Source organism: Strongylocentrotus purpuratus, unplaced genomic scaffold (assembly GCF_000002235.5).
Source record: "Strongylocentrotus purpuratus isolate Spur 01 unplaced genomic scaffold, Spur_5.0 spur5_scaffold_6, whole genome shotgun sequence".
Lineage (NCBI taxonomy): Eukaryota > Metazoa > Echinodermata > Echinoidea > Camarodonta > Strongylocentrotidae > Strongylocentrotus > Strongylocentrotus purpuratus.
In genome coordinates, this window is record NW_022145612.1 from 30,370,621 (window position 1) to 30,442,709 (window position 72,089).

General features: G+C 36.5%; 2 protein-coding genes across 4 annotated transcripts in view; one reads left to right on the forward strand and one right to left on the reverse strand.

The window, feature by feature from the left end:
* The first annotated feature begins 5,939 nt into the window (after positions 1-5,939).
* LOC588997 (ATP-binding cassette sub-family C member 9) lies at positions 5,940-55,153 on the forward strand. Of its 3 annotated transcripts, XM_030972568.1 has the most exons (32): positions 5,941-6,484; positions 17,939-18,562; positions 19,442-19,672; positions 20,084-20,284; positions 25,148-25,303; positions 26,700-26,855; positions 29,315-29,449; positions 29,886-30,048; positions 30,459-30,499; positions 30,994-31,239; positions 32,118-32,288; positions 34,797-34,875; positions 35,480-35,585; positions 36,525-36,623; positions 37,768-37,933; positions 38,281-38,418; positions 39,490-39,685; positions 40,069-40,301; positions 41,675-41,844; positions 43,079-43,148; positions 43,679-43,836; positions 44,890-44,982; positions 45,260-45,362; positions 46,119-46,238; positions 46,586-46,697; positions 50,779-50,909; positions 51,537-51,615; positions 52,338-52,446; positions 52,837-52,940; positions 53,328-53,461; positions 53,778-53,840; positions 54,360-55,153. In XM_030972568.1, the coding sequence occupies exons 2-32, from the start codon at positions 17,945-17,947 to the stop codon at positions 54,495-54,497; spliced, it is 4,719 nt and encodes a 1,572-aa protein (XP_030828428.1). In that variant the 5' UTR covers positions 5,941-6,484; positions 17,939-17,944; the 3' UTR covers positions 54,498-55,153. The 3 variants fall into 3 exon arrangements, 2 of the variants coding, with proteins under 2 accessions (XP_030828428.1, XP_030828429.1); XM_030972569.1 differs by lacking the exon at positions 29,315-29,449; XR_004061759.1 differs by lacking the exons at positions 46,586-46,697; positions 52,338-52,446; positions 52,837-52,940; ... (1 more) ...; positions 53,778-53,840; positions 54,360-55,153 and having other exon boundaries at positions 5,940-6,484.
* Positions 55,154-60,896: 5,743 nt separating this feature from the next.
* Positions 60,897-72,089, reverse strand: part of LOC100890414 (folylpolyglutamate synthase, mitochondrial) — an 11,799-nt gene continuing 606 nt past the window's right edge. Inside the window, exons 2-12 of the mRNA XM_030972762.1 lie at positions 69,635-69,757; positions 68,868-68,986; positions 67,889-68,090; positions 67,286-67,347; positions 66,407-66,509; positions 65,944-66,021; positions 65,172-65,334; positions 64,658-64,765; positions 63,877-64,103; positions 63,262-63,331; positions 60,897-62,383 (exon numbers count right to left, since the gene is read on the reverse strand). Coding sequence (XP_030828622.1) covers positions 62,031-62,383; positions 63,262-63,331; positions 63,877-64,103; positions 64,658-64,765; positions 65,172-65,334; positions 65,944-66,021; positions 66,407-66,509; positions 67,286-67,347; positions 67,889-68,090; positions 68,868-68,986; positions 69,635-69,757 — 1,608 coding nt within the window. The 3' untranslated portion in view covers positions 60,897-62,030. The remainder of the gene's footprint in view (positions 62,384-63,261; positions 63,332-63,876; positions 64,104-64,657; positions 64,766-65,171; positions 65,335-65,943; positions 66,022-66,406; positions 66,510-67,285; positions 67,348-67,888; positions 68,091-68,867; positions 68,987-69,634; positions 69,758-72,089) is intronic.

The window sequence follows — 72,089 nt, forward strand, 5'->3', positions numbered from 1 at the left end:
TTTATTTTCCTAATAATTTAAGGAAACGTCTAAGCTTCCGCGCTTCGCGCGGGAGGCTCATCACCCACACTCCCTTATGAGCGCGCTTTTAAGTGATTCTCTTGCTCACTACCGTCCCTCCCTAAAATAAGATCCTAGCTCCGCGCCCGCATTAAAATATATAGCTATGATGCTGACTAAATTTAAGAAATAATTCGTGTATTAATGTCGTCGAGGAAAATGACCATTTTGCGCATATGCAAGTACTATAGATAGTCCATAGGAAAAACAATTTAGCCTTCGGCCCCAGGTTTATAGGGTTGACTTTGTAGATATTGGAAATTTATTTTTGTCGGTAATCGTTGGCCTCTACACCCCCCCCCCCCCCCCCCCCCCCCACTGAAAAAGGTCTAGCGACGCCCCTGTTGACAGTGTGAACACTCAGAAACAAATTAAGTATGCTGTGTCCATATTCCGTGAATTTTGTAATCAAATTGATGATTTAAGTTACGATGACATTGATGTGAAATCACTCGATTCTGTGCTTGCAAGATTCTATGCTGGCGCCCGTACAAAAAGTGGTGGATTGTATAGCAAGAAATCAATGCAGTCAATCAGATTTGGATTGCAGAGAAATTTTCAGAAATCTCTGAAAGTTGACATTATCAACGATCCTTCTTTCACTTTGAGTAACAAATGCTTCAAAGCCATGATGAAGAAGTTGAAATCGAGTGGCAAAGCCAACGTCAAGCACCACCCACCAATGAGTAAAGATGACATGGTATTGGTTCAAAACAGTTTGGACACAAACACACCCGATGGTCTGCAAAAGAAAGTCTTCATAGACGTGATGGTTTTCTTCGCAAACAGAGGGATGGAGAACCTGAGGAGCATGAAGCCAACTGATTTCATTTTGCATGAACGAGAGGATGGAGATTTTTACACCATGCGAGACATGAATACCAAAAATCACCAAGATGATGATGACGAGGCACAAGGAGGACAAATGCACTCACTCCAGGGTCCAGGTAATGTTGATCACTGCCCTGTTAAAATATGAAGAAATACTTTGCAAAATTAAACCCCAATTGTGAATTCATGTGGCAGAGGTGCAAAGGCAAAACCGGAAAGAAGTTTGATGCGGATGATTTCTGGTATGACAAGCAGGTCTTGGGGAAAAACACCCTTGGAACTATGACTAAAACAATCACTTTGAATGCCAGATGTTCTAAGAACTATACCAATCACTCATTGAGGGCAACGAGTATCTCAATGCTAGATCATGCTGGATATGCCTCAAGAGACATAATGTCAGTCTCGGGCCACCGGTCCGAGACAAGCATCAAGAACTATTCTCGTACAAGTGAACTGCAGAAGAAATGTATTTCGCACACGTTATCAAAGATTCATTGCCCAACAACGTCTGCGTCAAATGGTGAGAGTGGGGAGAATGATATTAGATCTAGACCCTCTACTAGTACTAGTAGTACTACTGGTGAAGAATAACCAAATTTTGACTTGATGACAGACAGTCAGATTGAGCAAATAATGAGAGATATCCCTGACTCTGTCAGTGTCCTAGATGATATCACCAACACAACTGGTAGTCCACCTCAACGTCAACCCCAACCACCTACTATGAGACCGTCACAGTCAGCAACACTGAACATGAGGAACCAGCAAACAGTGCAGCCGCCAGGCGCGTACGCAGGATTTTTTCAAGGGGGGGGGGGGGTTTAACATTTATAAATCGGGCCGAAAATTTCGCAACGACTCAGCCAGCCGCTGAATAAGCAGGGGGGGGGGGGGGGGGGGGGGGGGGGGGGGGACACTTTTTTTTTTTTTTTGGTCTCGAAATTTGAAAATTTGACATTTTGCTCCGTTGGGGGGGGGGTAAGGTCAGCTTTTTGAGGTCAACCATGGGAATATTTTTTTTTTTTTTTTTTTTTTAAATAAAACAACAACAAAAAAAATCCAAAAGGGGGGGGGGGGTTTAGAGAAATTTAGGGGGGGGGGTTTACACACAAAAAATTACCAAAGGGGGGGTTTAACCCCCCAACCCCCCCCCCCCCCCCCCCTGTGTACGCGCCTGGCAGCCGCAGTACATATTTCATAGCTGTACTGTTAACATTTACCACAACTAAGAAGGAGTGAGAAAAGCCTTGTACATGCGTTATTGTTTTACATTTTCGTGTTTTGAATTGTTCCTGCTGTTAGTGTTAACTATTTGGTGAAAATTTCCTTGGAAAACTTTGTTGAACTTTAGGATGAACTCCTTGAAAAAAATTTCTTGAACTTTTGAATGTACTCCTTGAAAACTTTCTTGAACTTTTGGATGAACTCCTTGAAAAACTTTGTTGAACTTTTGGATGCATCAGGATCAAAAGGTAAGTTTCAACTTTTTCTTTTATTTATTTTTTATTTTTTTTATTTTTTTTTTCTTTAATTTTTTTTTTTTAAATATTTTTTTTTCCTTTTATTTCTTTTTGAATGTGATGTAAATGTGAATGTCCAAGGAATAGTGGAAGGGATATAAAACAAATATACACTGACTCATTCTCGGAACAAGCTGAATCTATTCGCACTCAGGAACATCAAAAGTACTATTTCCCTCGGGCCGATGGCCCTCGGGAGAATAGTACTATTTGATGTTCCTTCGGTGCGAATAGTTTCAGCTAGATCCTCGGTTGTCATTGTATATTTGTATATTATTTATCTGAGGAGGCACTGGCTTAGTACTATTTTTTCCGAGGGGCGAAGCCCCGAGGAAAAAATAGTAACTGTGGCCAGTCCCTCCGAAGATATACAATTTCCACTATTCTTACGAACTAAATGCTTGATATATTTGTTTTATATCACTTCGTTACGATCCGAACGTCTAACTTAATGAATGGATGGCATATGGTTTTTAACTTTATTCTTATGTCACCCACATTGGGCTGGGTATTGGAGAAGTTTACAATCAGTTTGAATTTGTCAATTTAACCTGCGCACAATTATATTAATGCGCATTTAATGAGACGCGCTAATTGCGCATTAATTTTGACTGAACATGATGTGATGTCACAATGCTTTTCTACCTGAAAATCTCATAGAGCATGCGCAGTTCTGCCCATGAAAAAATAGTGGAAAATATTCGGAGCTCTGGCAGAGATTTGTTTTACAGAGTGAAATTATATTTTATCACGTGACCACCAATTGACCAATCATGTATTTAGAAAACTTATGAATATTCATAGAAGGGATATAAAGGCATTTATAAGAGGTGAAAAGGGGCATTTATAAAGAGGGGATAGGTCCCTTATTTGAAAGGGAAAGGGGCACGTATCATTGTTAGAAGGGATATTATCAGAGGTGAAAAGGGGAACTCGGCTCGTACTTTAGCAAACAAATTCGTATTCACTGGCTGCCTGCCGTAGCAAAAAGCAGAATTGACAAAAGACTAAACTCCGTTTCGTTGACAATCAGCCATGCATGAAGTCTTTCGTCTACGGCTGATTGTCAACGAAACGGAGTTTAGTCTTTTGTTAATTTCGTTTGTTGATACGGCAGGCAGCCAGTGAAAACGAAATATTGGTAGGCACTTTTTTTCAAATGAAAAAAAATGTAGTGCTCACTGCCCCCCTACCTCCCCCCCCCCCTGAGCGAAATATTGGGCGGCGCGATTTTCAAATCCCCCCCCCCCCCCCTGTAGCAAAAAGCTAGATCCGCCCCTGCGCGTTGAAATTCGTCACCCTTCGGTATTACACGACGAAATTCCCATCACCATCTTTGGTACAAGCTCGCTGATTGGCTGTTTATTCACTTCGGGCGTCATTGAGAACGCCCGTAGATTTGGCCAAAACCCGTTCTGGATTTTAGTACCTCAGCGGTCACCATGCTGTTTGTAGCTCCTCGATTTTGCACACGAACCGCAGATTCTCTGTCCGCAATGAGTTTGCGAAAACTCCCTTTTATTATCTCTATCGACAACCATTATTTTTGTCTTTTTGGTGTTTAGAAGAAGGTCTTTCTCTTCACTTGCCTGTTTGATGCGATTCAACAAATCAAATATTTTATATTTTATACATTTTCAAAATGGTAGCGCAGAGTGTAATGCAAGATTGAGATGAAGGGATAGGAGAAGGACTTCAAGATTGGAATATATATTCGCTATAAGTATCAACTAAAACGTACGTTGTCAAATGAGATACTATTTTGTCCACAAATGCAATAAGTAATAGATTTTGTCTAATGTCATCAAATTATCTACTTGTACATTTGTATATCAAATTTTGTACACGTACTTTCTATAGCTAATATATTTTTGAGGACTTAGAGATAGAAAAATCTGCTAATTGATTAATTACTCTTCTTTGCATTGTTTGCTCTAACTTGTTAAGCTATGGTCATAACACCTAAAAGTAGCCTGCTCGGCGGCCGGGCGGCGCTTGTTTTTAGGGCATCGCTCGGTCGCTGCTGAAGTTTAAGCGCGGAGTTAAAATTCGGGCGGCGCCTGTTCACTTTCACTCGCCGCCCAAAGTACGCTCGGTGCCCGGGCGTTCACCGCCCGGGCCCCGACCTAATCGAGCGTTCGCCGTCGAGCGATTTAGGCTGCCGAGCAGTCGCCGTCCGTTCACTGCCCGGTCACCGCTGGGAGATCAGTCGGTCACTGGGCGGCGAGACAAAAATCGGTCGGCAGCCTTTCACCTAGCGGATTCGATTTTTGACCTAAATCGCTCGACGGCGAACGCTAGATTAGGTCGGTGCCCGGGCGGCGAACCCCCGGGCACCGAGCGTTTTTGGTGCCCCGCCGGTCACTGGCCGGCCGCCGGGCAATTTCTTTAACATTTCTATAAAATCAGATGGTGGCCGGTGGGAGACAGCTCGGGAATCGGTGGGTCATCAGTCGATCACTGCAGGGATTTCGCCCAATGTTGACCTAAAATCGACCGGCGACCGACGGGATATGGACAGTGCACCGCCCATGCATCGCTGGGGCTCTACAACCTGCTAGACTTCTCCAAAAATCGTTGGGCGATGCCTTAACTCCAGCGACGACCGAGCAGGCTACTAATTGGTCGGTCGCCGCTCTGAGCTGTGACCATAGCTTAAAGAAAGGGAAAATTTGTAGACACCAAGAAAGTATTCTCAAACAATTACATTTCTTTTATCCTGTTATGCATTTTTCTTGTCAATAAATACAGATGTGGGGGTTGTCCACATCTCATCACAACTACAGAACAGTTTAATTGAAATTAACATACATGTACATGTGTGTATTGTGGAATAAACTAGAAAACTTCATAATTGTGTATTATCCAGTTCATTCAATTTTCACTAATGCAATTCCTCAATATTTGTACCTTTCCTCAAAGCATGTGCTGTGGATATTCTTTTTCATTTCGTTTATTTCCATTTCCAACAAAACAAAATAAAATACATGGGATTGCATTGTACATAGTAAAACAATGAAACTTAACAATATAATTGTTATTGGTCCACAGTGTATAACAGGCAAAGACAGGTTGGTCGTGGAGGGGACTGCTGAAAAGCTAGGTTTGTAGGTTGCACCCCCTATAACATATAGTTGCAAAAATGGTATATCAATAATAAAGGGAACGCACACATACATAAACCAGATAGACATAACATAAAAGGAGTGGAATTTAAATTGCACTTGCCCCTATTGTGTGCTCTTTTAAAGAGCACAACAAAACTTCAGATTAGGCACTCCATCTCATTCAATAGGAGCTGAACACACCCTTAATACTGGAAACAGCATTCAATGGCATGATGCCCACATAATCCAGTTTGAAACGCACTTCTGGTCAAGAATGGTTAAAGATTCCATCTGCATAAAAAGGATTAATCCTTCACTGAATAGGGATTCTAGCTATACATTGTTACCTTTCTTCACTCCAGTGATCTTGACGCAGAAGACGGCAAGACATTGTGTAGATAATAGATGGTCAACGGGAGTGTTTGTTAAAAGCTTCAAGAATTCTCTCCAATTAAAAGAAACCCATCGGACGGGCGGACGATGTACTTACTTGGATTTTACTTGGATTTACTTGAATGTAGAGACGTAAAGATTATAGCTTATTTGCCCCTCGTCACGTTGGGTAGTCTCTATTGGAAAATTAAGAAGATGGGGTTTTCCAGTGCCTCTCAACAACAGATATAAACATGTTAACACTAGTGGTAGAAACTGCGTCCTCTGATGAAGCATTCCAATTATTTATGCTTCTAATTTAAAGGAGTTCTGGCTTGACTGTAATCTGCACCTAGGCTTCTTTAGTTTCATGCTATAACCCCTGGTTCTGCCACTTTCGTCAATCAGAAATAAGTTGTGTAGTTCAATACGACCAAGTCCTCTTGAAATCGTGTATGAAACTCTCACCCGACAGTGAATTCCAACGGCTTCTGAAGCTGTATAATATTTAATTTTATTTTCGGATCTCTTTTGGTTATTGCATTTGGATATACCTGGCGCTGGAAAAGAGGACACATACGGACAGAACAGGTAAGCTGCTTTAATTGGACAGCCAATATGGCTGACTTTATTGGTACAGCTGGACAGGGCATTGGGAACAGTAGGAAGCAGAGTATACGGTTGCCAAGTCTAGATCTAGTAAGAGGCAAAGAGTTGGATCAGAGGAATTACCACCAAGTCCACCTAGGTCAAGGCAAGATCAAGACAATCTGACAGTAAGGTTGAAAGGAATCGAAAGAAATATGACGAGACTGTGGTCAATTTTGGTAGCAATGGGAATAGGTAAAATCAAAGGAGAAACAGCAATTCACTCTGTTGTAAGAAGTTGAAACGAAATAGAAATAAAGTGCAATACCTATAACCAGGTAAAGGGTTTTCATAAACGTTACCCTCTTTGATGAGTTAGCAGTTCGAGGATACAACAAACCCGATACGGGATCTAAAGGAGTAAAGGTAATAAAAAGTTTTGGGAAATTTTGAAAATTGGGTGGAAGGTGATTCTTTATAATTTTGATATATTCGGATGCCCCTGTGAATGAATTGTAAGCACTAGAAAAATTAACCCCTAAAACACTTCTGCTTTCGAGAAAAATAGAATATCAAATAGCGCCTACGGCCGTACAACGGTAGCTGCGACCCTGAAAATCTCAGAATATAAAGTTGTGATATATAATTTCCAAACGGGAATAGATAATCGGTCGATTTTAGTTTTAAAAAAACAACTTAATTAATATAGCTTAATTAATATCTTGACCTTGAGAGGGAGCAATACAACGTAAAGAGTTTATTATTTACAATTTCATAACTTTAGACTCGATTTCAACCGCGACAACGGGAAACAGCGAAAAGCGAAACGCGAAAAGCGGAGGGACAACAACAGAGAGAGAGATCATTGAATATTGCTCGATCGCATATGCTTCCAATAATGTTCATTTGAACCAAAGTTATGACCCCATACCAAAACTTTGTATAACCTTTAATTGGTGTTATACCGCAAGAAACTACAGAGGAAGACTTTTAAGAGGCAGTGATGAGACACGGTGTTATTACATGTAAAAGGCTCAAGAAAATAATCTAGGAAAAGAAGTTTGTACCCTCTTTGTCAATGTTACTAATATTCAAAGACAAGACACTACCAAAAAGTGTTGTGATTGGTTTTGAAAATTCCAGTAAGGCCATATGTAGAACAAGTCATGAGATGCTACAAATGCCAACATTTCGGTCATCTGAGCAAAAGCTGTCATTAAAAAGACCACCGCTGTTCAGGATGTGGTGGAGAACACGATTACAAAGATTGTCCTAATCAGGAAATGGCGCCAAAATCCATGGATTGTGCATGTCCACTCTCAGCAGCTTATCCAGGTTGCCCAAAGTACACAGAACAAAAATAAATTCTCAAAGTGAAAAGTGACCAAATCTTTTCCTCTGCTGAAGCAGCTAAACATTTCAAAACAAAACCCGTTCTGAATTCTAGCTCCAAAACAGATAAGTATCCAAATAAACCCCGACAACCCCAAAACACCCCCATTAATGTTATTCCAGAGCCGATTATGACTGCAAGAACCACTGCACCCACCTCTCCTTTTAATGGCGGTGTGACCGCGCCGTTTGTCCTACTGTTTCGTTTGTCCGTCAGACATAATATGCGGGTTTTCTGCTCGCACGGATCGTCCGTCGGACGATCCGTGCGGTTTGCTATCCGCACATTCTGTCCCCCCATTGTTTTACGTGTATATTTGATAAAAGGAAGCAACTCGGCAAATCAATGTATTTAGACTCATCAAAATCATGTGGTTGACATTTTTTCTATAAATTACATAATTAAACTCTACAATTTTTTTGAAGCAAATGGGCCAGTCCTTTTGAAAGTAGAAGTGAATATTTTCTTTAAAACCTTTATTCTATGAAGGCATACTCGTGATATCGGTCCCACAACTGTTGTAATCGATTATACTTTTAAACGTGGCTTCGTACTTCAACCAACTCACTACTAGTATATACTCGTGATACAGGCCCCGCCCCAAGTATTTGGGGGCGTTTCGAGGTTTAATGAAGGAGTTAAATTGAAAATAAAAGTGATTAAAAATGGGGTTGAAAGTGAGTGGGGGAGGCTAGAGTATTTAAGATAAGATAGAGCGTAGCACAAATTGGCAGATGCTCAGGGGGTAGGGGCATTTAATTACGGTCAGATGAGCATATTTTAATACCTTATTCATGACACTGGCAGGTCACTAATTGGCGTATGGTCTAAGGGGAGGAGCCCCCGGAAGCTCAGGGGTATGGGCATTTAATTACGGTCGCACGAGCATACTTTCTTTTCTATTTCTTTCTATTTAATTCTCTTTAATATACTTGTTCAAAAGTGTGTGTGGGGGGGGGGGGACTTGAGCCCCCAAGCCCATCGTTCCGCGGAACCTGACATGTAGGCCTCTAAATAGTAAATAAGCACATTTCTTGCCTGACTTTAAATTTTTGATATTTGTCATTCTCCAACAAACGCATAAAAAGTATAATTCACTAAAAAAGTCAGGAAAAATCCCGGAAAATTATGCCATTTCAGCAACATCTGTAAATCACTGGTATCAGATTAGAACCAAAAAAAAGATCACTTTTAAAGTTTATTTTGGTGGGGGGGGGGGGTAGCAACTGGCTGAATACTTACATCTTTGGTGTCGAGGGGCTCTTTCTTCATTTTTTTTGTTCGGTAATAAATAAGGTTAGTTTATGTGGGTGTCACTCAGGCGCGGATATACAGGGGGCGACGGACCCGCCCCCTCCCCCTCTTTGAAAAAAAAATAAAGGAAAGGAAAGAAAAAGAAAGGAAAGAAAAAAGTAAAGAAAGTCATAAAAGTAGCCCCCGAAATTTTGTAAGTATTTTTTCCCTGATCCGTATATAGGACAAGGCCCTGGGGCAGCTATAGCCAAACTCCGATATTTGGGTCGTTTTCCGATCAGAACTAGCCCTAACTATCATTCCAGGATTTTGTTTCAGAACCTGAGACAAAGTTACCCAATCCCTTTAAGTTTCAAAAAGTAGACTTCATTGACCTGTACATAGGCTTAGGAACCGGGGGTCTTGGGGCTCAGATATCATTGAGCCCCCCCCCTCCCTCCCCATTTTTTGGGTGGGGCTTAGATATTATTGAGTCCTTAGGGGGCTAAGATACCATTGAGCCCCCAATATTTTAAGTGGGGCTCAGATAGCATTGAGCCGCCCCCGATACTTATTGCGGGGCTTTGATATCATTGAGGCCCCCCCAAAAAAAAAATATTTCGGCCGGGCTCGGTTATCATGAGCACATTTGTCTGAAAAAGAAAGAAGAAAAGCCTGAAATTTTTAGCCGCGATGACATAGACGAGGAACAAAGAATTTATTTCCAGGTGCAAATTAAAGACAAAGAAGGATCTCAGAATTATATTTTTTGGGTGGTGCCACATTTCAGTTTTTAAATATGTCCGATTATAGGCATGTGTGTCAATAAAAGTTTTGTTTTTCACGTTCCTGGGGTATTATTTTTTCCAAAGGTGTTAAATGTGTGTTATTTTAACACCTAGTACTTTGTCTTACTTAATAAAATAAACTGAATATCTTACAATTCAACGATTTCTTCAAGTAGGCCTACTTTTATTAATTTCTTCAACTGCTTAAAATTAAGGCTACAAATGCTTTGTTACTGTAGAGCTGTAGTGTGAACAGGCTACTTAGTAATTCACATTTATAGATTGGTGCACATCATTATGCTTGATCATCCATTCCTATCTGTTTGTTTTTATTCCTCTGTTAATCATCCTTTTATTTGCTACCTATGATATTTGAATATTCATTATTTCCTTGTATTATATAAATGAACATGTAAATACCTATATATGCAAAATAAACCCTGGAGGTTTAAAGTTGTAAAGCCTAGGGTAGTTCAACACACGCAATCATGAAATAAGGGTGTCTTCATCGAAGTGTCTCTGTAAGTTTAGAACCACGCCCTGTGCTACCCGCTCAGGCCACTCTAAATTCAGGGGCGTCGCTAAAGGGGGGGGGTGGGGTTGAAGTCGGTCGGATTTTTTATGTCGGTCAGCCAGCAATTTTTTCCCCTTCGAACTGTGACTTTTTATCAGACAAGGAAAGATTTTTGAAAATTCAGACAATGACTTAGAGTCTGTACAATGAATCGTCTTCTTTGTCTAATAATTTAAGGAAACGTCGAAGCTCCCGCGCTTCGCGCGAGAGGGGGAAAACTGAATTCAGACAATAAGGGTTAAGAGTAGAGAACGGTATACAACAAATCATCTTCTTTCTATAATAATAATATAATGAAACGTGTAAGCTTCCGCGCTTCTGGTGGGATGGGGAGACTGAATGCAGACAAAGATTAAGAGTCGAGAACGGTACAACAAATTGTCTTCTTTTCATAATACAGTCAAACCTGTCTACAGCGACCACCCAAGGGAATCTCAAATAGTGGCCGCTGTAGACAGGTGGCCGTTGTAGACAGGTGGCCCTTTGCAGCAATTTTGATTTTGAATAATTGATTGACAGCACTCGCAAGACCTCTCGCAGACCTGCCGCGACCCGCCAATGCGACCGGACCAACAGCAGCCGTGAATATACCGACCAGCCACAGCGGCGCTATTCTGCTCACACAGTGAAGTCAGAAAATCGTAGGCACTATAAAGCTACATGTAGATCTAGTAATGGTCATTTACACACAATTAAACTATTCAACCCCAAACTCGTCAATCAAAACATTTAATTACCGACGGGATATTGTTTCTTGCACATTGGATTGTTCGTCGCGCCGCACGTTCACAGGCTAGGCTATATGCCTGGCGAGTGACATGGGTGGTCCCTGTCTGTCAATCAAACTTTCAGACTCGTTCATCTTGATTTTCTTTAAATAAATTATGACATGTGTTAAAAAAATGCCGGACAATTTTAAAGATAGAAAATTATGTTTAATTAATTAATATTTTTATTTTGTTTAAAAACCGTACCACTCTTTGTTTAGTAAATGTTTAAACACCGATAAAAAACCTTGCGTTGTTAGATTTATTTATTGGCTCTTTGCCTCGTTTTCACCCAACTGAGCCCTTATAAATTAAACCACAGAGAATTGAAGTTTTAATAAAAGCTTGCATGGTTGAATAATTTTTGTGTGTTTGATCTAGCTTTATTGAATAAATATTTTTTGGTTGAATGGTTCATTATTTTCTTTCAATGTCTTTTCATTTATTCTGTCGGTAATAAAATGAACTTGAATTCAATTAATTTAAGTTTTAATAAAAAGCTTGGTTGAATAATTTTGTGTGTTTGATCAAGCTTTATTGAATAATATTTTTTTGTTTAAATGGTTCATTAGTTTCTTTCAATGTCTCTTGAATGTCTTGAATATTTCATGAATTTCTTTTAATTTAATTGAACGTGAGAATTAGCTACGTTGGGGGCCAACGCATTACCGACACTACGACGGGGACGTTTCTCACTCGGTGTCATGTGAGCTCTTAAAAGAGCTGTTTGGTAATGGTTGGCCCTGAAAAGAGCCGTTGGGTTTTGGCGTAGACTTTCAAACTTTTTTGAAAAAGTCCAGAAGAGTTGATTGTCTTGCAGACTGACTCTCCATTAGCGATTATGTGATTATGAACGCCATTTTTCTTATCTTTATAAGGGCTCTGTCCAGCGATGAAGCAGAAATCCGATCAATAAATCAGACAATGCAAAGCGAAATTTGATTACAGAACTAAAAATGAACGAGCCTGAACAATTGATTGACAAGACGCCGCCCCGCCCACTCAACATGACTCTCGCAGGCTAAGCCTGTCCGAACGTTCGCGAACAATGACGCATCGATAGCATGTGTACATGTGACAATGATGCTGTATTGTTCTGTTTTCAATAGGAACGGCACATAATGAAAATGTGTAAGAAGCCATATCTTGTCGGTAATCCAATGTTTTGGATAATGTTTTACTTAAAGAATGGGTTGAATAGTGTGTAAATGACAATTAGATCTAGCTTTAAAGTTAGCCGTTTTGACGACGATCGCCTGACTGTGAGCGAAATTGCACTAGCGCTGCTGTGGCTGCGGCTGCTGTTGGACGCCATACGGCTGGCTCTGGCGGTCGTTGTGTGGGCATTTTCGGTGGCAAGCGGAAGCAAAATGAGTGGCCGCTGGTCGCGTTAGACAGGTGGACGTTGCGGACAGGTTCTTTCACCCATCCCCTCCCCCACCTAGGGAGCGTTTTGCGCGCTCTTTAAATGATTAGCTTGCTCAATACCGCCCCTCCCTAAAATAAGATCCTAGCTACGCGCCTGCATAAAAATATAGAGCTATATGATGCTTACTAAGTTAACGAAATAATTTGTATATTTATGTCGTCGACGAAAATGACCATTTGTGCATAATAATTTAGCCGTCGGCCCCGGGTTTATAGGGCTAAATTTGTAAATATTGGGACATTTAATTTTGTCGGTAATTGGTGGCTTTCTCCGCGATCCACATCTTGTATGCAGGAAAATTGCAACTGATATCCCTTCTTTTCTTTTTTTCTTTTGTTTCTTTCCCTTTTCTTCCTTCTCTCTTGTTTTGCGGGGGGGGGGGAGGGGGGGGGGCAACAGCATTGGCGGCAATGCCCTATAGGCCCGGCCGATCTCCTTCTTTTCCCCTTTTTCTTTTCTTCTTCCTTTACTCTTCTCTCTTTTTTCCTTTTCACTTCTTTTCCTTCCTTCTGTCTCTCTCTCTCTCTTTTTTCTGCTGAGGGGCCAAGGGAGGGCAGGCGAAGGCCTTTCGCCCCCGATCCACACCGCGTTGGTGGGAAAAATCACAATTGATCTCCCGTACCTTTTTTTTTTCCCCTTTCCCTTCTCTTCCTTTCTCTCTCGTTTAAATTTGCTGTAGAAGGGGGAGACAAGGGTCATTTGCCCCCCCCCCCCCGATCCCCAACTTGTTGGAAAACTGCAACTGCTGAAAAAAAAACTGCTGGAAAATTGCAACCAATGTCCCCCTTCTTTTCTTTCCTTCCCTTTATCTCCTCTTTTCGCTTTGTTCTTTCCCTTCTCTTCCTTCTCTCTTTCTTTTTGCTGGGGGGGGGGGGGGGGAGTAGCAACAGCCTGGGAGGCAAAGCCCTCTCGGCCCCCCCCCCCGATTTCCTTCTTTCCCCTTTTTTTCTTCTTCTTCCTTTCCCTTTGTCTCTTCTCTCCCTTTTCCTTATTTGTCCTTCCTTCTTTCTTTCTCTCTCTCTCTCTCTTTTGCTCTTTTTCGCACCCGATCTCCTTCTTTTCCCCCTTTTATTGTCTTCTTCCTCTTCTTCCTTTCCCTTACTCTCCACTTTACCTTCTCTCTCTCTCTCTCTCTCTCTCTTCATTTTTTGTTGGCGGTTGGGGGTCAAGGCCCTCTCGACCCTCCCCCCCCCCCCCCCCCCCTGGTTCCGCGCCGGGAAGACCTGTAGATTACAGGTCTTCTAGCTAGCTGGCAAAGCTGAATATGGGTTATCCAGACGTTTCATTCATCATTAAGTATATACGTGTGGACTAGAGTACGGACATTCGGTGCGGCAGGCGGATTATTGGTGCGAGACCCCTTCCGCACAGATTGTCCGTCGGACATTTGAGGCGCGCACGGAATGTCCGACACGGACATTCTGCGCGGATAAAATCCGTCTCGATCGATCTCTAATAGGGGGACGATCGGTGCGGGTTACATTCTACGCGGTCACAGCGACACTATATCCATCCTACAATGGAATGCCCAAGGTCTGCAAGGGGGGGGGGGGGCACGGGGACGAAGTAGTTCAATTGCTACTGTTACGCAGGAATAACCCCTACCATATATTGTGCATTCAAGAAACGTGGTCTACAGAAAATAATATATTACAACTACCAAATTATACATGTATACCACGCAACAGAATAGCCAAAATGAGAGGCGGATGCGTTACCTACGTCCATAACTCTATATATTTCAAAAATATAACCTTCCATGATACCTTTGAATTAAAAGCTATTCAACTGCACCTCAAAACTTCCTGCATGACAGTAATAAATAACTACAATCCATGTCAGCGATTAGACATGGATACCCTGAAGTCCATCATTCCAGAATATGCTACCGCAAAGTACCATCTAATCCTAGAAGAAATGGGGGCAGTACGACTACTGATTATAGAAGAAATATAGAAAATAAAAATATAATAATACTAAACGATGGATCAGGTACGAGAATGGATCACCATACGGGAAAATTATCCTGTCTAGACTTAAGCTTAGCAACACCCTACATAGCTAATAGATGTCAGTGGAATGTAAAGCAAGATAAGTTTGGAAGCGATCACTTTCCTATAGAAAATACAAATCAATCTACATCCTGTAGAAGAAATACATGAACGAGAATAAATAAAACAAAACGAACCATATCTTAGTTACAAAAAAGCAGACTAGAAAGAATTTGAACAGCAGCGACATAGAATTATCTAATATAACTTCAAATGAAAACACAGAAGAATACTACAACGAATTTATACAAGTCACAAAGAAAATTATGAAGGTAACGATAACGACAGTAACTAAAAAAACAAAACCACCCAATTCATGGTGGAATGAAGCCTGCCAACAGAGAATTAAAGAACGAAACAAAGCTAAAAATAGAGCCATCAAATAAAGTGATAAAAGATTATCTCTGCGAATAACTAAATAAGAGCCCTTGCACAGAAAACAATAAGAGAAGCAAAGAGGCAACATTGGAACAAATACTGCTCCAAACTTAATAGATTAACCCCGACTTCAGAAATTTGGAAAATGATAAAAAGATACAACAATATCATACAAAAAAGAATGCTTACCAACATTAGAGGAAAATGATATAGAATATAATACCGATCAAGAAAAGGTCATAAGATAGCTGAAGATTACACCTACGTAACTAAACACGAGAGACGATTTCTTTTTGTGTTGCTATTTTGAACTTCCATGAGTGATGTTTCCTAGCATCTACTAAATGTACTTTGTTGGTCTGGACGCGTGATGGCGTTTGTCTATGCACATCACATTTTCACTTGGCAGCCCAAGGGGGGGGGGGGGGGGGGTAGGCCCCCTATCTCCCCCCCCCCGAAGATCCGCCCCTGACAATCAATAACAAGGTAACAATCATGACTATGTGAATGACCCCAAAGTTCCATCAGGATCAGGCACAGGAATGCGTCCAAATCCACAACAATGAGTACATTATGTCCCTCCAAAGCCTTTAAGCGTTTCGTCGAGTTTTTTAAAGCCTACATCACTTAAGTAATATATCTGACAACAGCAGAAAACGATTTGGAACACATAGTGCAAATAGTAACTGAACAGAGTAAAGTTACATTTTTAATCTAAATAAAAAACACATGTTATATTTATTCAGGAAGAGGGGTTTAAAAACGAAAAATGAATTTCATTTCAGGATTATAATGTATTCTTATTTATAAGAAACACTGGTCCCAGAGGTGGGTGTGCTATATACACTGTCGCTCATATAGTTGGAATATTTTTGTTTTACCCCAATTTATGGAATTACATTAAAAAATAATACAAAAATAATAGATCTAGATCTAGGCACCGTCCGGAGCCCGCACGGGACCCGTAAGGTGCCTCACGGGCCCTTTACGGGTTTTCTACGGGCTGACGGTCACTTAAAAACGCCGGGAGAATTGGGAGCAGCCAACTCAGCACCACGGGGCCCGTACGGCTTAGAAAATTGCCCCAGCGCCCCACAGTGGGCCAGGGAGGGACCAAAGTGCGCCAAAATTAAATTTGGGTGATTTATTTTTTTCTATTTTTTTCTTGCCCAGTTGAAAGGTAATACATAGAGGAATACCTCAGTGAAATATTTAATTCCGGTATGCACAATAAGGGTATAAATTTACTACTTCAAACAGCAAAATCCTACATATTCACAGTTTTAGTGCAAAAGTGACTTATTTTATAAATCTTTCAATTCAACATGAAGTTTTTAAGTTATTGATATGAAATTGCTCTCACATATTCCTGATAGTTCATTTCGTTGAATGAATGGGTTAAAATTAATAGAAACACAATCTTCATGATATATTATTGTGTAATTCACTGAAAAATGGGCTAATTATCCATGTTTTTTATAAATCCAGAAGAAATGTTTAGATCTCCGCGGTGTACCGCTTACATTTTAATACCACCCTTTCCTCTAATGTCTAAGCTTCAAGTTGATACCAAATTTGGCTGCCCGATCTTGCCCGTTGTTATGTTAGAGCCGATTTCCCTTGCCACATTGCCCCGAAAATGTGGATTTTGGGGGTCCGCGGATGAATCATGAAGGATTTGTGGTCATAAATCACGGCGCGAGGGGGCGCGTGACACTTGTTCGGACACCGCGGACCAAAATAAACACATTTTTTGTGGCAATGTTGCAAGGAAAACAGCACTAACATAATAACGGGCAGAATCAGGCAGCCAAATCTGGTATCAACTTAAAGCTTAGACATCAGAGAAAATGTTGGTAATACAATTTAAGCGAAAATCCCTGGAAATCCAAACATTTTCTCTGGATTTATAAAAAAGAAATCCCCAAACAAGAGTTTTGGCGCACTTTGGTTCCTTCCTGGCCCACTGTGCGCCCGTAGGAACTTGACGGCAGCCGGACGGACACCGGCCGGAAATTTCCAAAATGTCTGTTTTTACTCGCCGTACGGGCCCCGGAGTGTATATGTGAAAGCCCCATTAGCTTGAAAATCTGCTATCTCTATCTCTATCTCTCTCTCCCTCTTTCTCTCTCTCTCTCTCTCTCTCTCTCTCTTTATTCATCTCTTTTTCTGTCAAGACTTCTTGTTAGGGGTACACAAACCTTCCATGACTTTAGTATATAACCGACTAATCCTTGAATGAGTCTAATGCTACGGTCACAAAGGTTCGTACGAACGATAATTTCTTACGAATCTCCCTGTTTTTCCATTGTCTTCCCGAATTACCATTGTCTGAAAATCATTCGTACGGCGTCCGTAGCAGTTCGTAATGGCATTTGTGACCGAGGCTTAACATGGAACATAATAGTTAGAAAACAAACGGTATTTAAAATACGAATTTTGTAAAGATTCTCGGAAATCATAATTTCACGATCTCTGCATGATTTTTTTGTTAAAAGGTTAGGGTAAAGGCCTTTTCAATCAAATGGCACTAGAATTATTAACACTATTTTATAATTGAGTAAGCAATGGCTGATATTTATTGCGATTTTGTTCTTTCTTTCAAAAGCAGTCAGTGCTCACTCAAGCGTACAATATTCTCAATACTGTAGGTGCCATCTGACTGAATAGGCCCTCGCCCATAATTTCAACCCCGAGAATCATGCAGATATCGCGGAATTATAATTTTGCCGGATACTTTCACAGTGTGTACTTTTTATAAGCACTATATTGAGTGCATATTGACATTTAGTTTGTTGCATGTTATTCATTGTCTTTCTCCTTATGTTGTTTTTATTCATACAGAAAACCATGGCAGAGGTAACAGACGCAGTTATTTCTTGGTTTTGTGGAGGAGAAAACTCGTCTACCGTAGACGATGTTTCAATCATTCTACATCATCCTGGTAACTGGGCCTCCAACACCTGTACAATTGACCTCGTATTCCTTATCTTGCACTTGGTATTTTGTATGATGGCTTCACTGGTTTTAATCTTCATACCTGTATGTAGCATCTCTCGTACAACTGATCATGCCTACATCATCCGCTATCCAGGTCACGTGGTCCGTTGGTTGACGTATATCCTGTACACTCTTCTATGTATCGGTATGATTGTCGAAAGTATCTTAACCTCAAATGACCATTACTTTGATGGTCCACCGAGACTGTACATCGTACCACTAGCTGGATTCCTGGCCGCCATCTTTGTAATGGTATATTATCATTACATGGAATACTGGGAGCTACCGGGAATGTGGCCTGTACAGTTCTTATACTGGGTTTGCCTCCTCGTCGCAGAGTGTTTCAGGGCCCCTGCGTTTCATCACGATAATATTACGTCACGTCACATGATCTGGATCTTCAATAAGTCAATGGTAGCTGTGGATGGAGCGATGTGTTTGGTGGAAATATATTTTCTGATGAAAAAGGTAATGACCCGAGCACAACTAGACATGCAAGATCTAATATTATGACGAGTACAATGATATACGCATTCCAGTCTTGAAAAAGGGTACATATCCCACCACTTGTGCTTTCATACGTGTTAAAAAAGAATCCTAGCTGGAAATTATCAAACCTACGTGCGTGATAGCTAGTTGAAAATTCAAAACCGTTTTTCGCCAGCATATACGGTTGTTCTTTTGCTTCAAAATAATCTTAAAACCTAGGCCTATAATTAGCGAGTTTTCGCACGGCGACGCAAGTGCTGACTAACTCTCTCTAAAAAAAAGAGTGAATTTTCACTCTATTTTCACTTTCTTGGGAGTGACGTCCGTGATCACTTGTTTAGGAGTGAATATCGATTGATTTTCGAGTGCTCTCTAAGAGGAAAAGAGTAAATGTTCACTCTATTTTCACTACATTTTCACTCTCCAGAGGAGTGACGTCCGTGATCACTCGACTTTTTTAGAGAGTATTTAAATATGAGCTCGCCACCCCGTACGAGCTCGACTCCCGACGCTATACGGCTAAATACCGTCGTAAGTGTGGACGCTACGTGGAAATGTTGCGACCCCCCCCCCCCCGGCTTACATTAAGGTTGTAGAAGGCTGCGTCACCGGTTGCGAAAACTCGCTATTACAAGATAGGGTGGGGACACATATTTCTTTCTTCCCTATCCTGCATGATCATTGTCCTTATTAGTCTCTTTTCAAATAGTAATCATCCATTATGTTTTAGGTTTAAACATTGAGAAATTGATGATATACATGCTTGTTAGAATCTCTTTGTCTTAAGGTGCTACTTCGTGCATTTCGAACAACCAGTATATCACCCTTCCCCCCTTAAAATCTTCAAACGTAAACCAGGGATTCAGCCTCGGATCATCACCTAAAGAACATCCTCCAGAATTGAGGAATCTGAAGTATCTTCACGATGATTGTAGTTTGCCATCATCTCTCCTCTATGCATGGATGAACGACCTGTTTATGAAAGGCATGACGCAGGCAATAGATGATGAAGATATGGGGAGTCTACCCGATGAGCATTCTACAAAGAACTCCAGCGAACGATTCGCCAAAATTCTCATCCAAGAACAGGTATTTCTAGAATCTTTTTACCTAAATTCTAGTCGTTTGATAGACGAATAAAATCATAGTTGTGGCGATGGTAAGGATTAAAGGCCAAAGAAAGGCTTACATTGTTTGCTGTGGGAAGACAAAATTGAAGGTAACGATATAAAATATTTGATTATATAAATGTTAAACCCTGAACAATTGGCATCATTACGTTGACATGTAACGTCGTCAAAAGATACCACCATTTTTAGTTACCAGAATCCATGAACCTCTATGATGCCTTCAAATTTTCTACTAAACATCCTTCCTCTTTGAAGTGTTTTGAGCGGAAAAGTATCTAATAAATGGACCAAACATTGAAAGTTCAGCATTTGCAATCGGAAAGTGTGTCTGATTGTTCTTGTTCGTTTTTTCTTCATTCGAACCCCTTAGGAGAGGGCCAGAACTAAAGGCCGTGAGATCAGTTTCAATGGAGCTCTCTACAGATTCCTTAAGAAAGGAATATACATTTCTGGAATTCTTAAATTTGTTGGAGATACGTCAGGGTTTGCCGCGCCATATGTCATCGCTGGAGTTATCAGATGGGCAACTTTGCAGAGCAAAGACATCGAGGAGACAGGGCCAACAAATCATGTACGCATTTACTAATTTAGTTTATCATTTTAATCGTTGTCACCACCGACAACCCTTCCTTAATATCATTATCATTAGGTGTTAATCACTCTATTGATTTGCTATTCCTGAATAACTCAATTGTATTATGTACATTATTTCGCTTTAATCGTTAATGATAAAGGTTTGTTTATGTCATCTTATCTCATAGAAACATAGTCTTACCTCTTTTTATCTTGATTCAGTTTACATACTTTGAACTGTGATTTTAGTCATTTTTCATGGGAAACCAATAATTGCCTTTTTCATACGCTTGGCTGCATTACATCATTTCTGTCAATACAAATATACATTTATTTTAATTTGTGTGGTAATGTTCCACATTTTACACGAAATATAGACATACATAATAGTATAAATGAGCACGTCTCAATGATTCTCAATTCATAAAATAAATTAAGTAAAGAATGTGAGGAACCTATTAAAAAGCAGTGCTTGTATATTATAGGTTCCCGGAAAAAGTTTTGTAAATGAAAAAAACCGTAGCAGTAGAGAAGGACGTAATTTAGAGGGGAGAATTTAAAACACAATGAAATAAGGAAATTTGTATACAAAATATTGCGTAAGCACCAATACCCAGAGTCACCCGGTTAAAATGCGAAGTCAAAATGTGTCGTCAAAATGCGTAGTCACCCGTGCAATTTAGTTAGCATAGCACAAAGTAATTTGTTTTCATACATTAAAAAACCGGAACGTGCATCATAAATTAACAGTTAAGATTAGCATTGAAGAAAAAAGGACTGGGGAGGGCAAACAAAATATATTAGATGTAAGAATTTAAAGAAAAACTCGAAGTTTGTGTTAAAAGCAATTTAACAATGGTGCTTCCTTAACCTCCAAATCCAAACCTTTTCAAAAAAAGGGACTGGTATACATGATTGTTTAGGGGAAAAAACTGTCCAGATTGGGGGAGATGGAAATTGTCTCTTTGTCTTTTGGGATAGGAGTGAATAACGCTGTTTAAAGCAAACATAGGAGGGAATATATTGGGCAGTTCATTCCTTACTTAGCTGATACATGAAAACTCCGAGTAAATAATTGTATAAATCAGATACTTTCAGAAAACTATTAGCAAGAAATAAAACGTTGGCGTGTGCCTGGAAATCTGTCAAATCTATTATTCTTATTTCTCTTTTTTGGATCATGAAAATCGAATTCATTTTTGTTTTTAAACAATTTCCCCAAGCTAGCACCCCGTAATTTAAAAGAGGTGGTAACAGAGTTGAATATAATATTTTTAAGACATGATATGGAAAATAAGATAACTACTAATAAGATAATAACTTCTTTATTACACCTACGTTCCTAGACAACAGTTTGCATAAATAATCAATTTGAGTATTCCATGTTAGTTTACAGTCGATAAGAAGACCAAGAAATTTAGTGGAGTTTATGTGGGTTAAGGGTAAGCCATTAACCAAAACTTGTTCTGGTAGCTCAGACAGCGTATTGCTGAACATCATAACATCAGTTTTATTCAAATTCAGGAACAATTTGTTTGCTTGTATCCATTTAACTACAAAATGGCAGTTCAAAATTCAGAGAATCAAGAAGAATTCTAGGATTGGGATGTGAGCAGAAAAAGCTTGAGTCGTCTGTACAATGTACGAAGGAAAGAACCGTGGATGAATTTATGAAGTCATTTGTATAGATAATAAAAAGGAGCGGGCCAAAAGAGAGCCTTGTGGTACCCCACATGTTATTGATCAAGGCCGCTCCTCGGATGCCATAATAGGCAAGTTTATATAATAAAATCTCGTGATTAATAGTGTCATAGTCCTTGGAGAAGTCCAAAAAAGTACCAATCGTGTGTGACTTATTATCAATTGCCTTGGCTACTTTATCAATCGATAATAAAATAGCGTGTATAGATGAGTGATTTGGTCGAAAACCAAACTAGTGATCTGTCAAAATATTGCATCAGTAAGGATCGTAATGGTACGGGTATATACAATTTTTCAAGTAATTTTGAAAAAGTTGTCAACAAAAATATTGGTCGATAGTTTCCTAACTGCTCTTCATTTCCTTTTAAAAAAATGGGATAACCTTTGCAACTTTCATTTTACTAGGGGCGATATATTAAAAATTATTAAATATTAAAAATTTGAAATACCATCATATCCTGCGCTCTTTTTTATCCATATTCGACACCATATCAATTACTTCTGTTTCACGAATAGGAAGAAAGAATATAGATCGAGAATTTCGATTGTTTAAAAACATATAGAAAGGTTTAGTGAGCGTGGGAATGTTGACAGCGAGATTAAGACCAATATTTGTAAAATATGAATTAAAAGCTTCAGGAATACGTAGAGAGTCATTTACGACATTACCTTTCCAAATAATGTTATCAAAATGTATTACTTTTTTATGAACTTTTCCAAGCACATCATTAATTATTTTCCAAGTAGATTTTATATCTGTTTTGTGAGAAGAAAACTGAGGAAAATTAATCTTTTTCAGCCTTACGTAGCACAAATGTCCAGACATTTACGATAGGAGGTGTATTTGAATTTAGCTGCATCCGTGTGACAGGATTGGTATTTGTAAAAAAAGATTATTTTTTTGCGGTTGATACTTCTTAAAATATTCCTAGAAATCCAAGAAGACCTGGGGACTTTTTATAGTTGGGTTTGGACGGTGGTGTAATTGTAAAATGATTATTAAACAGAGACAAAATTGCATCAATAAACTTATCGTATGCACAGTCCACATCATTAGTATCAAGTACTTCAGACCAGTTAACTTGGAATAAGCTTTGTTGGAATCGAGTAACACTTTGCTCCGATATAGCACGTGATCCTGTTGTGCACTTTACTTTTTCAGATTTTTGACTGTGTAGAACATTCGCGGTGGAAACACAAATTCTCTTTTGCATAAAATTTAGTACGGTTTTTTAAAGCATGTGTCAACAGAAATAGCTGTTATTGATCTTCAAGATTAATTAACTAGTGTATTTAATAATAAAAATTACATGCTATTGGTGCTTTTTTAGATTTAAGCAAGGCATTTGATACAATTGTTTTTTCTAAATTATTATCTTCACTTTCCTGTTATGGGATGAGGGTTTACCACTCCTCTGGCTCAAAAGTTATTTACATAATAGAACTCAATGTATGTATTTATGGTGTTTTATCTGATTATTTGAAAATGACATGTGTTGTGCCCCGGGACCAATCCTTTGGCCCCTACTGTTTTTACTTTGTATAAATAACTTCCCAAATTCGTCAGATTAATTGAAATTTATCCTTTTTGCTGATGACACCAATATCCTCTACACATCAAATGACATCGTGCCTTTATATAGCACGCTAAATATTGAATTGCGTAAATTATCAAATTGGTTCAAATGCAATAGATTAATCTTGAATGCCGGAAAGTCAAATTTCATATATTTTCATTCCAATTATAGATTGGTTTCTACAGAGCTCCTAAATTAATATCAAATCACAATGGAAGATAACATTCTTAATCGTGTTGCTAAAAGCAAGTTCTTGGGTATTTTTATTGACGAAAATTTATCCTGAAAAACACATATATCCCACATTAATAAGATAATGTCTTGGAATTTGGTGTCATCAGCAAGCTCCGCCTAAATCTGTTCTTCTTATGCTATACAATACACTTATATTACCGTTTCTTAATTATTGCAACATTGTTTGAGCAAATACTTACCCAACCAAACTGCATCGTTTATATATTCTACAAAAGAGGATTGTAATAAATATAACGCTCATTATCTTATTATCGCATTATCCAACTCATTCAAAACGGATTTTCAAAACAACTTAATAAATTTAATCTATCAAATGTTTACCAATTAAATGAATATAATTATGTGTGCAATACTTATATTTAAGAATTAAAAAAGTCAGCTTCGTAAATACTTATCCAACATTTTTATAACAAACAGTGCAAGACATAACTATGATACGAGATATAAGAAGAAATATTATCGATGGTGTGTAAATACAGAATTCGCATCATATTCTTTTATACATCATGCACCTGAAATTGGAACTTGCTTCCAAGTAATTTAACTTCAATCTCATTACAGTTTTAAACGTAATCTCAAAAGTTTCTGGATTGCGCGTGACTCTCACTAAATGTATTTATCTAGTTTTTCATTTTTCTCTCTCTGATTTCTCTTTTTCACCCTTCTATCTTTCTCTCTCTTCCTTTTCACCTCTCTCTCTCTCTCTCTCTCTTTCTTTCCCCTCACATTTTCCCTTTACCATCTTCTTACTTTTGCGTCCTATCATGTTGTATTTCGTGTACAGGGCTTATGCCGGTTGTTGTACATTTTCTTAATGATACTATCCGACACCTTACTTGTTACTTGTTTCTTATTCTATATTTATCAAATCTAATTCTTTAGGAAGCTGTCCAGACAAAATCTTCTCTTGGTCTTTTTTATATTTTTTTTTTACAGCTGTGCCTTATTTTTTTTCTTCATTAATTCATTGTCCATGTAACTATATGTTATCCCAATTTATATACTTTATTTTACATGGAATTGCATGTTTTTACCTTTGTAAAAATGTTTCTAAAGATGGAATTGAATAAACTGAACTAAACTGAACACATATTATATTAAATAATCTACTCCCCTGTCTAACAAATCATATCATCATAACTTACATAAGATTAATGCAAACCGAGATGATATGATTACATTAAATATGTTAAAATAGGAGTAAGTTTATTCGCTCCTATGACGATCTCCAACTACACCAAAAACAAGAAGATTCAAAAAATGTATTTGCATAAATATTGTATCTTATGCAGTAATGAATTATCAATGTTTATTTTTACAACACACAGATGCTGGAGTCATATATCACGGTGGGAGATTTCTTTTCCAATGGATATGTTCTGGTGACGGTCCTCTTCTTCCAATTAGTCTTCCAAAGTATCTGTACTCAATTAAGTTATCACTATATCAACTTAGAGGCAGCCAAAGTCAGGGCTGCCATACAGGTAAACACAGCTTACTACTTTCCTTTTGCAAGAAATTGCATTATGGTTAGATTTGATTTATACAGCAACAAAAAACTATCATTCAGTTTGGATTGAATTGAATTTTATTTCCAAACATATGGAAACGTTGTATCTTCCGCTTAATCTAACTAGCGTGCATAGAACAAATATCATTTTTGCATGAAAAAGTACAGTTTTCTATTTTTAAAAAAAGTGCGTTCTTTCCGGCATTTGGATGCCCGGAGAGTCACTGTCTGCTTGTTGGTATGTGAAACATGACAAATATCTGTATCAAGCCGATATTCGATACTTATATTTTACGCTACATCGTTGAAAAGCTCTAATGTTCATATTATCATTGATTGATCAGAGAAAAACCTCAATGCCGCTAATGATTAAATCACGACCCACTTTTACTACCTTGAAAATAATTAGATTGTCTTACGACGGGCATTCCAGAACCTAGAGATAATTTTTGGAGAGCTAATTATAACTGTCCTAGATTATTATTATTTTAATAATAATAATAATAATAATAGCTTGTTCTTATATAGCGCTTTTCAGGACCGAAGGCCCTCTCAAAGTACATCATTACTGTGTATCCAATGCGCCGGCATGCCAGTGCTTTTATACAAGGGTGAAAGAGCCGGCTGTAACGGCACTTCAAACACACCCTAGTAAACACTGCTTGCTACAGCTGACTATAATTTATAGAATGCAGTCGGGAGTTCGCTATGCAATGACATTTTATGTTAAACTGGACATAAAACTTACGAAATGCTTTAACTTAAAGTCTTTGGTGATCTGTGACGAAAGTTGAATCTACCGTCATCATCCAGTGCCCAATAGAAGCATCCTTTCTCCCCAGACCACAATAAGGCCAGGCAAAGCAAGTCCAGCGGGAAGGTCATGGTGATTCCTTTGTTCGACATACATTCGTCCACAATTTCATCCTGGTAACTAGAGAATGGTATTAAAACCGTTCCTTATCCTCACTACACACTTACCTTGCTCTCTGTGACTTTTTGTTGTCCCCCAAGCCGAAGGAGAACCTCAGTGGCAGTCGTTTAAAAATATCGAGGAGATGAAGAAGGATGTGACAAGGGTCCTTGGCTACTTCGCTTCGCTTTGGAACAACAAGTCAGAGGATCCTAATTTGAAGGAGCCTATAGTTTTATGCTTTATTTGGTACTAAAAAAAAGGCCTCTTTAAAAAGTTTCAAACCTTCTGGCATGCACCTCGTATTCTGTCCCTCCATAATTGTGTGTATTTCGTCTGCTATGACATTTTTTCTCTTAGAGTTATGATTATAATATACATGTACATAGAATACTGGTCCACACTATTCAGACATTATGATGAAATTATTTCGTTCACTTTGTTTTCAATGATATAGTCAGCAGTGTATGCCAAAGCCTTACGCCTGTCGAGTTCGGGGATTGGTAGTGGGTCCCTCACCATCGGTCAAATTACCAACCACATGTCAGTCGATCCTGCGACTATAAGCTTAGCTTTGAGTTGGTTCCATTCCTGCTGGTCTATACCATATCAGGTGAGTCTAATATACGAAACCATAGAAATGTCAAACAGATATTTATAAGATATCATATACATCATATATCTATGCGTTTTGCATCTAATGAAAATGCGAGGTATAAATGTAATATTATCAGGTGGGCTGTATCTAATACAGACCACCTTATAATTTTGTTAAAATTGCCTTTATTATTATTTATTTATTTATCAGGTGGGCTGTATATCGTACAGACCATCTTATAATTTCGTTTGAATTGCCTTTATTATTTATTTATTTATTTATTATTAAATATTTTTCTTATTTCTAACCACTTTTTTGATAGCAAGATATTGAAAATGGCTCAATCAAATGCCTTGAAATTTGGCACACATATGTAAAGGCATATGTACAACGCACCATAACGTTTTCAACATTGACCTTTACTGATGACGTCATCTAGGCGCCATTTTGTAAAATTTTACGAAAATCAACTCATGATCATATCTTCATAACCACAAGGTATTCCTCATTCATATTTATCATGATCAAGGTCAATATCAGTCCAGTTAGTTTCAGGTCAAAAAAACGTGCGCGTGCGCGTGCGCGTACGTCCGCGCGTTAGTGCGCGCGCAAATTTTTTAAATGCTCGAAATCGTCTCAAATTTATTTTGCATACGTTTCAGGTCATTTTAAGCATTTTATAAAAAATCGCGCACACGCGCGCGTTTTCGCGCGTAACACCATTACACAATATAGAATCGCCTTTTTTTTTTTCATGACATTTCTCATATTTATTCAAGGAATTTGATACCATGTTTATCTCTTTATGGCCATTAATAACAAGATGAGCGTCCATTCAAGATAAACGTCCGTGCGCGCGAGCTCCTTTAATACATAGCATTTATAGACAAAAACATGCCTATACAAAATCCATTATAGCTCTTTGGAATGAACCGACCTTCAATTTTTTTCATATTTAGATAGAGTATGAGTCAAAGATATTATTCCATGTCTCATTTGGCCATTAAGTGTATCGTGACATCATCATTATGGCCTTCGAACTATAAATAGGAATTTGCATATTATGACGTCAGCATATTTATGGAAAATTGATTGTATCTCTGTATATATATTGATCGATTTTCTTCAAAATTTCGATATGTTGTAGCTACGATAATTCTCTACAAGTTTAATAACAACCATTTTTCATTTTGATGACGTCATCAGAGTGAAAATTTTTATTAAAGGCCTCATGTCAGAAATTTCATAATTTGCGTGTTATGACTATAGAAGGTGAATTTCGCTCACGTAATGAATCTACATGATAGTCGCGGAAGAGGTTTACAGTACACCATGTGTAAAGTCCTCGAAGGACTAAGGAAAGTAGATAGAAAATAGAAGTGAGATGGAAAGGCGAGAAAGTGGAGGTTGGAAGGAAGAGTATATATTATTACTATTTTTATCCTTTAAGAGTAGCCTTCAGATTGGTTGCCCTCGATGGACCTAAAAAGATATAACATATCATGATATTCATTCTTGAGAATTTCATTATGTGACAAAGGGTATAAGTTTTGAAAATTATCTACTGTATTTCAGCGCCGGTCGTCATAAAAAGATATTTTAAGTGTCAAGTTTGCAAGTCTACTATTTCCACTTTATCGAAGATAACATAATTGAACATAATGAACATGGTAATAATTATAACTAAAAATACAATATAGAAACATAATGTACGTGGTAATAGTTATAACAAAAGATATAATCATCAGTATGATAAATACATTGTATAAGCTACATAAAGTAGGGGATCTACTAAAAAGCAAAGCTTTTGTTATGTAGGACCCAGTTAATAGGTCTGTATACAAATTAGGGTATCTGAATAAACATAAGATGTTTACAAAAGCATAGGATTATACGAGGGTTATCTTAAAGTGACATATTTTACTAAACATAGCGTAAACAATTGAAGAAAAAAGGGGAGAGTTATGTGCTTTCCTCAGCATAACCATATTTAAAGGTATAGACCTGGTCATGCGATTACATTGTGAAAGAAACGTTGTGGAATCGATCAGAGAAGGTTGATCATCTAGCATATAAGCATTGGTGTGTATTGCAAGGTTGTGGAATCATCAAAATTATAAGAAATTTGGACCAGTCTTGGTAAAGGTACAAGCACTGTATATAGAAAGATGTATATGGGAATACGCGATATCTATCCAGTCCGGATAGATATGATAACTTACCAAATGTATCAATTAGTAGGCCGTTTCCCGGCAAAATTTGTAACATCACGTGTTAGTCAAAACATTTATTTCCCATGATTGGTAATAAGAACTTCCATTTCATTTTTTGAGAGGGGGCATTTCCAAAACTGGTCTATACCTTTAAGAGAGAAGTTCACCTTTTGGAAGTAATGCTTTATAAAAGGCTGCAAATGAACAATGGTGTTATGTTGTCACGTATCATTTGAACTTTTGAACTTTTCTGTTGAGCAGGTTGTTATATACATGATCATTCTCTACTGTGAACTTGGAGTGTCAGCTCTGGTTAGCTGCGTCATACTTCCACTGTCTATACCTGTTCAGATCTACATTGCTAATAGACAATTATTGTACCAAAAGGAGGCTATGGTAAGTTTAATTCATGTGAAAAACGAATCCCTAAATCTTCCCTTATTTATCTCTCAATATTAATTATACTGTCAATTGCTCTAAGGGCTTTTTAATTATGTTGTTGCTAGTTGGTAAGTTGGTAAGCTAGGTAATAAGTAGGGGCTATTTAGTTGATTTGTATCGCTTTATCATTGTTTAGTAAGTAAGTTAATGGAAAAGGTCCTCGCCCCTGTTTATTCGTCATGCGAGGTCCTACAGATCGAGAAACATTATAGGTGGAAACTATCATCTTTCGGGTTATTCCATGGAAACCTTCCCATTACCCTATCGAAATGTTGCTCTCCCCCCCCCCCCCCCCCTCAGTCATCCAAGGAGAAATCCTTTTCTTTCTCAATTGCTAACATGGCTACTGTTCTCAAACTGGTTGTTTTGTTATGATTGATGTTCATTCTAGAAACTGTCAGATGAACGGTTAAAGCAGACTAACGAGGTACTGCAAGAAATGAAAGTCGTCAAATTAAACGCTTGGGAGAGAATATTTCAACAGGCTATCGAGGTCACAAGAAACAAAGAAGTCGGTAAACAAAAGGTTCAAATGTTCTGGCGTGTCCAGCTAAGTAAGTACTGTTTTATAGCATTGCAGGGAATATTCCAGGGAAATTTAACGATAACAATTGTCTGAACATTGGTCAAATATTTAATAAAATTCGATAAACTTCGCAACACCATGTTTCATAAAAGACAAGTATTGTCAATGGCCTTTCAGAATGAGAGTGTTATATAGAAGGTAGAATTGTATGTATTAATGTTTAATGCAAAAGTATTAATTGATTTATTCACGTATTTTTACCTAATTATCTTTTTCTTTTCCTGATGCAATCATTTATCATTATCATTGCTAGCCTAATCATTTTCGATGGTATTTTTCATGGTATTTTTGATATGATTATCTCTATCACTTGGTGTTGTAATTATTACTAGCACAGAAATTGGTATGGAATATTTCTTTTCTTTTCTTTTCTTTCAGATTCCCTGGCCAATGCAGTCCCACTTCTTGTTATGCTTGTAGTAAGTATAACAAATAAGTTTAATGTAGCAACAACTAAACGTAATCAGAATCAATTTTGTAGAGAGACACTTCGTCTGTATAAGGTGAATTCTCAGACCAAGAAAAGCTCAATCTGATCAAATGGATTTGTGGAACTTTGGAATATGATATAGAAATTTGTGGTGGTGCTTTGTTAGTCATGTAAATTTATCCAATATAATATTTCATATGATGACGTAATTGGAAATTTGATCCTTTGAATCTGGAGTCCTCATCTGATTTGATTTAAATAATCGAACATTAACCAATCCTTTGATTTTCAATGACCTGGATATCACCGATCATTCCACTTTTACACTAAATATCAAATCAATATTTGGAATGGTGGATTTAACATTTTGCATCATACATTATTTTTCTTTTCTTTTCTCACTCCCAGGCGCTTTAAAAAATGTTTTTAAAACTTGAGTTCTTCGAGTATAAATTTTTTTCTTCCTGTTTTGGACTGATTTAGGCTCTAAGCCTGTACAGTGTATTCTCCGGCAAGAGCCTGACTCCTGACTTAGCCTTCACATCATTAGCAGTCGTCAACCAGTTTCAGCTTCATCTACAGTTACTACCAAGAGTGTCGTCATTCTTTATCATGGCTTTCGTCAGTAAACGTCGACTAGAAAAGTTCTTCAAAGCTCCCGAGATCGAATGCAATTCATTGAAGGGCGGTGAAACGAATGAGGACAACGATGATAAAGAAAAGAAGAAAGTATGATAAGAAATTGTGTGATCTTTGATAAAATTGCCAATACATACTCCTTTTTGCAAACGGTACATTGTATATTTTTCCGTTATGCCTTATTTTATATTACCATTTGATGATTTGGTGTCTCGTCTTTATGTTTGTTTTAAGTTAAAATCTGAATATAAAGTTGATAGCTAAATTATTCATACCCTTAATAAGTTTTGTAAGTTTTGTATGTGAAAAATGGATTTTGCCGATGTGTTTCTTGATAATGTGACATATCAAAGCTTACATCCAAAAAGTATTCAACAAAGGCCCACATTCAAACAGTCTACCTTTTATTCTTGAGTTACGGGAAAAAACACTTCAAATTTACAGGGTATGAATAATTAATTTGTTAACTGTATGCTGTTAACATGACGTCATGGAAGGCCATTTTTAAAGATAATTAACCATCCTGTACAATTATCAAAAATATATAAATAAATGAATACAGAAATATTTTACGGGCAGGGTGATCGAATTATGAAAGGACTTGGGTGCATTATGATAATATGGTCATGTCGCCTCGATTTTTGATCAGAGAATTTAAAAAATGCTAACGTTCATACGGACTCTGATTGAAATCGAAATTGACATTAACATCGATATTAATTGATATTGTTTTCTGGTAGGATTGATAAATGACAGTGATAAAGAAGCTGCTGTTCTTTTTTCTTCATACACGAACATGCTTCTTCCGTATTTAGTATCTTCATCATCATCTTCTTTATTTCAGCACCGACTTATAACTGAATATAAACATCACTTTGACATGCAATTTTATGATGTATTAATGTATCCTCCGACGCCTCCATCCCGGGCCGCCCACCCCCTTTTTTTTTGGTTCTATTTATGTGTAGAAACTCACCAATGCCAGTGCTTTGATCCAAAAACTGAAGAGAGGGTATGATAAGAAATATGGATCAATTCCATACTCAACGTTGTCAAACGATCATATTGAATCTCAAACGCAATCTATTCCTATGGCGAACATGAATGCTGAAACAGTTCCATCGGGCATTGCATTGAAGGTATGTAATATCACTCGCCATTTATGATAAGTAACAAGGTGATCATCATTGCACGGAAATATAATGCAGCAACTTGATCTAAGTCTAAACATTTTTCACTAATCATTGAAATGAAAGATGTTCTCCTTATCACCCTAAGACACATTGGATAATTAAAACAAAACACAGAATAAAAAACATCCTTTTCCATTTAGATTACGATTTCTTTCCATTTACATCTGATAGAGCATGTATAGGCTATTTATATTTCATTATATTCATTTACTTTGCAAATCAGGGAATTTTTACAAATCGTTGGTTTTATAACTTACAAAGACTATAATAGTGAGATAAACAATACATTGGATAATGAAAGAAAAGACAAAAAATATAGAAATAAATTGTGTAATCTGTTAAAGCATGCAAAAAAATCATACTTTTCTCACATTTTAAAGTTATATAAAAATAATACTAAACAGACTTGGTCAGTTAAAAACTCATTACTAAATAAGCCTACAAAATATTTACCTGAATACTTTTTTAATGGAACTGAGAAAGTTTGTGATCCCCACAACATATAGCAACTGAATTTAATCAACATGTTATGAACTGTTGTAGACGGATAACCACATCGATGGTCAGTTCTTCTAACAATACTTCTTTTAAGGATCATCTGACTGGTTTTATCAACAGTTTTTTGTTTTTGTAATCCTATAACAGAAAATGAAGTTTTATAGATTTAATAGTAGTTCACTACACAACAGTAATTCAGTTGGATTTGATAATCTTAGTACTAACTTAATGAAAAAATTATATTTTATATTGTTCAGCCAGTAGTATTTATATTTAATCTCTCTCTTTCTATAGACTTAGTCCCAGATAAACTAAAAATAGCTTAAAAAAAAAGCCCCCGTATTTAAAAAAAGATGATCCTCATAAATTTGATAATTATAGGCCAATATCTATTCTGCCGTATATCAAAGTTGTTAGAAAAATGTATCTATAACCGATTATATTCATTTTGTTTTAAAAATAAAATTCTTACAGATTCACAATGTGGCTTCAGGAAAAATTACTCTACTACACATACTTTGATAGAATTACAAGATAAAGTATTGTCAGCAATTCATACCAATACATTTTACATTGGAATTTTCATGGACCTTTCTAAAGCCTATGATATTGTTAATCATAGAATACTTTAATCCAAATTAGAACACTATGGGATTCGGGGCTTACCACTATCTTGGTTTGAAAGTTATCCTTCTAATAGATCTCAATATGTAGTTTATAATAACAGTTCCTCAAATGTTTCTTCTATTACACACGGCGTACCACAATGTTCTATCCTAGGTCCTCTACTGTTTTCAATTTACATTAATGATCTTACACATTCTTCTGACAAATTTAATTACATTATGTACGCTGACGATACTACTTTAATTTACATCCAACCTAACACTCATAACTTAAAAAATAATATCAATACTGAATTAGACATAGTAACAAAATGGTTCAAATCAAATAGATGGTTAATAAATCCTAGTAAAAAAATTACTTTCTTCCATAAGTCAAATTTCACTAATTCGCTTGATAATTTTTTAATAAAAATAAATTATGTTCAATTAAATAAGGTTAAAATTGTTAATTTTCTTGGTGTTTTTATTAATTTCAATATGCAATAGGACACTCATGTCAATAAATTCACTCAAAAGGTATCTAAATGTATTGGTATATTATACAGATTAAAATACTTGCTTCCACCTTCAGCATTATTACTACTTTATAATTCATTAATGCTCTCATATTTAAATTATTGTGTTGCTGTTTGGGTTAATTGTAGTCGAATTAAATTAGATAAATTATTTAAATTGCAAAAAAAAAAGCCCTTCGCATATGCCTTGGATGTCATTATTGTGCCCATTCTGCCCCACTGTTTAGAAAATTGAAAAATCGTAATATTTTTGTACTGTACTATTACTCAATTGCACTTTTTGGTTTCTTTTACTTTCAAAATAAATTACCTGTTAATATTTTTCAGATGTTCACTCTTAATTACCAAACACATAATCACAAAACCCGTTTTAAGGATTTTTGTCACTTATGGCCAGTAAAAACAAAAAAAGGTTATGAAATCAGTACGACATAATTTCCCTGTGAATTGGAACTCCATCCCCAAAGATGTTTTTGATTGCAAGTCAGTTAATTCCTTCAAAAAAATTGAAGCAGTTTCGTTATCTCAAACATGTATAGTTATTTATCTTATGTTTATATTTGGGATATATGTTTTTTGTTTCTTTTTTATTAATGTTTTTTTCTTATCTTTGTGCTCGTTTATCTTTGCTTTACATTATGCTATGAATGCTTTGGGAACTATGCTTATTTATGTAGTTCCCCATTTCATTTTCTAAATTTTTTTATAAATAATTTTGTATTTTGTATCAATGTTATTTTTAATCGAGAATTAAATAAATGCAAATTAAATTAAATTGAATTGAAAATACATTTTTGTTATATTGATGTAAACAGATCAAAAACGGTTCATTTTCATGGAACCGTGAGCCCAGAACACCCATAATATCCGATGTGAATATTGACATACCGGCAGGCAAGTACTTTCACTTTTCATATATGTGATAATGGTTCTTCCAATGTGCATATAATTATATTAATTGAGCACACAATGTCCTATATTCTAGCAGATATCCACCAGACTCTGAGGCTCACGATACGGGATTCGAATCACTTCAACGGCACTATAGCGTATTTTAGCAAGTAATGAGTCTATGTTTATCAATCGTCACCCAGGTGAAGGAAATAGGTAACCGGTAGAGATAGTATCATTGAAAATAAAGCCAGGATGATAATATGATTGCAGGGCCCTCAAGGAGAGCAGTGTCTATACTGATGATGCGACCCTGGGTACGTTCATTGTGAGATGTCTTTGGAATGTTGCCAGACAAAAGCAGACATTAAGTTTATTTGAATAATCATCTAAAATGAGTCAACGTCCGATAAACAAACTCTTAAGAAATATATTCCCTATTGCATCAGCTAAACGCGCTTTTCATTAAATTGTATTTTTTCGTTTTGTTCACACAGTTATTGTTGAGTAATTGCTGCAATGAGATGTATTTGTTATTGTTTCAATGTTTATTGGCTTGATTGTTTCATATTTTGATGAGGTAACCATGGCCATTGTATCATTACAGGTCGACTTACAATGATTGTTGGTAAGATTGGAGCAGGTAAATCTTCTCTCTTGTCGGCCATGTTGGATGAGATGATCACGTTGGATGGTGTAGTCAAACATCACAGGTACAATCATTCATAAAATATTCTAGTGTTAAGCCAAGTTTACGCTTTATTCATAAGTTCAGATGAGAAAATCCTAATTTTTAGAACTTTTGATGTATACTGTCATATATTCATCCCATTTTCTCTTACTTTTAGACATTGTAAAATTGTAATATTCGAGCTCTTTCCTAGCCCGAGACGAGTATCATTTTCTTTCCATTTTAGGTTGTTCAGCTGATACCTAAAAATTCCAGTGTAAAAGTAATATGAGTCTCTAACTTTCAGAAAAATCGTTTGTATGAAATATAGGGTTGGTGTGTTTTCCCCTTCGCTAAGATTCCATAAGTTGAGTATGGTAAACAAAATATTTGAGTGTCCGGTTTCACCATACTCATTTTCCCCAATAGACTGTAGTGATAGGAAAACGAAAATTGAAATTTCGATTTCCAATCATAAATATCTTGATAATCAGACAGAATTTTGTTTCAGAATCTGAGGCAATGTTACCGAGTCACTTTAAGAAGAATTTGGGGATTATCATGAGTGAAGTATACAAATACAACGCATCAGTGAGGGCATTAGTAAGAATCTAAACGCCCTCGGCTATCGCCCTGGGGCGTGTTAGACTGTTCCAAAGGTACCTCGTGTGGGTAGTTTTAATAATGCCCGAAAAAATGGTGTGTGTTATTTGTTTTATAAGATTATGTTTTATTTCATTTTTGTAATGTTTTATAACATGATTTTGATAATGACCGTTCATTACCATTAGATAATGACCGGTTATTATCCAAATTACACGTTAGGCAAAATAAATGCCAGGTCACTTGTACGCTTTCAACCAATCATTTGATTAGGATCCACGTCATCATCTTATAAAGTATGCTAGTATAATCTGCAAAAATATTTTTTTCTTGAAGAAAAAAATTGTATTCTCGTTTGTTGTTTGATTAATCTTTCAAGCAAAATGATCGGAGTTGCATATGCAGCACAGACAGCGTGGCTGATCAACGCTAGCCTGAAGGATAATATCGTATTCGGAAACACCTTTAGCCAGAAAAGGTAACCACATAATTCTTCTTGCATGCCCCCTACCCCCCCCCCCCCTCTCTCTCTCTCTCTCTCTCTCTCTCTCTCTCTCTATCTCTCCACTCCCTCTCTCCTCTCTCTCTCTCTATGTCTTTTTTTAAAAAGGTTAAATACAAAAAATGTAGATTCAGATTTAAATTGGACCAAAAAAGAGGAAGGAAGCAAAGGGTATGTGATGACCTTCTTTTAAAAGAAAAAAAAGGATTGGGCGAAAGAAGTTTTCAGAATTGGAAATATAATTGCCTGGTTAGATGAAATTGAAGACAATGGATAAACTGAAAAAAATTATCATGCCTATTATCGTTTAGGGACTTGTTCACCTAATATAAAAGAAATAGAAAATGATTTCTTTCCCATCTTGTCTCATAGACACATCTGTTGCAACCGACGGTTGGGAAAAATTAGCTCACAGGGTCAATAATAGGTAGTGGATCAAATATTGCATAGTACCCGTAGGAAGAAAATGTAAAACTATTAACAAAGTAATGTCGCTTCTTTGCGGATGAAGTAAGTGAGAAGAAACTCTTGATCTATATAAAGTAATAAGGCCTTAGAACCGAGTAGAGAAACAAGCAGAGAAGTAAGACATGAATTATGATGAAACTGAATTAGCTTTGGCGTAGACTTTAAACTCTCTCTAAAAGACGTGTGTTAATAAGAACAGCTCAGGAGGAGTGATGAATGTAGGTGTGGCAAGCAAGTGTAATATGCATGCTATACCAATCACATAGGATGTGGAATGTGCTTGCCAGAATAACTGCAAATCCCAATACAACAGGGTTTAGAAATTGTGCTTGCCAGAGAAAGTATGTGTGGCACCTTTAATAATGTTACAGGTGTCATTCAAGAAATGAGTGACAATTGAATAAAAGGCCGGACTTCAAGCCACACAATAAAGACAAGACAATAATATTTACAATTTATCTTCTGAGGTCAAGTCACTACAATCACTTTTGAATTCGTTCCAGCTTGTTCAGCACACAAAACCTTGTTTAGTTTACGTGTTAACATTTCATTTAACACCAATGTAAACTAGATTTGTGCATAATATACAGGCAATAATCTTGATTTATTAGTCTTGTATCCCATTATCCCACCCCCCCCCCCCCCTCCGCAGATATAAAACAATATTGGAAGCATGTTGTTTACAACCTGATATTGATATCCTCCCTATGGGAGACCAAACGGAGATTGGTGAGAAGGGTATCAACCTTAGCGGAGGTCAGAAGCAACGCATCAGTGTAGCCAGGGCCATGTATAGCTCAAATGATGTCGTCCTTTTGGTAAGTAATCAGCAAATTCATCACGGAAATAATCATGCATATTTATAAGAATCTGATTTAATTAATCGTGGTTTAGTCAAGGTTATTTTTGACTTCTTTGTGCATCGGAGCCAGAGTCTTCATGATAGTTAAATTTTCAAATATAGGATTCATCCCTTAAAATTGATTCATATCTGATTATAAATAGAAATAGAATGACTTGAGATAATAATAATGAGTCAGCGGAAAGGTTATTGGAAATGAACAAACAAGGAACCTTCATCTCACTCTCTCTCTCTCTATCTCTCTCTCTCTCTCTCTCTCTCTCTCTCTCTCTCTCTCTCTCTCTCTCTCTCTCTCTCTCTCAGGATGATCCACTATCAGCCCTTGATGTGCACGTTGGTAGTCACATATTCTTCAAGGGTATTCTTGATTTCTTGATCGAGGAAAGAAGAACTGTCGTGCTTGTCACACATCAGATCCAATACTTGGAACATGCTGATCAGGTAAGGGGGTCAGGGTCGATCCAGGATTGTATAAGGGGGGAATGGGTACCAGTTTACTTAAATAAAATATCAGAAAAACAAAATGTCTAATTTCCAGGTTCTTCTTGGGTCTAAAGTTGAAACGTATACATTTTTTCTTTAGGTTGTGTTTCAAAAGGAGGCATGGGCATTTTCTAGAATTTCGTCAGTGGTAGGGGTAATCAACTGGTCTTAAGTCTCCGCCACTGGTCCACCAGTCCGTTAGTCCTAAGACTAATTAGGTTGCGCATGTGAGATTACACTCTCAGAACTGAAATGTTAAGTCACCAATTAGAAGGGCCAAGAAGTGATCACTTTTTCAAAATGGTAGATTATCACTTAGAACATGCTTGATCCAACACTTTAAATGTTGAATATGTAGCATGATAGAGTTGTTACTCTGACATTTTGAAGAAAATGGTCACTCCTTGGCCTTTTTATATGGTGATTTAACGTTTTAGTATTTAGATTGTGTAGGCTCAAGTCTTCTTCTTTTTGGAGGGGGGGGGGGTTGTTTCCAATTGTGTATGCTGTTCGAAGTCGCATGTCCCACTGAAAATTTGGGTTAATGTGACAGTTATAATAATGTTGAGGTTTTGTGTTAGAGGTAGGAATCTTTTGACTATACGTCGGACTAACGATGTGACGTGAAACAGTGGTATAGTGCCACAAAGAGTAAACTGAGCTGAACCAATATGTGTATAATGCATCCGCACAGAGGGTTACAACTGAACTCATAATCATCCAAGGGTTACTTGGAGGGATCTCCGTTCTGTAACCTTTGCTTATCAAGTCTGACCTGTATATAGTAAATGGCTTCCGCAAATGATGTAGACCGGCCGGAAAGCGTCAAAACTTTTAAACAATAAATAAATGTGAAAAATAGCCAAACGTTATGTTCAAACATTGATATCAATTTGTTCTAGTTTGTAGAAACAAACAAACACGTATCCTTGGTTCAAATATTATGTTGCAGTATTATTGTTATGATCGTTTTTTATTAAAGAATAAAGATAAGAATGGCACTTACAGTGATTGTGATGATGTTTTCAGGTGGTCTTTCTCAAAAACGGACGTATAGCTAGGAAAGGAACATTGCGAGAGATTGCTAAATTGGATCCTTCCCTCGTAGAGTCTTGGAATCTATCTCTCAAAGCGGCCGATGAAGCAGAATTAGAAGTCGGATACTGCAGTTCAACAGATGAAGAACGAAAATTACTCAAGAAAAAAATATCGAAGATTAAGAAAGGTAAAAATAGATCACCATTAAAAATCCACCAAATAGTCGTCTAAATATTAAAAATGGGTTAAGTCAAAGAGGCTTGACGTTTTCGAATTTGCACCATGATTCTCTTTGGGCACTGCACTGGCTAATAAATATTTAGGAAGTCATTAAATTTATTGTGTACAAAAATTAAGAAATGAGTTTAAAAAAAACAGTTTAAGATGATTAAACAAAAATTATTTTGATGCCTAAATTCACATAAATAAGAAGATGTTATGGGATCGTAACACAGTATGTCACAAGACTCTGGAAATGTCAAATATTTTCCTTATTTTGTCTAGTACCGCCAGTTCAAAGGAAGATGCAGTGTGGATTTGAATTATTCTCTTATTTGTATGGACATTTAGGTCAACGTCCACAAAATGACGACTCTTCAAGCAAATTGATCGAATCGGAGGAGAGGAATAGCGGTTCGATATCCTATCGATACTACTGGTATTATTTATGTCAGTTTGGATTATGTCCAAGCTTCTTCGTATGCATCTTTGCTATACTTCAGAACGTGGCTAAAGCTGGAACACAATTCTGGCTTTCTGCCTGGTCATCGGCTGGTGCCAAGTTACCCAGCAATGCAACAGCTGTAAGTAGGCCTACCCATCCCTATCTGTTTTCTCTTAGGGACATACATATTATTTGTAATATCATTATCATTTCCTTTGATATTGCAACCAATACTTGAGGTTGGATTTCAAATAAAAATACAAATACAAACAGATAGATTAAAATGGTCGAAATAATGCACACAAAGTCGAAGAACAAGTCGGGTCTGTTACATAAATATATTTGTTAAACTGAAATGCTTAAAGATTGATGATATTAACTTCCTCCAAATTGCCATATTTATGTTCCGTTTTAATATCAAATTATTACCTACGTCATTATCTTCAATGTTCCAACCTAATAACATGGTTCATTCGTATTCAACAAGGCAGTCATCGAATTTACATGTGGTCAATCCTCACACTACATTAGCCCAGAAATCAATCAGACACAGAGGTCCAGATGTATGGAATTCTTTACCTAATGATATTCGAAATATAAAATCAACAAACTCCTTTAAAAGAGTACTCAAATGTATTATCATTTCACAGATGTAAGATATTACTTACATTATAATCTATTTATCAGTTCTAATTAAATCTAACATAATTTTCTTACTAGGCTTAACGAAATTCTTTTTTTTTTTTTTTTTTTTTTTAACTTTGTAAATAGTGTAAATAGTTCACTACAAAACTTTAGGAATTTTATTTGTCATATATTATATATTTGAAAGGTGTTTTAACGATTCAAGCTCTATTTGCTTATGTTTCATCACTTTTGTGTGTTCATTCTTCAAACTGTATATAAGTTGCAACTTGTCTTTGATAAAACAATGTTTTATTCTTTTTCTACACCTATTCATCCATGATCCATATAAAATTGAAAATGATTTGTTATATTAGATTAATTTTTCATGTGATGTTAACTTCAATGAATTGTGAAATTGTGAACATGCATAAATAAAATAAAATAAATAAAATATCAATATCAATATCAATGTGCTACAATCAAATTATTACACATTATTAAACAAATTAAAGTAAGCTCATGAGTGCAATATTTCATAATAATTCTCTGTATCTGAAAGTAGCAAGGTAAAATTCATAGCAAACAGCATTAGATTATGGGGGTAATAGGGGGTATTAGATTATGATGTGCCGCGGAGGAGCTCAACCCCTAAGGATTTTTTATTTTGAGATTTATGAATTTAAATAGGACCTTTAATGTAAGCTCATAGCAGATTTTTTTTCTATGAGAAATAAATTCTCAAACGAAATCCGTGAAACCAACCATTAAAAACTTGACAGTTTTGGGAGCCCCATCCACCCCCCCCCCCCCCCCAAGGTAAATACGCCAGATTTTTTTTAATCTAGATAGTGGTAATTTGACATCACTTGTTTCCTTTGTTTGCAGGAAGATTGCAATGCTTTGCTGATGGAATATGTCGGTGTATACTGTGCTCTAAATGCTGCTGATATGGTCCTGTGTGTGGTATGGACAATGATTCTACTTTTTCAGAGTGTCCAAGCCTCAACGAATCTACATAATTTAATGCTAAATCGAATACTGAGAGCACCAATGAGGTGAGTACTTTAATTTAATAGAAAGATCTAACTCCCTTTGACCATTAATTCCTCTCTTTTGTCATACCAGTATAAGTACGAGATGACCACTTACGATCAGCAGCGGGGGGAGGGGCGGAGGGGCGCATGCCTCCTGTGCCCCCCCCCCCAAAAAAAAAACAACAACAACAACAACAACAAACACACACACGTTACATGATAACGTAAAGGGTTTTTTTTAGTAGAAGAGGAAGTGAAGGAAGAGGCAGAGGATCGTGAAAAGGAGATGATAAGACCTCCTCACACACCCTTATCATACGTAGTATGCCCTCCGAGGAGATAGTGCAAAGTAAACTTCAAACACACAGACGAACGAAAATCTGTTGCGCGATTTGAATCAGCCATTATATAAATCATAAAGCTTGATGGTTGACTCCCCAAATAAAGTACGTCTGGGAATGGTTAATGTAAATTACATGGGAATCTGTACAGCATGTGAAATCAGGGGCAGATCCAGCCGACGACAAGAAGGGTGGGGGCCAAATCTTGAGAAAAAATTTAGCACCGACTCAGCCGGCCGTTAAATAAGCGCGGGGGAGGGGGGGGGGGGGGGTAAGAGCACATGTTTGTTTTTTGTACAGTTTTTGAGGAAAAATTTAGCGCCGACTCAGCCGGCCGGTGGGGGGGGGGGGGTAAGAGCACATTTTTTTTTAATTATTTTGTATTTCTTTATTTCTTTATTTCTTTATTTTTTATTTTTTTATTTATTTATATTTATTTTTTTTATTTATTTATTTATTTATTTATTTATTTATTTATTTATTTATTTTTTTTTTTTTGGGGGGGGGGGGCCATCCAGCCGGTAAATACGCAGAAGGAGGGTGGTGATGGAAAGGAGAACCACTAATTTGGTTTTGGTGTTGGCGAAAATATTATTTTTTGGGGGGAGGGGGGCCCGCTTTTGTTTTTTTGTTTTAAAGACGGTTACATTTACGTTATTATCCTATTTTTCTAAGCAGTCTGGGGGGCTGGGGTGGGGGGCCCAGGCCGAAAAAATCGCAACGTAGATTCGCGCCTGTGTGAAATAATTTTTAAAAATACTACAGTGTGTTCTTAAGTTTGTGCATTTTATTTGTCAATGTGGCAATATACATGCAGATTTATTTACATATTCACATTTTACGGTATATCTCTGATTCAAAGACAGCATTTATGTTACAGCAACAGTCTAACAAATTATTTCATTATCTTGTAGATTTTTTGACACGACCCCGATTGGACGAATCATGAACCGCTTTGCTTCTGACATGCAGAGACTTGATCAGGTATGCAATGCACTCAGTACAAGCAGCCAATGCAAACTGTTGTCAAGAGTAACGATTTCCTTTCTTTTGCGAACAATGCCTAGTATAATGTCTAAAAACATAATTTATTTTCATCTTACAATTGTTGAAACATATTTAGATTTCAAAATCAAAGGACATATTTTTCCTCCTTATAAACATAAAAAATATTACATTTTTTGTTTACAATTTAAAAAAATGGCGGAAAGAGGCGACAATTTGTGAAAGCACAACGCTTGTAATTTGGACAATACATAATACATACATTTGGTTATAGTACAAAATGTACTTGTATACATTTTTTCTTTAATTCACTGATTGAATGCCATTTTTATCGCATTTTTGTATCGCACAGTGTTTAGATGATCGTACAGAGAGGGCGATGGACGCAAAACTTTATCAGGGTTTAAAAAATATGTATATATTAAGAATATGTAGAAAATAAAGGAGAAGAAAAAATTGCCGAATGACATGAGAAGAATACATTTTTCAATTTTCTTTTTCTGTTGTAGACCCAAGGTCTATTCATCTTGGCTGTATTAAAGTTCTTCTTAGCGACCATGACTGGAGTGATAATTAATGCAATCATCTCCTGGTATTTCATTGTGGCTATGATCCCCATCAGCCTGGCTTACATGTTCATTATGAAAATCTTTATTGATAGCTCAAGGTAAGTGGGAAAATTGGCGTGTATCATATTGATTGTCGCGTAGCAGTTTTGGAATAGGGTTTGTTTATAAAGCTTGGTAAAAAAAATTAAGGTATTGCTTTAAATTTCGGTCATTTCCTTTCGATTCCATAATTTATTTTTGAGTACTAAATTTATCGAAACGAAAAAATGGGTTAACAAGAATCATTTGTAATTACGTATATATTATCTACATGAGATGCCCTTTTACCCTCAAACTCACTGGCCTGAATTCACAAAGGAGATTTGTCGACAAACCGAGGTTTATGTACGTCATATGACGCGTTTTGACGCTTTTTTTTACAAACCTGGTTTTGTAAAAACGTGTCGAACGCGTCATATGGCGCACGAAAACCGATTATGTTAAATTTGGTTCATTGAATGAAAAAAAAAAACACTTTCTAAAACAAACAAAAAAGGCCCGGGTCAATGGACTCAATTGGTGGCAGGAGATACAGATAGCTCAAGTTTTTTAACTGATGCTGGGTTTTCATAACTTTTACATAATGATTTAGCGTTTTGATCATGAAATACATGTACCTCTTCTTGTCACAACGGTGGGTAATGATTCTATACATGCATAGTAAGCATGTGTGTTGTTTCGACAAGGGTTCATTTTTTTGTTAACCAGAGATAGATGCATTATATAGAGAAAGTAGTAGTAGTAGTAGTAGCAGTTCCGATAGTAGTAAGTAGTTGTGGTAGTAGTGGTAGTGGTGGCGGCAGTAGTACATGTAGTAGTAATAGTAGTAGTATATATAGAAAACCTAAAGCTTGCAAGTATATAGTAGTAGTGGTAGTAGTGGTAGTAGTGGTAGTAGTGGTAGTAGAAGTAGTAGTAGTAATATATAAGTAGCTTCATTATCATATGTATATTTTACAATAGGATACAATAGGAATACACATGCATAATCGCTAATTGGTTGTTGGTTTTTATATGTAGAATGACACATTAAAAAATGTTGACCTAACGAATGGGTTATAATCATAAAGACATCAAACTTTGAATGTTTTGTTTTCAAATGAATAACACAGGGAAATGCAACGGTTGGTGAGTATTTCCTCCTCACCCGTCTTCTCCCAGTTTACTGAGTCGCTTGGAGGATTGACTACCATACGGGCCTACAGGTAATTGACTTACATCACTAGACTTTTGTTTTAATTAGAAGATTTGTTTAGGTTTTCACCAGATGTATGCATACCAGTGTAAATATAATCAAGACAATACATACGAAACGTTCATGTTCTTGCATATTGTGTTAACAAATGTTCAATCGTCTAAACTGTGTTAAAATAAATGTGCCATTTCTTTCTCTTGTTCATTCTGCTTCCCATTCATAGTATCATTTCTTACTTATGTGTAAGGCGTTAATTGAGGGAATTGTTTTTTAAATTCTTTGTAAAGACTTCAGAAAAGATTCAGGCAGAATATCGTTGGTAAAATCGAGAGAAACCACGTGGCTTACTGCTTTCTTCAAGTTAGTACGCGATGGCTGGGGATCCGATTGGTATGTATCATTTTCCATTCCGAATTCCAACTTTTATGATGGTGCTAATTATGAATCTGATCTTTGTGTAATCGTGACGATGGATATAGCCTATATGTCCCATGTACAAAATTGAACTTGACATTGAAAATAACAGTAATAAAATGCCTGTTATAAGCTATAAAGTTGCTCTACAGAAATTCGTCATGAGTTTATAACAGCTTGAAAGGGGTGGCTAAAGTAGTTTAGAAAGGTATTTGGTAAAGGTTGCAAATCATTTTAGCTAATGCGAGGGTGAAATAATGATCTTTAGCAAAAAGACAAAATTTAGTCTATTCGTATTAACTTGGCTGCGTTCCGGAAGGCAGGGAGCAATTCTAAATAAATACAATCTAGTCTCGTGAAACATAAAATAAAGTAATATTTGTATCAAATCTGTTATTAATAAATCTGGATATCCAATTACAGAAAGAATACCAAGTGCATAACACCTTAATGAAATATGATATAACGTCAAATTTCATTTTTGTGAGTTCTTTTTTACTTTCCCCTCAAAACTTTCAGATTGGATTAAAAGCCGATTATTGTCTTTGGCATGTGTGATCCTGCTTGTATTGTCCTGAACGTCTTGATATAAATGATTGTACTGAAGGGGGCTGCACTATAGAAAAATGGAGTTAAATTATCTGATGATTGTAAATTATAGTCATGTTTTCCTTGTAACATCAATGTCTTATTAACATTATTATCATTCATATCTTACTCTTTGTTATAAAGGATGTGATAGGAGCCCTGATTGTTCTAGCAGCTGGACTGACTAGTCTTGCTGCCTCGGCTCTTCATCCAGCTACTTTTGGCGCTAGTCTTGTTGGTTTGGCAATAACATATGCAGTCAAGGTAAATATAAATTTCACATTTTGTTAACTATTTCTGGAAACTTAATATCGCGAAGTAATGCTGGAAGAGAATAAGTAGCAATGTGATTAAGACTTTGCAACGTAATTTTAATTAAGACGGTTGAAAAAAGAAGGAGATGGTCATAATCAAAGGAAATGAGAAACGTAAAAGAAAAATAGAGAGACCGAGATAGAGAGAGAGAGAGAGAGAGAGAGAGAGGGGTAGGACCATTTATCAAATTCAATAAAATGTGTAAATAAGGAATCTCTGAAATTTGCAACATCAAAATGCAAACCAGTATTTAATCAGCTTTCCAGGATTACATGATATTTGATTTTCTTCCTAAGGCTGCATATTCCCTGGCATGGGTTGTTCGTAATTCAACCTGTGTCGAGTTGGGCATGAATTCTGTAGAGAGGATCGAGTACTATACCAAGGTAGAGAACGAGAAATATGAAGGTAACTCATCATGCATAATTAAGTTTGGTCATGTAGGCTAATATCTTCCTTTAAGATATATCACAATATAACTAGACAAGAATTTGTCATTTGAATGAGGTGATGCCTATTCTAATGTTTTTAATAAAGAACGCATTTTCACGATTTTTTTTTTTAATTAAAAAAATTGACCCTCCGGGAATCGAACCTGGGTCGCCAGGACCAATATACCACATAGACATTAGACGTTAACGAAAAATGCGATCTCAAATCACATCTTTTAGTTAAGATAAGGCCATGATCCCAACATCTGATTAAATAATAAATGTTACTTTCGGTGCAGAGAATTTTCTCAGCTACAACAAATCAGAAGCTGGCAGAAAATCGAGCGAATTTTTGTTTGGAGATTTTGCTCAAACAAGACTGGAATGTAGAATTTCAGAAAAAGTCACCTCATATAAATAATACACGCAAAATTGGGAAAATTGACATGCCTCCATTAATCGAAAGAATGGGCCATGATGCCATTGTTAAAATGAGAAATAAATGTCGCCTGCTGCGTACAGAATCGTCTCAGGGATTGGGAGAGATATGATCAAAATTTACAGAGATACACTTAATTTCCCATAAATATGCTGACGTCATAATATGCAAATTCGTATTTGAGTCTCGTGGCGATTATGATGACGTCACGTTGTACTCAATGGCCAAATAAGACATGAAATCATATCTCCGACTCATACTCTATCCAAATATGAAGAAAAAAATGAGGGTCCCCGAGCATCCCAAAGAGCTCTAATGGATTTTTGAAAGGCATGTTTTTGCCCATATATGCTATGTATTACAAGATCTCACGCGCACGGACATTTATCTTGAACGGACGCTCATTCCGTTATGCCCGCGTCACCCTGTCCCGAAGTTGACATAAGATGGACACACAATGAAGGAAAATTCCAAATTCGGCTCTGATCGTAAAAACATCGGGCCATATCGGGCCATTCGTGAGGGCATCTGAAACAATCGTGTGGCCGCCGGTGGATTTTTCAGACTCCGGCAGCAACTTCGTGAGCGGTGGCAAAATCTTTGGCGTGCCAAAAAATTGCCCGAAGACCTTGCGATGGTTCACTTTCGTGTTGCATTCGTGTGTCCATTTTTCCCTTCGTAAGGCCATCGTGAGGGCATCTTGTCAAATCGTGTCATCTTCGTAATTACTTCGTGTGATCATCGGTGCCATCGGGCATTATCACCTCACGAAGTCGATACGAAGGAAACAAGAAGCTGCCCGATTGTCTTCGGCTACGTAAAACCCTCGCAATGCCATCGTGTAGCCATCGTGTAGCCATCGTATTATAGTACGATGACATCCAGATGGGACCACGGTGTCGGCGAAGACAACCGAATTTAAGTAGCTCAAGCGTTTCCCATGTGTCATGATAACGTGGACATGTTTCAATAAGCTATATTTCTCGTATATTTCTCATATCTATACTGATTTGTTTTTCAGATTTAATATATCATGTTATGCCATGTTTTATATTACATTATGTGTTTTTAATTTTGTTTGTAAACTTGTGTAATTCGGCTAAACGCCGCGATGAAAGTTTTATTTGAAATAAACCATTTTAAATGAATGAAAAAATGAATATAAAAAGCCAGCCTCATAGCCAGAGGCTTTTTCAAGTACCTCAAAAGTGCCCTTTCTTACGTAGAAAAAGTGCCCCTATAACTTCGTAAGAAGTGCTTTTTTTACAGAGCAAAAGGGCCCATTTTACCTTAAAAAGTGCCCATTCCACTTTTGACAAGTGCTCCCTTCACCCCTGATAATTACCCTATTCAAATTTGAGGCACTTTACTTTTACTTCTTTTACTTTCACCAGTGCCTCCTTTACTTTGTAGGAAGTGCCCCTCCCCTTTTAATAACTACCCACTTTAACTCCCATAAGCACACCTTTTATTTCCACGTGTGCCCCTTTTCCAATCTAATTATTAAGTGCCCCCTTTTCCCATTAGAACAAAAGAGCTCCTTCCCCTTTTCTTAAATGCCCCCTTTTTACCTATTAAAAGTGTCCCATTAAATTCTCATAAGTACCCCTTTTCATATTTAGTCAGTGCCTCTTTTCAGGGGCGATAAATGCCCCTTTACACCTCTGACAATTTCCTTGTTAACAATGATACGTGCCCCTTTTCCTTTCTAATAAGGGACCTATCCCCTTTTCATTAATTCTCATTTTCAACTCTTATGAATGCCTCTATCAAAATCTGATGGACGCCCCAATTCCGTCGACAAATTCCCATTTACCATTCTCATAAGTGCCTTTTTAATAAGTGTCTTATCCTTTTCGATAAGTGTTCCCTTTTCTTCTCTTTTTAAACGTGCTCCTTATTTAAAGTGAATATTAGGGCGATTTCTCCCAAAGCTCGCTCGCTACTCTCACTCGCATTGATTTCATAGATGATATAATTATGTTAATTTATATCAAAGGGTCTTTTCAGTCTTCCGTTATGAGAATGTGAGGATAACCCCATCATTGGATTTAATTCGTAGAGGTGTCGTGGACGAGTGGATATGTCACCGGACTGTGGATCACAAGGTCCGCGGTTCAAGTCCCACCGCGGCACTAATGTCCTTTGGCAAGACATTGATCTTCATTTGCCACTCTCCACCCAGGTGTTAAATGGGTACCCGGTAGGATGCGAAAGCTAATGTGCTTAGATTAGCAAGTGTGCGCTTGTAAAAATGATGCACTGGCTGGAATGGGAGTGGAGAATGTGCATACATTGTGTGCGGGTAAGCCTGAATCCGATGACCGGGGTAATAATATGATCGCAGGGCCCCCAGGGAGAACAGTATGAATACTGATGAGGCTTCCCTGGGTAAACAAGACATATTATTATTATTATTATTATAAGATGCAATTTTTTGCACTGTGTGTCCATCCTATGTCAACTTCGGGACAGTGTGACGCGGGCATTATGAATGATCATAAAGAGATAAACATGGGTTCAAATTGTTCAGAAGAGTATGTAAAATATCATGAAAGAAAAAAACAATGGTGATTCTATGTTGCGAAAGCCATGACGTACGAAAACGCGCGCGTGGTCGTGTGCGCGCGCAAAAATTGTAAATGCCTAAAAAGGCCTGAAACGTGTGCAAAATGAATGAAATGGAATTAGAGATGATTCTGAAGAATTTTTTAATTTTGCGCACGAACTGATGCACGGACGTACGCGTACGCACGCGTCTTACTATTTGAAATTTACCGGACGGATATTGACCTTAATCATGATAAAAATGAATGATAAAAGACATTCCGTTAAAAAAAAAATATTAACAAAATAAAAAAATTAAAAAAATATGATCATGAGTTGATTTCCAAAAAATTTCACAAAATGGCGCCTGGATGTCGTTACGATGATCTGGCGTGGCTGAAAAGTCACGCAGTTCTAAGTTGGACTAAGATCTATCATCATTGCAAGTTTCAATTGCTTTATCCTTTCTTGAGATATCCTGCGAACAATTTATGACAGAATAATAGTAAATTATATATATATATATATATATATATATATATATATAATTATAATACAAATCCTGACGAAATCAAAAGGTGATACGTATACGTATATACAGTACATATCGCCTAATAAATAACTTAAAATCTTGACGAAATCAAAAGGTGATACGTATTATCTAATTATCAATTAACTTAAAACAGACTAGTGCCTGACATACAATTTCACAACGCTGATCATTGTGAAATGTTAATACGTTCATAAAAATTGTATCCATACATAATGATTCTAGATCTGACATTGTAATTAGTGTGTAAATCTGGAATGAATATTCACCGGTTCAAAGACATAAACTTTGTAAAAGTTTGTAAACTGTCTTAATCTGATTTGATGATACACAAAGTTTGAATCAAAGTGTTATTCTTTTCATTCCAAACTCAGCTTCTGCCATATTCCTGAGAAAGCTTGTAATTAATTCTGTTTAAAAACACAAAGATGGTGTAAGTGTTCATACAAGCGCACATGTTAGGAAGACTTGTTGACAAGTTTTTTGATCAGCAAACGCTATCATTGATTTATTTTAAAACAGGGTCTGTTACTCCAAGCCGTAATTGGCCAGAGATGGGCCATGTAATATACAATCGAGTACATGCTAGGTATGCGGCTACCCTACCTGCTATCCTTCATGGTGTTAGCATTGATTTCAAACCAGGCATGAAGGTAATCTATTATATATCCATCCCATTATTCATTATTCTATTAAATTTCATCTCCACAGCAAAACTCATTCATCGGTTCATAATATCGATGACGATATCCAATTATGTGAATGTCGAAATCCCTTTTGATGAATGCCTTTTCTTGCTTATCTCTAGACGAAATCAGGAGTAATACAAGAGTGAAAAATATTTTGATAGATGATGTCCGTAATTTGAAATGCCTGACCTCTAAAGAGTGACCAAATTTATATTTAATTTATTTGGAAAATAAGACATCCTCTCTTCCAATTATATTTCGTCTGAAATGGCTAAATTAGCACTTTTTATTACTGTTACTGTTAGTCTAGAAAAAATAAAGCGTCATATTCAGAATATCTAAACGTTTTCATATGATTTGTATTAGACGAAACCAGGCTCCAATTATTTGATGTAGATTCATCATTTTTCTATCTCCATAGGTTGCTGGGTGGTATGATAAATCAGTTTGTCTGACCAAAAATTATATATCGACTTTGACAATTCTTGTAACTTTCCTTTTGATAGGCGAAGTCATACAATATTTGTGAGATCTAATTCTCTTTGTTCATAAAATATACCAAGTATTGGCATTTATCACTTACTTGAATAGGTTGGTATTTGTGGCCGAACAGGGAGTGGGAAGTCTTCGCTGACACTGACACTTTTCCGCATCATCGATACATTTAAAGGTATGTTCCCTATATAGTCTTTTATTAATAAAGAATGAGCGAAGTAATAGAAAAACATATAAATAATGTGACTGTGACCCATAAAATGACGCTCTCGTTCTTCTTAAAACGTTTATGTTTCACATTTGTTTACATTATCCTTTATAGGCATATCTAAAACATCAATGGTGTACTCAATTGTTATCGCCTGATTGATGCATTTGAGATCAACTAGTAAACATGTTTACATGAATGTACACGTTATATGATAGACCTACTACGAAGTAGGTACATGCAGGGGCGTCGCTAAAAGGAGGGGGTGTCGGCGTGCGACATCCCCTCCCACCTATCAGGATTTTGTCGGTTGACGTGCGCTGCCGTCGGGAAAATGAGAAAGGGAGGAAGGAATAAATGAGAGGGAAAGAAAAAAGGTAAAGGAATAGAAAGAGAAAAGAAGAAAGAAAGAGAAGAAATACCCCCACTGAAAAAGTTCTATAATATAGTGACGCCCCTGGGTGGCTGGGTCCATGGTTATATCCATAAATTAATATCAAATAGCCGTGGTAATGTTTAGGGTTGAAATTTTTCCTTTAATTGTATTTGTAGCCTGCAGGTTGGGGACGGTAAATTGAATAATCATGATTGTGACGATTTACCAAAACATCTATGAGTGTATTTTGAGGATGTTGATGTTTGTCCTAACAATCCTATATATGCTGTTTATGATATTTGCTAATCTCCAGGATCTATACACATCGATGGGATCGATATCGGGAAGCTGTCTCTCGTCGATTTGCGAAGTCGTCTTGCCATCATACCTCAAGACCCTTTCATGTTCACAGGCACAGTTAGGTCAGTTGATATATTCACAGATCAAATTTCGTAGTCAGTATAACATATCTCTTTGAAGACAAAAATCAGGTTTGACAATCATAATAAAATGGATTCTCCACTCACATCCACGAGACCAATACCAGACCAACAGATAACCGAAACAAATAACATGTTATCCGGAATGGCTAAGAATCAGTCGGTTTGTTAGTGTGACTCAGATATAAGTAGCTCGTTATTCAGTTCAGTGTACCAAGAATTATTCCCAAGCGCACTACATGGCCTGCAATGGTTTTCATCAGAATTAAAACTCGATCCAATGATCTCCCACCCAAAATAACGAATTCCTGTAGTCCCATCCGTTCTTACGGTTTTTATTCTCTTGACCTTTCTTCTGTCTGACTAATAAAGATTCAACCTAGATCCTGAGGAAAGGCAATCAGATGCTGATATATGGGAAGCATTGGAAGTTGCCCAACTCAAGGAGCTTGTGAGAGATCTTCCAAACAATCTCGGTAGGTTTATTTTCTTCTTACACAATTCGTCCTTGTTTTCACGAAGTGACGGTAGTGAGGAAAATCGTAACGCAAAGTGAATGCAATTTTTTCACTACCGTCACTTCGTGAAAACAGCGACGAATTATCAATGATCAACGTGATAGATGATGGAAGCGTGCATTAACTTTAAATCTATTTCTAAAATGTATCAACAAATGAAATAAAAAGCCAAACTTTCCTCTGTATACAAAAGTGACTTGAAATTATGAGCCACATTTAATGAAACATGACTTCTATGAAATGATGTCTATAATAGTTTGCATATGAGTATATTGCTAAAGCTAACACGCTCTTTGTTATTCTTTTTTCTTTTCCTTTTGCTAAACTGGGAATTCAAATCTCTAGACTCGCTGGTACACGAAGGAGGAGTTAATTTCAGTGTGGGTGAAAGACAACTCTTCTGCCTTGCTCGGGCTATGCTCAAGAAAAGTCGCATTCTGATAATGGATGAAGCAACGGCCTCCATTGATGTCCACACGGTATAATTTCTTTTGTGCTTGTCGAAGTTTTAATTCCCCCGCAGTCAACGTTTATGTTTTCTTAATATTACCATCGATATGACTTTCTATTCTTTCTTTTTTAATCAAATTTGTTAATTCTCTTGTTAACCTTAATCATTTCCTGCGTTTTAAACATTTTCTATGTTTTAATGAAAAGGCATTACATTTTTTTTACTGCTGAGCTTTTAACAATTTCCTACGTTATAAGTGCCTATTCTTCAGTCCATTAAAAGGTATTGTGTTTTGCTTTGACAGTAAAAAAAATATTCAATGTTTATTCCATATTCGTTCATAGGATGCTATTCTACAGGAAGTCGTCGCAACTGCTTTCCAGAAGGAAACCGTCATCACAATTGCGGTAAGTACTCAAAATCTCAAATTGAATTAATTTAAAACTTGTATTCTTAAACCTGTTTTTATACCTAATTCATCGATTAACAATTCAAAACAACATGTCTATTTTCATCCTCAATAAATGGATCCCAAATTAGTGATGTCTCACCTTTAGTGACAAAGAAGGAAATCTTAATAGCAGGAGAGAGGACAAGAAGAACTAGAAGAAGAAGAATGAGGAGGAGGAGGAGGAGATGGAGTAGGAGAAGAAGAAGAAGAAGCTGAAGAAAAAGAAGAAGGGGTAGAAGAAGGAGGATGAGGATAAGAAGAATACGAAAATGAAAAGAAAAAGAAAAGGATAAAGAAAATAAGAAGAAGTAGGGAATTGATGGAAGGAGAAGAAAACAAATATACAGAAAAGGGATAAAAAGAAAGAAGAAAAATAAATGGCAGAAATGTAAACAAATAATCTTTAACGTCTACTTTGTTATTCAATATACGTTAACGCAATTAATTTATGTATCTTTTGTAAATTGTATAACAGCATCGTGTATCAAGTATCCTGGATTCAGATCAGATTGTTGTACTCTCCGAAGGACACGTCGCAGAGGTGGGAACACCAAAATCTCTGCTAAAGAGAAAATATGGTATCTTTGCTTCTCTTGTCAGAAATAAGCTTTAACTAAGTGAAATTTCCATCAGCTTGATTACGATATGTCACTTCCACTTGTTCACATTATAAGAATTTAAGAATATTATTCTTTAACAGTACAATCGGAGATGTATCATGTAGAAATGATTTTATATGTTGTCAATATGTCATGCGGCTTTGGTCAGGTGACAACAGGTGGTATAGTTATCAATATATTTTAGACCTAAAGAGCGCACTCGCGGGCACAAGCATGATTTAAGTGTTAAGGGTCTTGTAAATGTGGTATCTTTATACCTCCTTTGATTTCATGTATGTGGCCAAACAAAATGATGTAAATGTTACGAGGTTCTCTCGTTTTCGTATATGATGAATGAAGAGCCCTTTTATTATGGTGTATCTAATTAGGTTCATAACTCATTCATCTATGAGAATAATGTTTCCTTTAAGGCGCTCATAATTCGGCGCCCCTATACTTGTATAACCCGGATTGGTCAAAGCTATACAGACTGCAATGCATTAAGAATTTCTTCTGACAAGGTAACCATGTACTTATGATAGGATGATGAAAGCTTTTGTGATAGTAATTACTTTAGTTATGCCCTCACGGTGACCATTATGGTCTGAATACTCCCCAGGGAATGAAGATCGTGCACATTGTGTGTATGAATGGATCCGTTGACCTGGGGTATAGTATACAAATATTGACTGCTCATGAGGATGATGGTGGGAAATATCACTCCCAAGGTAGTGTTTACACCGGCCCTTCTATCATCCCCGAGGCGAAGCCGAGGGGTTGATAGAAGGGCCGGTGTGAACACCACCGAGGGAGTGGTAGTTCCCACCATCATCCGATTACAGAGCAGTCCATATTTGTTTTATATACCTCATCCTTTTTATTGATTCATGATTAGGTCTAGCTGTAGGTCTAGATCTAGCTCTAAAAACAGGAAACGAGATCAAGAGGAATTTACTAACCCAAATAAGAAAAATCCAACATCAAGTCCAAGGCAAGAGTATTGAATTCCTACGCGCTGCGCGTAACCGCGCGATTGCGGTAGCCTAGCAACTCAAAAAATTTGTGTGCGCAACTAAGTCGCGGGAGGGGTTAGGGGTCCTATCCCAGGGTTTGATAGTAGCTATCAACCCCTCTGACGTAATGATACTTGATAGATCGAAATGCTCCTTGACATGTGATATAGTTTTGACCAATCAGTGAATGACAATCTATGTATGAGGTATATAATAGCATCTGTAAAGCGCTTACAGAGACGATTTTCGGATTAGGCGGTGTATGAATCCAGGTTTATTATTATTATCAGTATTAAACCTCACCTGGTTCGTTAGTAGAATGACATATTGAATGTTTTAAGTTAATAATAGTATTGCTCATGCTATTGATGTCACAATTTAATATGAAACAAATTTACAACGCATTTCAAATTCATGACGAAATACACTGACAGATTGGGAGAGAGAGCGATAAACATGTCATATGAATATATTTCTTATATGTAATGCAATAAATAATGTATGTTTCTATACAGTTTCTATATCATTGTAGAAGGTCACACTCCAACAGAAATATTCTTGAGTTTTAAACGTGTAGCTTAGCATGGAAATATTCCATACATACCTGTATCATGATAACCTTTAAAAGGTAGATTTATACAAACTGCGTCAATGTGGTTTATTTGTAATTTGGATTTTCCAAGACTATTTCGTGATTTTTATGATGAAAGTCATGATAATGTTCAACCTGTAAAGGAAAGAATTAAGTGGATCTTCTTGATCTTGGTCTATATCTTTCCCTCTGATGTTGTTGAATTTGTTGAAACAAAGAAACGACGCGCAATATGCATGGTAACTGAATCGATAAGGAGGAGGAGGAGGAGAGAGACACACATCATTAATCAGTATGACCATGAAAAGCAATCTGTATACACTGTATACGGGGTTTTATTTCAGTAAATAGTCGCTGGTGTCAATTTTTATTTTCATTTACAAGCTATTATCTGTTATTACGATGGATTGTGATAAGTCACAATAATGAACGGAAATTTGCTCACAGCGTTTTTTTTTTATCGTAAAGACTACAGGTTACAAGTTTAGGGTTGTAATTGGGTTGACGTTGGTTTTAGGGTTAAGGTTAGGAAATTTGGATTGGGGTTAGCGTTACGTATAATGTGGGGTCGAGTGTTGAAGTTAAGGGTTTTTGGTCGGGGATTATAAGAATTATTATATCCCCTGTATGTAAATATAAAGTAAGTAATGAAGCGCAGACAGTGATTTCAATGTAATTGAATACTACGTATCTTCTCATGTCTAAATTAATAAGATAAATGATGATACCTTTGAATTTTTGCACTATAGTGGGATCATAAAAGACAAACATACATTTTCTCATTTGTACGATTTACCAAGACATTTCAGGTGCAATAGGTTATCTTCCTTATGTTTAACTAGTAGTCGGTCATTAACTCTAATATCACAAGTTTACTTTATGTTCGTATTACAAAACATGTAGTTTCCTGTCTCATTTCTTTTATATTCGATATAATTGCGCTTTGATTCACATATAATTATGTAATAGCTGAGGATAATTGATTACAAATAATTTATTTATTATATTGCATTATAATGACACATCAACTAATTTTTAGCCAACTATTCGAGTGAACTTTTACTTCTATTTTGCCTATCCATGAACGATTTGTTTCAAAAGCTTCATTATTTATATGAAAGTGTGATTTAAATTTTGAATGAATATGTACGTTTTTATAACGAATTAGTAATTTTCTATTTTATTTTATTGATTCCAGGAATATATCAAAGAAAATATATTGTGTGCCATAAGCTTTAGTAAAAATATTATACTATGCAATAAATTTATTGTAAAATTTGTTATTTTAAAGTTGTGAATATTTACCCAGTCACGGTATGGAATACTACAGACCATTCTCAAAGCACTTCAAACAATATATTTGTCGTAAGTAATTGTAAATGACTTGACATATCAAATAGGCCAGTGGGGCACTGCGCCAATTCTAAAGTTCTTTCAAGGGTTGTTATATTGTTCTGTCTTGCTGTAGTTGTGTGTTTGTATGTAGTTTTAATGATTATTTCATTTTTATTTTGTTATTTTACGGTAAAAGAATTAACGGTTTAGGATTATATGCATCATGAATCTTTTATTTCCATTAAAATCACGAAAGGGATAATTATTACGGTTGCCTCTCGTGATCTTTATTCACTTTTGTATTACATAAATTAACCTATTTTATAAAATTGCTTGACCACAAAATGTGGTTCAATCTTGCCTCTTAGATCTGCATGAATTAAACATAAAAGTAATGAAAAAGAACAAGTCAAATCGTTTATATATTTAAAAAGGCACGTCTTTTATGACAAGACAATTAATGTTTTGCTTTGTAACCCTACAATCTCTTTCTGTTGGAGCTAATGAACATTACCCCTTTACTGTCTCATTTTAAAATTTGTTAATTTGATTCAACCTTACAAGAAGAAAAAAACTATTTAGGTCATTAGATTGACATATCAATAATAAAGTTTAAAGATTTGCATTTTGGGGGAATACTTCAGTAGTTCACGATTGTGGGTTCGAACCCCGGCCACGTCATACAAAATGACGTTAAAAGACGGGAGTTGCGGCTACCTTGTTTGGCGTTCAACATTAAAGGGATAGAGCAACGTCGATCTGGCGCTGCTCAGTGGCTGCCGAGCTCACGATCAATTGGGCAAAAAGAATTTCCATTTTCGGTTTAATAAAATTTGGAGTGGACTTTAAAAGATAATTATTATTATTATTATTATTATTATTATTATTATTATTATTATTATTATTATTAAACTGGAAATGAAAACGTGAGTGGATGTTTAACATCACTGTTGTATCACCACGCCATATTATCATTAAAACTTACCCCATACAGAATAAGCCTTAAACAGCAGGGCTGTATATGATGATGATGAAGTAGAGCTGTAGTCAATGTGAAAATAGCAATTTCCATCAGGTCATACGTTAAAAAAATACACAAGTATGATAACATAAAAAGGAGATATTACTACTGTTCTCATTTGTGTAATTTCTTATTTTTGATAAATTCTAAAATTACTTTATTTTTTCTTCTTCACCCCCTTTCACATTTGGGACAGTGTGACATATATCGGTTTTTGTTTATTCTAACATGGTTTTACCATATTGACCATCGACTTATTATAGATCGATTATATTTGAATGACCAGTCAATGACCACGCAATGAGCAATAGTTACCCCCGAAAAACACTCACAGTTTAATATATGGCACCATTCATTAAAGGTAATACGAAGTTTTGGTATAGGGTCATGAATTTGGTTCAAATGAACATATTGGAAGCATATGCGATCCTACAATGTTCGGTGATCGTTGTCGCGGTTGAAATCGAGTCTAAAGTTATGAAATTGTAAATAATAAACTCTTTATGTTGAATAGCTCCCTCTCAAGGTCAAGATATAAATTAAGCTATAAAACAATGTTTCTTGACATCAATATATCAATATATATTTCCCCTGTTTGCATGCTTCCTGCTCCCATACTGTAAATAAAATGAAAAGTTGTAATCTTAGAAAGCGAAGAATTTGGCTTACTTACCATCTATCCTACTTTTTTAGTATCATCTCGTCCATATCACTTTCTCCACCCTCTCCCTCTTCTTTCTGTCTATCCGTATGTCTGTGTCTCCAACAGGCGCGCGCTCTCTCTCTCTCTCTCTTTCTTTCTATCTGTCTGTCCGTCTCTCTCACTCTTTCTCTCTCACTCTATCATGCTGTCTTTTTCTCATTTTTTCTATCTTTCCCTTTCTCTCTCTCTCTATCTCTCTATTTATTTATTTATCTCTCTTTCTCTCTCTCTCTCTCTGTCACCCATACTCTCTCTCTCTCTCTCTCTATCCACTTCCCTCATTTTCAGTACTGTACACTATACATTTAAAAAACGTAATGGAATCCTGTGCCCGGGTAAATAGTTCCGTAACAACTTTTGTTAAATACCTGTAACTGGTACTATCGTACAATTTTAATTAATACTGTGGTTTGAGAAATCGTGATAAATTAGTTCGTTTATCTATCAAAAAAAAAATTGAGTGATCACTGACGTCACTCCTCAGGAGAGTGAAAATGTTGTGAAAATAGAGTAAGCATTCCATCTTTTCTTCTCAAAGAGCACTTTTTAATCAATCGATATTCACTCCTGAGCAAATGATCACGGACGTCACTCCCAAGAAAGTGAAAATAGAGTGAAAATTCACCTTTTTTTAGAGAGAGAGAGAGTACGAGTTCAGAAACAAAATGAATACGAAACAGGCTCGGAAATACAGTTGAAGTCCATTTTATTAATTATAACGTCGCTACAAATTTAGCCGAAGCTCCAGTAGTTTAAACGAAGATTATATAGAGATATCGACTGCTACGAAAGTTGCATCCGCTCCTATCACATGATAGGAGCGGATGCAACTTTCCCGCGAACCAGTATAGAAACAGCCAGTCCTCGAATATTAAAGCAGTCGATATCCCTTTTATATACCAAATTGACACAAAAAACTTTCAAGATTTCTTACCTTCTCCTTTAAATGAGTGAAGATTGATTAAAACATCACGCAAAATCTGAGAAACTATCCGTTTATCTTTGCCGGAAAATCGACTGAAATTTTCGATCAGTTGGGAATCGCTAGCAAAAAGCACTGTATGGTGTCCGCGCTCGCTCAAAGAACATTTTAACACGTAAACCAATGGGTATCGCAGCAAAATTTTATTATTTTCCTGGTAACCGGAATTTTGAGGGATGTCACTTTTTTACTATATTAACCGGTTTGGGCATTTTTCGTTTCGTCATGCACATAGCGCTTAAATAGTCGAGCGCCCGGCACGGCTTTAATGTCACATACTCTTACTAGCCGAGAAAAGAGGAACTAACTGATCTTTATTTCCATAACCCTGCATCATCTATATTTGACGTAATATTTGATTATCATTTTAACGATGACCTCACTCCACTTTCATGAACTCTTAATAACAGGTGCGGTGGGTCGATTGTAAAAAGTTTGGTTAAAGGTAAAGACCAGTATTGGAAACGCCCCAATTTCAAAAAATGAAATGGAAGCTCTTATTACCAATCATGTGAAAGAATATGTTTTGACTAATACATGATGATAACAATTTGCCGGGAAACCCCCTACTAATTGATATATTTGGTAAATTAGTTTATCTATTGGACTGTGAGAGATAAACGCACGTGTCGCGCACGTGTGCGTAGTCCCATATACATCTCTCTGTGTACAGTGCTTATAACTTTTCGAAGACTGGGCCAAATTTCTTATCGTTTTGATGATTCCAGAACCTTGCAGTACACACCAATACTTATATGCTAGACGATCAACCTTTTCTGATCGATTCCACAATGTTTCTTTCACAATGCAATCGCATGACTATAACTGGTCTTTATCTTTAAAGCCTACTTTGATCAGGTGAGCGCTAACATATTGATATTTATCTGAGTTTAAATATACATTACCTATTAATGTTTAAAGAATCAAGTAATGTAACCTATAATATATTAGCTTATCCGGTAACTTTCATAATTCGTCAGCAAAATCAATCATATGAGGGGAATTTTAACTAAACGCTTTTCGCAACCTATCCGTCCTAAAATATACAGCACAATATTCGCACATGGGTGATGTATATTGATTAATGAGCAAAAAAATAGCGCATGGCAGAGTGAAATCCTCCACTGATTGCATACATTGATCTTTTTACTGTTTCTGATTTAAGAACAAAAACAAGAATTTTATAAATGTCTAAGCACCTTTAATATGTTTTTGTTTTCTTCATGAATCCAAACATTGCCCCTTTTCCATTGGGCATTTTAATTTTCTCACCCTAATTCATCCATGGTGCCAGGTAAAATTCAATTGCTCTATATACGTTTCAGAACTTGTTTATACCTTTCTATCATTATAGGTACTCATCCGAAACTATGCGCCTATAGAAGGTGTAGTGGGTGGGGATGTATACCACATTATTTACTGCATCAACAACGTATTGGTTTTTGATTGGTCAAGAGCTCTTCACGTGATCAAAAATTAAAAAAACTATTTTGCAAAAGGTGCTATTGACTGCTCCCCCCAAAAGAAAATTGATGGAGGATATAAAACAATAAACCCTGCCTTCTTTTCGAGATACTGGTTCAAACTATGGGCCCCGGTGTTTGCTAGAGTACGCGGCCGCCCCCACAAATCCCCCTAAACGAAGAAAATGCAATAAATTGTCAAAAATTCATTGCATTTTCCCCCGGCCCCCAACAGGAAAAATTCCTCTGTGTGGCCATGCCTTAAACCATTATGCATGGCCCTACAGAGAAAACCCAAGCTTGTTATACAGTATTGACAAAATAATAAGCACTTTATTTTTACAAATTAAATCGCGTGATTCGTTTTTTTTTCCTTTAACCAAAAAACAATTAAAATATAGACGTCTGACCAGGCAAGACATTCTAAGAAAATAAACTTTAGTACTCTACTTTATCGAACATGTTAGGTTCGATAACATGGATAACCGATCCGGCAAGGAAATTACTACCAGTGACCAAAACCTGAAGATGGTCAGCTTTATGCAAGAATCCTTCACCATCGGGCAAGTCCATCGATTCCCTATCATCAAGACACATACGAGAGTCTAAAACCCATTGAATTGCTTCTGTAGCGGAAGGAGTTACTTTAAAGATTGGCGCTTGCATGACGTCACGATGACATGGTTGATCTTGGAATGAGTCGCAAATATCACCATGGAGCTTCTTGAAGGTTGCCAGATGCTGGTGGCATTTCATCAGCTGATCATCTAGCAACTGAATAGTTTTGTAATCTGAATAAATTTAAGAATAAAACCCTAAATTATTCTGGAAGAAAAGTCTGGTCATTCACGTGGCAGGATTCGGCAATAGACAAGGATTTTAAACTAAAAGTTTATATAATAAAATCATGCAATGGTATTCCATTCAGAATGATATGGTGTAGCAGCGCTGCAAAGTCATTCGTTTGGCGTGATTTAAGCTTTCCTCTAATTTCTGCGGTCTTTCTATTTTGTTCTTCAATTTTTGTTGATAATTATAATTATAAATAAAGTGATATTGAAACCAAAAACTGTAGCACGATTTAAGCTTTCCTCTAATTTCTGCGGTCTTTCTATTTTGTTCTTCAATTTTTGTTGATAATTATAATTATAAATAAAGTGATATTGAAACCAAAAACTGTAGCACGAACTAGAGCTCGGGTACCATATGTTATTCTATTTATTTAAATGGCTTGTCTACCTAACAACACGGAATGTATGCAATTCGTATTCTAACTATTCAAATACAATCATTCGTAACAGGTGAATGAAATCATTTATAACGAGGCACTAAACAAGATTTGTCCCTTAAATTTGATTACAAATTGTTTATGGGCTTTTATGTGTATTTGAACCCCCCCCCCCCCCCAAAACTCTCCGGCTCGTAACAAAAGCAAAAGGTCTACCCGTATTGACTTTACACACCGGACTTTTGCTGAAAGGGGGGTGCTGAAAAAAGGCTCGTATAACAAAATAAAAAGGTCGACCCGCATTGACTTTACTCACCGGACTTTTGATGGGATTTATCCATCCCGATCTTTTTTTGATTTAAATTCCAAGATGGCAAAGCCTTAACGTATGAGGATTTAAATTCATGAAGTGTTAATTTTAGCTACGATCACGTGACTTACCTCTCACTTCATTTTCTTGAGATGCTACGGTTCGCATGACTGAAAACACAACAGCGTCGAACCCGTATTCCTGACGAAGAAAATAGATCGGATAATTTCTTCAGCATGAAAGAAGAAATAATGGCCGATAGAAGTAACATCACTTCATTGAAAACCATTAAAGATATAAAGAAAGGAAATATACTTAACTGAAAACAACCAGGAAGGAGGTGTCAATAACAAATGTGCATGTAATAAATGTAATTTACATGAATGTGTCTTCTGTTCGTCACACACAGTTAAAAAAAACAATCTTGTTAACTTTTTTTTTCTTCATCGAACTGTTCGCATCAAAATATTTTCCTCTATTTCGTTCTTTTTAATTTATTTATATTTACATTAATTACATAGTGGTGTTGAATATGTGATTGTGTTTGCATTTTCTCTTTTCAAACTAAAATTGTCTTCATCACGCATTAGGAAAAGCATTAGGAAACCTCTCCCAGAACGTTCTCTTGAAATAGAAGGTGAGGTGAAAATTTATGAACAGAAGACAACGTTGGCTATTTCCTTAGCTCAATTACAACATTGCAACTTTAATGACGTAGAATGAAGGTAAATTAAACGAAAACTTACCACAAGAGGTCGTAGGATCGTGTAACCGTCTCTATCCCCGCCTAGATTGAAAATGAGGACTTTTTTGATGACTCCTGGGATCATCTTGGCCTCATTCGATGCCTCTTCTTCAAACCAATTCTTACAGAAGGCCACGCTGTTTTTGGTATGTGCAATATCGATGTAGTAAGTCACGCCGGTTTTCCGGATTATTTGGTTACGTCCTGGCCACTTTGATAACTCGAATCCTGAGAGCAATATTCAAAAGACAAATTAATTATATAGCTTAAACAAAGTAAATGACTTATCTTTCGATGCTGCCTTAAATAGATAAATATAGTATTTCATTTGCTTTAAATACAGTATTTGATAACGACATTTGCTGATAAGCGTCAGCAACTGTTTATTCATTTATTTCACTAAGCAATATCCCTTAATACTTTTCTCAAATTCCATATGTATTTCTATTGATATCTGTATTGTCGAAAAATGTGTCACACTTTGGAGTATATCAAATTACTTGAAGATGTCTTTAGAAATAAATATTTGTAGATAATGTTGGTATTATATTCAACCCATACAATGCGTGCGTGTGTGTGTGTGTGTGTGTTGGGTATTATTTGTTTGCTTCTGTTGTAATTCTATTCTTTCTGTGTGTAACTTTACCGTGCAATTAAAATCAATATCATTGCTCTGCATGTACTATGATTAACTTCCCATGAACTTTATCATCCTACTTATTTTTTGCTATTCGCTATTTGCAAGGTGGCCTCGTTAGCCAGAGGCATTAAGCGAAAATTACCTTGTAAGAATTCGTCTGGCAGAACGAATGGCGTCGCTCTCTGAACTTTCCCATCGTCAAGTTTATCACCAATTGTTGAGTTGCCGCTGATATCTACATCTTGTGGTCCTATATGAAAAGAATACGTACAATGTTTTTTATGTTTCCATACAAATGTGGCCACAGTACCTCTCCAATAACACAATACCTAGTATTCAAAAGGATGTATATGTGTCAAATATAAAACTAAAACAAATTCTATAGAAATATATGAAAAATAACATAATATTTTTCCTAACCCTAGTATATATATATTTGAATATACAAGTATGTCTATCCTTTAAATTTATTGTTATGTCTAGGGGGGCCTACATACGTTTACAAGTATTGATATAAATTATGTTACGTGTTTCGCTTCTTTTCTTTAATGTGCATAGTACGAGACTCGTATAGACTACATTTATTCGCTTTGAAATATTGCCATGTCGTCTCTGAAGAAAAAAGGTTAATAACGAGTATCTCTCCTGAATATTACCTTGGAATTGCACTCTCCCTGGGGCTTTCTCATCGAGCCACGTTTTAGTGAGTTGAACGGCCAAAGCTGCGTTAATGCGTTGATGTTTTCCAGCAAGACCTAACTTGACACTGACGCCATTGCATTCGTAGTCGCCTAAAGGAGGACAAACTCGCAAAGGTGCCTAAATGGAAGGAAGAAATTTTCATTGAACTATTTGGTTGAGCATATGCAAAACACGAAAATGATTGCCAAATATTTCATATTGTTTAAGACGCTCCACAGCAATATTTGAATAATGACGAAATACAATTAAAGAATTCAAAATATGGAAGGTTCAAGAGAAATATCCTTATGAACAAATTTATTTCGTAATGGATATAAGCTTAGAAGTGATTAAAGTCACTGACGACACTGACAACGGTCACTTATTAAACGAAAACATATCCATTGTGCGTTATTAACTGACTACTTGCTGTTCTGAAAGTCTTTCAGTACCTTTAAGAACCATAAAGCCTTGGGTCTTGATGGCCCTTGTACAATATACTTCAACTTTTGGACTTACTATATGGCAACGGAGAACTTTTGACAGTGTTTAAAACTTAAAGAAACTGGGGTAAAAATGTCATAGTATTGTATAATTGGCTAGTAATAACCATTACATTACCGGACATGTGGTTAAAATATTTGGACATATGGTTAATATGTTTGGACATGACTGGACATACGGTAACTAAAATAAAAATTAGGCGCTCATGTTCATTTTGATTACCATTAAACTCTTGTGACTTACGTTTCGTTCCTTTGCCCGTTGTACAAGCACAGTCATCGCTTCCTCTCGCTGTGGCGCTGTCAAAGCAGGTCGACCATCCTGAAAAATATGTTTTTTTGAACGAAGATGAAGTTTAAAGCCATCTCTCTCTCTCAAATGTTCACTTCTTACGTTTCTCTCCATTTTTTTTGGATCACGCATCACGCAATGTCCCTCTCTATTAATGTGTATTCATCTTTATCTTGCTGCTTCCTCTTCATTCCAATTCATGAATTAGACCCTATCTCCCCTTGACTCACAGTTTCTTATATTATATCTATGGCAACCACAGTGTTTGTGGGCCCATTGTTTCCTCTTTTTTTTTTTTAATATTAAGGCTATTGCGTATTGCAACATAGCTTTTAGGAAATATCACGGACTATTACTTTCGAAAAGTGAAGTGCAAATTAAGGCAGAAGTTTCATTTTTAGATTCATAGATTTACCTTGAATATGCCTGATTTATGCCAGGAGATTTTAGCCAGGGTGTCGCCGAGTTGTGAGACATGTTCCACGGCAAGAGACGAAACACCAGTCACAGTTGGAGACCTTTGGAATGGAGTTGGTAAAATGAGAGAGGAGAGAGAGAGAAAGAGAGAGAAACGTCAATAGTCTTGTTCAGACGGAGGCAAGTTACCCTAGGGTAAAGGTCGTGTTAAGAGCTAGTTGGGGGTCAATATGGCGAGGTATATGGCGGGGCAAGCAGGCCACTATCCGTACAACTATACAACTATACGCATATACGACTGTATGTCTATCCAGCCATCGGATAGACGTATGATTTTGACAAATGAGGGATTACCGCTGCAAGATGAGGCTCTTATAACTCAACGTTGAGTCTCCCTTCGCCCGCCGAAATTTGATTTTTCTTCCCCGTTTGCGATCGAAAATGTGAAGAAAAAAAAAATCATTTTGTTAGTGCGACTTCTGAATTACCGTTATGAACTTCCTATTTTACAACGGTTATAAATAGACATTTTGTTGTTCTCATAAAACATTTCTCCTTTCCTTACTGCCGGCTTCCACTGTAGGCCCCCTGCCACTAAACTTCATAAATAACAATAATTACTGTTAACACCGGTGTACTGAACCGAGATCACCTCGGCTCGGCAATGATTATTTGAACCATTACCCTCGTAGTCGGTTTATATTTGCTTACTACATGTATTAAGTTCCTGTAATAATTGTATCAATGTTTTATTTCCAATAGTTAAAACGTACACAATCTGAACATGATTTCTGTGGAATACACAAAAGGTATTACAATTGCCCACAGGAGTTGATTTCTCTAAAGTTTTTGCGATATTGTTAGTATTTGTACATACCAAAGAACGTTGGTTGAATCATATTCGCCTCCCAGTCCTACTTCCACAACAGCGACATCTACCTATGAACGACAAGTTAGTAGTATAATACTGCCTTATCCTGTCTACAGTGCGTCCCAGAAAAAATGAAACCGAGAACTATCGATGTTTTATCATAACTTAATCACAATTATAATTAATAAATGACACATATTTGGAAAGCTTAGATCCTCCGCTTTCATTTGATGCAACTTATATGATGCATATTTGAGGCATGAGTGATTAAAAGCAATTTGAAGAGAGGAAACCAAAAAGTCATTTGGCGGGCGGTATTTGAATTACAGGGAGAAAATCATATTTCTAGAAAGTTCAATTTCTGCCCTTTCATATGACACCTCAATCAGGATAAATGAACCGGGAATAACAAAGTCAATTTGTTCACTCTTGCAAACAATGTTCATGTTCCACTTCATTTTCGAGCGTTTAAGACCCCGATGCTGTTTTGTAATACAAAATTCTCTAGAGCAACGATGCATTCCATAATCAATATTATATTAGTATTAACATTAACACCATAAAACGATACGAGTGAAGTATGTGGAAAAAATTTGACCGCGGTCTTACCTTTTCTTTGACAAGAATGTAGTATGCAATGAATGTGAACATCGAATATGGACCTGTCACGGGTGTGAATATGTGACCAAATTTCGTTTTGTTCTTCTCTAGCAGTTCAAGGCATTCTACTCCATATCTTCCATACATTGCTCGGGAAACTGGTGCCCCATTGATACGGACTCGCTCACGAATCTCTAATAGAGGGGGAGAACTATAGAAGGACAGAGATGAACATACAATCTGCTTTTATGATATTTGTTCATTTTGAGAGGGTACAAATACGAAATAAGAAGTGGAAACAAAAGGAATCTTGCCTGAAATGGTACTTGTTGATTAAACACATATAGTACTTGATACTAGTTCGCCTTTCGTTTACAAAATACAAATGACTTTGTTTAACAAATCAATAAACATTGCTATGAAACAAATTCACAAATACAATTATGCACTTCAGTCGCTCCACTCCCTCGCAACAGAAAGCCCAAGTCTCCCACAATCTCTTATTTGCTTGCTTTCTTTCTAGAATCACTCCTGCCCTGGACCAAAAGTTAAAGTATTGAGCTCAGGGTAAATGTCGAATCACCGTCATAACACCTAGCAAATATAAATATTTCCCATTAATTCTGACTGAGTATATGAGGGAGCGGAACGACTGAACGGTATAATTGTATAAGTGAATTTTTGTTTATAGCAATTGATATCAATTATTCTCAACGCTATTAACTACATCTCAAATACTAACTCAAAAACACCAACTATATCTTATTTATTTCTTGTTAATTAATTTTTCTGAAATGTTGATTAGCTCATATATATATCATCTCATTGAACTATGTATCATATCTGTACAAAAAAAACCTGTGTGTTTTATGTTTATATGTCCATTGTCCTGGGCTATGTTTGCTTTATTGTGATATAAATTTCTGTACAGTAATGATTTATTTGTACCACTGTCTATTTTGATTATGAAATAAATGCTTATATATACCTTATGATGCCTGTCTTGTAGCCGTATGTCCTTAATATCCTTTCTGTCATAGCACATGTCGATCCCTTTCCCTTAGTACCCGCCACATGGATGCACGATAACGAGTCTAAATCTTTTCTCTAAATAATACATAGATAAGGGAATATACTATTTATCTCACGTTGTTTCTATATGATGAGGTGTATTAAAAGGAGCATTTTTACATTTTTTTTTTATAATATGAAAGTCTCATATCAGACCAAAATTTGGGAAAGTTCTGCAAATTTGAATGATATATGTATTTGGAGTAAGTTTCTTAATGTTTTTCCTAATGTTCTTTTCATAATACTGATCTTAATGTGTAATTTATTCACTCTTTGACAAAAGGCTAATTTTGTATCATAAAACTTTGGAAAACACACAATCGTTTCTTTGAAACAGCCTAACAAGATTGCCGCAACGACTTTTGAAAAATCAACCTACGGTAATTCCAATGGCCTTTTGCGTCTCCTATTGAAACGTTCGAATTTTTTTATGACGTATGACGTAATCCGAACTTGATGTCCATGGGACCTACATGAGTGGATTAAAACTGCCCTTGATTTGATTTTTCGAAAATAGTTGCGATTGTGTTATATTTTTATAGAACTTTTTTTCATTCAATTAGACAATTACATTTATGCGTCACAATAGGTATCTTAGGATCCATCCTGAATAACAGAAACCAATTTTCGATTATAATCTTTATTATTGTAATTATACTTTATTCCGACAATGTGTAAGTTTACCGTAATTCCAAGCCTTTCTAAGGAGATTCTGTTATCTGATATACGGAATTTTCTGAGTTCATCTAAATCTGGACAATTCTCCTGCCAGTCGTTAGCTAGCTCTTGATGCTTCTTCAGAAATAGCTGCAAGAATACAACGAGAAGGAGAATTTATTATGCACTGATAAGAAAGATTAACGACGGTACCCCATTATATATGATGAACAAAACCGTCATTGTCATTATTGCCCATGCACATTAACATCGAAACGTAAATTTAGTCTAGATTTAAGGGTAACATGTAGTTTTTCCGAAGGTTCATAACAAGTTTAATTGTTTCAAAGGTTCGGAGCTGCAAAGGTTAGAACTTCGCATGTTAGAGCACTCTTTGTCACACATGCAAATCCAAGTTTGATCTTACTACCCACATTCTTCCTGTTTAAAATAGAATTTAATCAAAATTTAGACAATTTTCTTGACCAGTTTATAAATAACGGGGGACAACCTTTTCTCTATTTCTATAAAGGCGTGTCCGTCTCCCATTGAGAAACCGAAGGCCGTATCATAGGCCCTATTTGCATTAGACTAACTCATGTTAAAGCCTAGGTGACATTTGCCGAGGCGGCCGTGCGGTCTTAAATATCTACTGCCAATAGCGATTATAGGACCGCCGCAGCATTCCCACGGCCTAATTCCTGATGAAGAAAAAAAAGCACTAATTTTCGTTTGGCCCTCGAAAAATTGAAAACCGCATCGCCAGGGGAGGAGGCCCATCTCAAAAAAAAAGGTTTAATTAACGTATTTTGGGGGTTCGTTCCAGGTTGTTTTTTAGGCCTCTCTTTCGGCCGACTAGTTATCTCCACTGCTCTGGATAGTCCGAATGAGGCGTTTTCGTATGACACGTAGAAACACAGGCGTCAATGCAAGCATATTATACTGATACTATTGCATTTCTAATTTAAGATTGTGTCAAAGGGGATGGGGCCTTTTCAATTATTGGCCCATGAACTAATATTGCTAATACCTATAAGAATTGCGATAAACGGTACATGTACACCGTAAATGAACATGAACAGTGTTTTCCACTCAAAATGCGCATCTTGTAAAAGACATCGACTCATTTCGAAAAGCATTAAATTACTTTTCTGCGTGGCTTGACAACATATATTATAGTTTCAATCAAATACAAAATATTTGAATGTACAGCTTTATTGTGTTTTAAAACCGTCAAATATGACTAGTTTTAATAACCCGATATTTTGAGTAAGTCACAGTTTTATGTTTTATTGTACTATACGTATGTGTTTAATATCCAACTTTCAAATATCAAACAGGTTTATTAATTCAAACTCCTAATGAAGATTATATCAATTGAAAGGTCTTCATCAGAGCATACATACTTGGTCCACAATAAAAAAATCATGATTTTCAAATTTTGAGCCAAAAATGACTGTTTTAGTTAATCAAAATTCGCGTGGCATCTACCCCTATGTTATTATTTAGTATGATTTTCGATAAAGTGATGGATAGCATGGATGCCATTCATTACTCCCCCCCCCCCCCCCCACACACACACACTTTTTTTTTATTTAAACAATTTTGTTTTATTTCTCCAAATGTGCAATACAAACCATAACATACAATTGAATAAAATAAACGTTTTCAATATTGATGCTTTTACATAAACATAATTGAACACAAACTTATTTGCAGTATATATAACTTAGCAACAAAGTAAACGTATAATTACCTAAACATAATATGTCAATTGTAAATGTTATTCACTTATATACAACAAAAAAACACTTAAACAAATCTGGAGGTAATTTTACTGGAACAATCCTGCCCCCTCCCTGCCCCCATCCATCACACAAACATACTCACCCACCCACACCCCCCCCCCCACACACACACACTACTCATTCAGGGGATGTCTGCTAACATTCTTAACTCAAGAAAAATATACTAAATAAGTTATCCAGGCCGCAAAATAGAGTATAAACCCTTTTAACAGGCTCACGGTGGAGAAGAAGAAAACAATCTTAATTAATCTTAAGCTGCTCCCACTTTATGAAATGTGATCCCAGCTTTCCCATTTTAATTGCTATTTTCTTTTCCTCGTCCCTATACTTAAATATTTTTCTAAAGTTGTTACTCGCCCCCCCCCCGATCTTGACATAAATGTAACATACTTCACCATGAAAATGATAGTATTACACATTTTTATTCTATATGAACTTCCTACCAACCCAACAGATATATCTCACCATTCTAAATCTTTAAATTCATCTAACTCAGAAATGTGATCCCAGCTTTCCCATTTTAATTGCTATTTTCTTTTCCTCATCCCTATACTTAATTTTTTTTTCATCTTTTCTAAAGTTGGTACTCGCCCCCCCCCCCCGATTTTGATATAAATGTAACATACTTCACCATGAAAATGATAGTATTACACATTTTTATTTTACATGAACTT

What these genes read in the sequence shown, in the direction of transcription:
- LOC588997 (XM_030972568.1), top strand. Translation starts at nt 17,945, where the DNA reads ATGGCAGAGGTAACAGACGCAGTTATTTCTTGGTTTTGTGGAGGAGAA. An exon ending in GATGGCTGGGGATCCGATTG is followed by an intron (nt 45,363 to 46,118) that starts GTATGTATCATT and finishes TTTGTTATAAAG; the next exon opens with GATGTGATAGGAGCCCTGAT. An exon ending in AGATCTTCCAAACAATCTCG is followed by an intron (nt 52,941 to 53,327) that starts GTAGGTTTATTT and finishes TCAAATCTCTAG; the next exon opens with ACTCGCTGGTACACGAAGGA.